The sequence below is a fragment of the Zeugodacus cucurbitae genome, chromosome Y (assembly GCF_028554725.1).
Source record: "Zeugodacus cucurbitae isolate PBARC_wt_2022May chromosome Y, idZeuCucr1.2, whole genome shotgun sequence".
Taxonomy (NCBI): domain Eukaryota; kingdom Metazoa; phylum Arthropoda; class Insecta; order Diptera; family Tephritidae; genus Zeugodacus; species Zeugodacus cucurbitae.
In genome coordinates this window covers 8,563,319-8,635,407 of record NC_071673.1, presented here as the reverse complement: position 1 = coordinate 8,635,407, position 72,089 = coordinate 8,563,319, and the positions used below count along the sequence as shown (strand labels likewise).

Sequence of the window (72,089 nt, the reverse complement as noted above, 5' to 3'; positions counted from 1 at the left end):
GATAATTTGAATTGAAATCTAGATATCTTAATAAAACTTCATACACGTTACAATTAGCAATATGAGATTGACAGCACGGAAGGACGTTAGGATTTAAGTTAACGACAGCCTCCACACAGCCACTTGAACATAACTGTAAACAATATTGAATCTTTACACTTTGTACTTGTGCGGGATCGTAAATTAAAATCTTTGCTTATTTAAGAATTCGATATACTTTTTCCGTTCGCATTAGAATAATCCATTCTTATACAAACAATATTTGTAGACCTCACAAGAAGGCATAATAAAATTAAAACAGAACACTTAACGTTCTGCCTAAAAATGCTGAATATGATATTAATGTAAATTGACACTTTCTTTGTTTCCAACTCAGCTTCAATATGTAATAACCCTAAGTAAATAATAAGAAAATGTATAAATATTAGTAACTTGAAAATAAAGGATAGATTTTGTCTCCGGCAATCGTACCGATATGACGTATTTTATTTCTCTGCGCGTTTGCAGATAGAAAATTATATTTTTTTATAAATTCCCGCGATACGGGAATTAATTGGCGCCCAACGTGGGGCCACGAAAAACAAAATATCCTTAGGAAAGGATACGTGATCGTGGTCATTAAATTGAACTCACACATAAAAGATCCTTATAAAGGACAAATAACGAAAAAATAAAATCCTTGTGAGAAAAGTAATAAATATGCAAAAAAAAGCATAACAATAAAAGTGAGAAAAATTAAAAATTAAAAAGTTAAAACCAAAACGTGCTATATCACGTAAACTAACTAAATCTTTAATATAACACGGGTCGTGCCGCGTAAACAAAAAATAATAATTAATGTTAAAATAAAATATATTTTAAATAAAAAGTACCGAAAAAAAAAAAAACACTAAAAACAACGTGAGAAGTGCAGGACAACATTGGAGAAAACAATTATACTCAGAAGACAACATTGAAGAAAACAATTATACTCAGAGGACAACATTGGAGAAAAGACAACGTGGGAAGTTCCGGAAAATTTATAGAAAACAGTAAGATTAATAACATTAAAATTATATATATATATATTTATGGGGAACACCCAAATTAAACCTAAGTATATTAGATTATACTACTGCAAAAATTGCGGTGGGGATCACAAAGAGAAAAAGTGCCCCAGAAAAAAATAAAACATAATTTATGGTTTGTACAACCAATAATAAAATAAAATAAAGCTGCGATTCACCACCTTCGGGGGGACCCTCCAGAGAATCATAAAAATGTTTAAAGTCTATACGACTAATTATATAAAATTTGTTTTAAAGAAATGACTGACTCGGACGCCCTACCCGATCATCTGAATTACGACTTAATAAACAAAATAGTAGACAATTTAAACGATTACGGAAATAAAGAGAATACAGAAGGTTTTGTTTTTAATTATTACTATCAACAAAAACAAAAGATAGATTGCATGAACAAAGTGTTCTCTTATATAGGGAAAAAGCCAAACGCCACATTAGAAGATTATTATAATAGGGATACGAGAGAAACTGAAACTATAGCTATGATACAGAGATCAAAAAGACCGCAATGATATAAAATTATATAAAAAATAAGTGAAAATATAAATTAAGGCTCGACCAGCCATATAACAAATTTAAAAGACCCTCATAACTTAGCTCAATTCTGCGAATCCTACAAAAAAGGACCCTCCAGAATAGAAGAGCATCTCTTCCTAGAAGAGATTATACAAATATAAAATAATAATAAAATTCTTTCTCTAAACTTTAGAAAAAATAATATTAATTAATCATGGCTAATGAGGCAGGATTAACGGTAGATCTAATTACGCGCCTGATTGCGGAAAGTAATATTACATTAAGGCAAGAAATAGACAGATTAAAAACTCAGGTTGAAATTGAATCACACAGAGTAACAGATTTTCAGACGGAAATAATAAATGACAATATTCAGTGTCATGAGTCACTGGATGTTATAAAATCCTTACCAGAATTTGCGGGAAGGATAAACGCTTATGTTAGCTGGCGAGAAGCAGCACATAACGCTATGAGCCTATACATAAGAGGTAGCCGAAAGTACTTCGCAGCCCTTACGATTATGCGTAACAAAATTACACTAGAAGCAAATGACACATTAACCAACCATGGTACTGTGTTAAATTTTGACGCAATAATCGCGCGTCTCGACTTTGCACATATGTTCCATATGATCATCAAGAGTGAGTGAGTTCAGTAAAAGTGATCGTGCAGTGAGTAAGTTCAACTGAATAGTGGCAGAATAATCAACGAGCCCCTAATCAACCCTACCCACTTTCTATTTTTTGGTGAAGCTAGGTTCGCCACAAAGTGCAAAGTCGGCAGCTTGTCGTAATCCAGCTGTTCCTCCCATCTGGATCGGGTGGCAGGATCGGCCTTTGTCATTATGTATGTATGTGATTGGCGTTGCAACCGTTTAGCCGGTTATAGCCGAATCGACGATAGTGCGCCACCTCTCTCTCTCCTTCGCAGTTCGGCGCAGTTGGAGATCCCAAGTATAACCAGGTCACTCTCCACCTGGTCCCTCCAACGGAGTGGAGGCCTTCCCCTTCCTCGGCTTCCTCCGGCGGGTACTGCATCGAACACTTTCAGGGCTGGAGTGTTTTCGTCCATTCGGACAACATGACCTAGCCAGCGTAGCCGTTGTCTTTTTATTCGCTGAACTATGTCAATGTCGACGTATAACTCGTACAGCTCATCGTTCCATCGTCTGCGGTATTCGCCGTTGCCAATGTTCTGAGGACCATAAATCTTACGCAAAATTTTCCTCTCGAAAACTCCTAGTGTCGTCTCATCTGAAGTTGACATCGTCCAAGCTTGTGCACCGTAAAGCAGGACGGGAATGATAAGCGACTTGTAGAGCTTGATTTTGGTTCGTCGAGAGAGGACTTTACTGTTCAATTGCCTACTCAGTCCAAAGTAGCGCCTGTTGGCAAGAGTTATTCTGCGCTGGATTTCGAGGCTTGTAATGAAAACAATGTATACAGTTTCTTACGGTTCTACTGCAAGCTTCTCGGGCATTAATTAGCCATATGCGTTCTCGAAGAAGCGCAACCAACGCTTTAGCTCCAGCGTGGTGATTTCGAATGTCCAGGTACCGTAAATATGTTATAACGAAGTGCGAATTTTTATTTAGTAATATCGGAAATTTGGCTTCGTATGGGAGAGGTGCATTTAATATGCGACCTCCTACTCGGATAAATTTAAACGAAAGCGATAAATCCGAGTATTCATGCAAAAATGGATTGAGTTTTTGCAAGTTTGCGGGTAGGGTGGTACCTTTATGCAATTTTTGAATAACATCCGAAAACTCTGAATGTTGGACCACCTGTGCAATTTAAAAAAAAAATCTGAAGTCAGATCCTTGACCATGGAGGATTTTGATGGTCGTCTGATCCATCGTAATATATATGCGACCACACGAAGCAATTTTTTATGAGAAGAGACTTTTTCAATAAGATCCAATATTGAATTTTTCTCAGTGGTCGAAATTAGTGTGCATGTATTTTTCTTCTTCTCTAAAGCTTCGTCTTCTGGTGAGAGCTGGAAGTGGGTATTGATTGGCCATAATGCAGGGTCTTCTAGGTGGAACTGTGGACCGCCAAACCATATCGAATTATTCAATTCGTCCACGTTACAACCCCGAGACACTTGATCCGCAGGATTTTGTTTTGTTGGTACATGCCGCCAATGTACTTTGTCAGTCAACTCTTGGATTTCGGACACTCTATTTGCGACGAAGGTTTGTAATGAAGATGGATGCGTTTTGATCCAATGTAAAACGATTTCAGAGTCTGTCCAAAATGTTATATTTTCGAAATGTCGACTCAACATAGGCGCTACTCTTGACCATAATTTCGAAAGAAGATGTGCTGCCGAGAGCTCAAGACGCGGAAGAGACTTGGTCTTCAGCGGAGCCACTCTAGACTTTGCAGTAAGCAGCATACACTTAATACCACTAGCAGATTGGTTTCGTATATATATGCAGCATCCATACGCCCTTATTGAGGCATCGGCGAAGCCATGTATTTGGCAGATGGCACTCGACTCTATGTTTACATAGCGAGGAATGCTGATTGATGAGAGCTGCAGTAGGTTGGCTTTGAAGTTCTGCCAGCTAGTGTCAATGCGCAATGGAATCGACTCATCCCAATCTAGTTTTTGGATCCAAAGCTCTTGCAATAAGATTTTTGCTTTGGTAACTAGAGGGGCTAGTAATCCAAGAGGATCAAAAAGGCGAGCAGAAACTGATAATATGTTTCGTTTAGCGGCTCGCAGATCATTAAAATTGTCATCTAAGACAAATCGAAACAAATCCTCTTTCGGCAACCAATGGATTCCTAACGTTTTAGTGGAATTGTTGTCATTGAAGCTTAATGACTTTTCAGTGTAATCACTGTCGAAAAATTTAGGGTGGTTCGAAAACCATTTCGTTAGGGTGAATCCAGCCGAGTCTAATATTTTAATTACCTCACTTCTTAAAAGATCTAGAGACTCAAAATTTTCGGATCCTGTTAATAAGTCATCAACATAAAAGTCTCTTTTAATGGCCAATGAACCGAGTGGATATTTAATTGTATTGGCATCACTGAGCATTTGCAAACACCGTGTTGCGAGAAATGGAGCAGGCGCAGTGCCGTAAGTGACAGTGTTTAGTCGAAAAATTTGTATTTGCTCTGAAGGATGCTCTCTCCACACTATGAGTTGACAATTCCTGTCATCTTCATGCATAATAATTTGTCGGTACATTTTAGTAATGTCCGCTGTTAGTGCATACTTATGTAAGCGAAAACGTAGAAGAGTTGAGTATAACTCTTCTTGGATGGTTGGACCTACCATCAAAAGTTCATTCAATGCTACTTGAGATGAAGATCGGCTCGAAGCGTCAAAGACAACACCTAATTTGGTTGTAGTGCTTTCGGGCCTTAAAACGCATTGATGCGGAATGAAGTAGTGTGGCTCACTCGCTAACTTATTGTTTGTTGGGCTCATGTGTCCCAGTGCTCTGTATTCATTCATAAAGTCCAGATACATTCTACGAAGTTCTGGATCTTTTAATGTCCTTCTCTCCAGGGCCGAAATGCTACGCATTATCCAGAATTCCGCCGAAAATTCGTAATTATTTACCCGCGACTAAACAAACGCGCTTAATTTAGCCCCCACTTTCGTGTTGGAATTGCCGATTGCAATCGCTTGAAATCGCTTAACGTTTTGTGTTGGCGTCGAATCCGCAACTTCTGCGCCAAGTCCTCCGTCATAAAGTTGACCTGGGATCCTGAGTCCAGCAACGCTCTCGCAGGCAGGTACTCTCCACAACTGGTCCTCACTTGGATTACTGCTGTTGCCAACATGACCCGATCCGGCATACTCGCTGTATGCATGGCATGTGTGGTTGATGGTTGGGGATGAGGTGCAGCGGGGAAGGAAATCGGATACTGATGCAACAAAGTGTGATGCGATCGATTGCACACGCGACATCGATCCGCTCTGCACTTGCATACAGTATGTCCCTTACGCAAGCAATTTATGCATAAGGGCACCGATTTGACGAACTCGAACCTCTGCTGCACCGGAAGCGCCTTGAAAGTGGGGCAGGCAGTCAAATAGTGGTCCTTAGATTTGCACTGCTGACAAAGGGGCTGCCTCGTGTTTGATGCAACTAGCGCCGATTTGGTCCTATCCATTTGTTGTTGCTTCCCATGACTGGCACTTCCTGTTGGTATGGGCTTCGTCCTTGAGTGAGAAGCTCCTTCCGCTGATATCTGCTGGTATCTTCTATTTAGGATGGCTTCGCAGTCCTGTATTCGCTTTTCTTTTTTATTCGTCTTTTTATTCGCTGAACTATGTCAATGTCGACGTATAACTCGTACAGCTCATCGTTTCATCGTCTGCGGTATTCGCCGTTGCCAATGTTCTGAGGACCATAAATCTTACGCAAAATTTTCCTCTCGAAAACTCCTAGTGTCGTCTCATCTGAAGTTGACATCGTCCAAGCTTGTGCACCGTAAAGCAGGACGGGAATGATAAGCGACTTGTAGAGCTTGATTTTGGTTCGTCGAGAGAGGACTTTACTGTTCAATTGCCTACTCAGTCCAAAGTAGCGCCTGTTGGCAAGAGTTATTCTGCGCTGGATTTCGAGGCTGACATTGTTCGTGTTGTTGATTCTGGTTCCCAGGTATATGAAATTATCTACGACCTCGAAGTTATGACTGTCAACAGTGACGTGGGAACCAAGACGCGAATGCGCCGACAGTTTGTTTGATGACAGGAGATATTTCGTCTTGTCCTCATTCACCTCCAGACCCATTCGCTTCGCCTCCTTATCCATGCGGGAAAAAGCAGAACAAACGGCGCGGTTGTTGCTTCCGATGATATCAATATCATCGGCGTACGCCAGGAGCTGTACACTCTTGTAGAAGATTGTACCTTCTCGGTTTAGCTCTGCAGGTCTTATAATTTTTTCCAGCATCAGGTTAAAGAAGTCGCACCTTTGTCATTACCAAATGAATAATTATCGCGTTTGTTATCTGCTTCTCATCACCCAGCGATAGCAATGAGTCGTATACCGCAGACACTTCGTCAATCATTGATCGCAATGACGGCGCGGATGGCTTTGGGATGGTTGGCAGCTCAAAAAGTTTAGATATTGTATTGAAAAATATCAAACATTTAATTTCGGCAATTTCATTTTTGGGAGCCGTGAGCTGTGAGAAGCTACGAAAGATGTTTCGGCTATTGATGTTCTATTTTTAGCTAAAATTGATTTTATTATGGACTTCGTTCCAACGATAATGTACTCTAACTCCCCTCGGGCCATGTCGTCTTCATCAATCTCTTCAATTTTGGATTGGCATGTCCTTAATTTGTTAATATGTGAATTTAAAATGTCGAGCCGACATTCTAATTCTATAGGATCTAGCGACATCGTTTTTTCAAGAAGGCCTGTTTTTATTCGCAAAATACTACTTTTCGCAACCGTTCTTTGACGTCTTAACGATTTTAAGTCCGTCAACTCCTTACTTGGAGACAGGCTTGCGATAGTTGGCTTTGGCTTGCTCATTGTGTTTGGTTTGAATTGAAAATTCACGAAAAATTATTTGGCTCAGAATAATTTAATATTGGGAATCAAATGACGAAAACGAAAAATATCGATTCCCAATGTACGAAAAAGCCAAATTGAAAATATACCAATGAGCAAATTGCAAAATAGCACAACCAGAGAAATTTGTTCGAAAATCGAAAAAAAATTGCGAAAAACCGACCAATCAGTTGCGAAAAAAGTACGAAAAACGAAAAAATATTGTGTAAATATATATATTTTTATTTAAAAAATTGAAGGGCTACCGCAAATCCCAAAATCCCTTGTTTCACTTGCGAACGCATATACATATATGTATGTACGTTATTGCAGTTATATATGTTTATTTATATGTATGTACTAGCTGACCCGGCGAACTTCGCCCCGCCCAATTTTTATTTGAAATAGTTAAAACGCTTTTTGAACTCTGTTCAAGGCCATTTATTTGTATGAAATGTTAATATATTCAGGGAATAACGTCTCTGATCAATATAAATATTTTTGGCGAAGTTCGTTCTTTGTTTTGTTGTGTAGCGTGTAAACAAATAAAGAAGATGGCTCTCCAACACGCTAACATGACACATACATACCTATGTATGTACATATGAAACTGTAAAATTTTGAACTTAAACGATAAATCGGTTTGAATCATTCGAATTCTCAGAATGAACATTTCCTCACTTTTAGATTTGCTGTGTTGTAGTAAACTATTCACTACAGTGAAATTATTATTTATGAATAAAGACGGAAACCTTAGTATATACATATCTGGTATAAAAATCCACGGGATTGAGATTTGAACTTGAGGTCAAAATTTTTAAAATTATTGATGAAAATTTTCGTAGAGTTGATAATAAGCACAAATTTTCATAAAATAGTTCATTTGTGATTTTATATTCAAGTTTTTAACAAATAAGTTAATTACAAAATTGTTAGTTGATAACATGTAACATTTAATTTTATAATTTTAGGATAAACAATTTAATTTAACTTAGCACTAATTGGTGCACAATATTTTTGGTTAACCTAACTCGAGCTAAAACAAATAGCAAGCTAATAATACTTACTTTTATTTAATTCGTTTAAAGAGTTTTAAATAATAAAAAGAAAGCAAAGTGTGGCCGAGTCTGATAAATTTTAAACACACGTTTTACGTTTAATAAATGGTAAATTTTAAACACACGTTTTACGTTTAATAAATTTTAGCTAAAATAAACGTTTGGACTTTTAATATAACAGCATCTGCTTCTATAGCGCCATCTAGTCTAATACAGCGCACTTACTTAAATAACCTTACAACGTCAGCCATTAGTATCACAAATAAGTGTCAACAAATGTATTCTCATATAGCGCCATCTACTGCAATAGCACATATAGCTCTAAATTTAACTCCAAATGAACTCCATACTTATGTTGTGCTTAAGATAAAACAGGAAAATAGTATTTTACACTTAATACTTAGGTTATGCTTAAATGAAAATGGGAGGCTTAAGCAATGCTTAAATAACAACTGATTTTTGTTTTGAATTTGCTTTGAATTTTCAGCGACATCTTTCGTAGCGTAGGGCAAGTGTCCGTTCGTTTGCACTCCATAACAGCTTATACTTTTCATTCAGTTCTCATAGGTGCTCCGACTCGCTAGTGATGAAATTTGGGGTTCTTTTGTTGTTTTCATCAATTTTTGATATACTTTTCCTCGCAAATTTATGTATTGTCTGTTATAATTTAAATATTTCAAACATATTTTTATGAATGACATTTGTAAAACATATGTTGCCCATAACGTTGCCATATATCATAATAAAATTTTATAGAAATTAAGCATTGACTGTGAAACGCAAACGACTACTCAGTTTGCAACAATACTTAGCTAAGATTTTATTTAGGCACAACTTAAGTATGGACTGTGAAACCGGGCATTAGCCATACAAAATTCTATACCAAAATGCAAATAAATGAAATTTTTTTTTGCATTTAGGAAATACATGCAGAAATCAACTCTGCGATTTCCTAAATTCCTCTGAAATCTCCCAAATTCGAGGAAGATTTACTGGAAAAGAGTGACAGCATTGCTTATTTGTCTGACCATATATATGTACATAACTTTATTTATTTCACGGATTGTATGTGATTTTTTCTTAAATTTAGAATATTGGAAGTCATAGATTCGTATAACTTTACCACAAATAATATAAACTTCAAACAACGCATTTTCATTTAATGTTTTTAGCAAGTGGCAGCTTTTGTTATGACAGCCTAAATCCATGAAAATTTAGAAAGAAATTTAGCGCCATCTACTGTAACATAGCGCACTTAGCGCCACCAACTGGTGGATAGCTCTTTGCTAATAATAAACAAATAATTTGCAATAAATAAATAATGCGACTATAAGGAGAGTTATAAACTATCCTATCTTTCAAGTTGGACCAATCTGCACACAGTGTTAAAAATTTCATTAAAATCGGTTCAGTAGTTTAAGAGTCCATCGAAAACAAACAACGTAACATGTGATTTTTATATATTAAGATATATGTATTTTTTTTAATGTATATATATATAATACTAGCTGACCCGGCGAACTTCGCCCGCCCAATTTTTATTTGAAATAGTTAAACCGCTTTTTGAACTCTGTTCAAGGCCATTTATTTGTATGGAATGTTAATATATTCAGGGAATAACTTCTCTGATCAATTTAAGTATTTTTGGCGAAGTTCGTTCTTTGTTTTGTTGTGTAGCGTGTAAACAAATAAAGACGATGGCTCTCCAACACGCTAACATGACACATACATACCTATGTATGTACATATGAAACTGTAAAATTTTGAACTTAAATGATAAATCGGTTTGAATCATTCGAATTCTCAGAATGAACATTTCCTCACTTTTAGATTTGCTGTGTTGTAGTAAACTATTCACTACAGTGAAATTATTATTTATGAATAAAGACGGAAACCTTAGTATATACATATCTGGTATAAAAATCCACCCGATTGAGATTTGAACTTGAGGTCAAAATTTTTAAAATTATTGATGAAAATTTTCGTAGAGTTGATAATAAGCACAAATTTTCATAATATAGTTCATTTTTGATTTTATATTCAAGTTTTTAACAAATAAGTTAATTACAAAATTGTTAGTTAATAACATGTAACATTTAATTTTATAATTTTAGGATAAACAATTTAATTTAACTTAGCACTAATTGGTGCACAATATTTTTGGTTAACCTAACTCGAGCTAAAACAAATAGATAGCAAGCTAATAATACTTACTTTTATTTAATTCGTTTAAAGAGTTTTAAATAATAAAAAGAAAGCAAAGTGTGGCCGAGTCTGATAAATTTTAAACACACGTTTTACGTTTAATAAATGGTAAATTTTAAACACACGTTTTACGTTTAATAAATTTTAGCTAAAATAAACGTTTGGACTTTTAATATAACAGCATCTGCTTCTATAGCGCCATCTAGTCTAATACAGCGCACTTACTTAAATAACCTTACAACGTCAGCCATTAGTATCACAAATAAGTGTCAACAAATGTATTCTCATATAGCGCCATCTACTGCAATAGCACATATAGCTCTAAATTTAACTCCAAATGAACTCCATACTTATGTTGTGCTTAAGATAAAACAGGAAAATAGTATTTTACACTTAATACTTAGGTTATGCTTAAATGAAAATGGGAGGCTTAAGCAATGCTTAAATAACAGCTGATTTTTGTTTTGAATTTGCTTTGAATTTTCAGCGACATCTTTCGTAGCGTAGGGCAAGTGTCCGTTCGTTTGCACTCCATAACAGCTTATACTTTTCATTCAGTTCTCATAGGTGCTCCGACTCGCTAGTGATGAAATTTGGGGTTCTTTTGTTGTTTTCATCAATTTTTGATATAATTTTCCTCGCAAATTTATGTATTGTCGGTTATAATTTAAATATTTCAAACATATTTTTATGAATGACATTTGTAAAACATATGTTGCCCATAACGTTGCCATATATCATAATAAAATTTTATAGAAATTAAGCATTGACTGTGAAACGCAAACGACTACTCAGTTTGCAACAATACTTAGCTAAGATTTTATTTAGGCACAACTTAAGTATGGACTGTGAAACCGGGCATTAGCCATACAAAATTCTATACCTAAATGCAAATAAATGAAATTTTTTTTGCATTTAGGAAATACTTGCAGAAATGAACTCTGCGATTTCCTAAATTCCTCTGAAATCTCCCAAATTCGAGGAAGATTTACTGGAAAAGAGTGGCAGCATTGCTTATTTGTCTGACCATACATATGTACATAACTTTATTTATTTCACGGATTGTATGTGATTTTTTCTTAAATTTAGAATATTGGAAGTCATAGATTCGTATAACTTTACCACAAATAATATCAACTTCAAACAACGCATTTTCATTTAATGTTTTTAGCAAGTGGCAGCTTTTGTTATGACAGCCTAAATCCATGAAAATTTAGAAAGGAATTTAGCGCCATCTACTGTAACATAGCGCACTTAGCGCCACCAACTGGTGGATAGCTCTTTGCTAATAATAAACAAATAATTTGCAATAAATAAATAATGCGACTATAAGGAGAGTTATAAACTATCCTATCTTTCAAGTTGGACCAAACTGCACACAGTGTTAAAAATTTCATTAAAATCGGTTCAGTAGTTTAGGAGTCCATCGAAAACAAACAACGTGACACGTGATTTTTATATATTAAGATATGTATTATTTTTAATGTATATATATATAATACTAGCTGACCCGGCGAACTTCGCCCCGCCCAATTTTTATTTGAAATAGTTAAAACGCTTTTTGAACTCTGTTAAAGGCCATTTATTTGTATGGAATGTTAATATATTCAGGGAATAACGTCTGTGATCAGTATAAATATTTTTGGCGAAGTTCGTTCTTTGTTTTGTTGTGTAGCGTGTAAACGAACAAAGAAGATGGCTCTCCAACACGCTAACATGACACATACATATGTACCTATGTATGTACATATGAAGCTGTAAAATTTTGAACTTAAACGATAAATCGGTTTGAATCATTCGAATTCTCAGAACGAACATTTTCTCACTTTTAGATTTGCTTTGTTGTAGTAAACTATTCACTACAGTGAAATTATTATCTTCAATAATATAAAAATGAATCGCAAAATGTGTTGCTAAGCGCATAACTCGAGAACCGCTGAACCGATTTCGCAAATTCTTTGTTTAGAATGTTTTTAGAGGTACCGGGATGGTTCTTATGAAGAGAAAAATTAGAAAAATTTACTGAAAAAGTCTTAAATCCACAAGTCTCGAAAAAAGTTGAGAAGGGCCAAACCGATCTGGCTAATTTTAGTTTTGAAATATTTATGGAAGGCCAGGGAAGGATTAGAAAGTAAGTATATATCGAAAAATTGTGAGGAAGATAACAAAAAGATAATTTTATTTGAATTGACAACAAAAATATAAAAAAAAAAACAAAACAAAAAATAATAATATTTTGAAAGTTGTCATTGCTGCTTTGTTAAAATATTTTTATCATTGTTCAATTGTATAAGGCTGTGTCTATAGCCCAAAACAATTTGTAACAAGTAGGGAAAGGCAACCGAACATTTTATACTCTCGCAATTTATTGATGTAATTTTATTATACACAATTTGAAATAAAGTCCAATAGAATAACGAAAATCAGCATATACATATGGTACATGAGGTTTGAGGTAATTCCTGAACCGATTTCACTCATTTTCAACGCCCAGTTATAATGGAAATATGGGCAACTTGGCACCTGTTAGTAGGCAGACGAACGGCAATTCGGCCTTGAAATTACTTCTAAATTTCAAATCAACGAAACACCAGTCTGCAAAATCGCCAAAAATAAAACTATAAAGAAGGTTTTTCAGATATTCAAGTCGCTGGAGGTACTGCACAGGACTTTAAAAGATTTACGCGACAATGAAAATATTTTTGGTTAAGCCATGATTCTGTTGGCAGGTGATTTTCGCCAGACTATTCCTGGATCAACTGTTGCTGACGAACTAATCACATTCCTAAAATCATCTAATTTGTGGCGACACATAAAGATTCGCCAATTAACAAAGCTTATTCGTCGTGCTTTTCCTAACATGAAACCATAATATAATAAACATAAATGGCTGATTGAATGACCTATCTTGGTGGTAAAAAAAAAAACAAGGATCTATTTGATCTTAATGCGACAATTTAGAATTTCTTTAAAGGAGAGTTGACACAGCTACAAACCAGAATGACGTATTCAATTATCCCACAGACTATTTTAAATTGCTGGACTATCCCCACTCACCTGCAATTAAAAGTAGTGTGAGTTGTCATCATGCTGCGTAACATAAATCAACATCAAACTTTGCAAAAGAACAAGACTGGCTGAGAAGAAGATAATCAATATCGTCACCAAAGCCAAGATAATGCCAACTATGAAATTTGGTCATTTGTTACTTTCTCCAATATACGTTTAAAAAAATCAAAGTTTTACAAATTATGATGATTTATACTTAACACATATCTACAATAATGTCTGTCAATCATTTTAATGTTTATCGGCTATAACGTTTTCGTCTTTATGCATAAGCAGTTTTTCTCTGCATTGAATGATTTACTAATTTAATGTATACCTTAGCCACAAAAACGTGTGGCCGAGTCTGCTAGTTTATGAATAAAGACGGAAACCTTAGTATATACATATCTGGTATAAAAATCCACGGGATTGAGATTTGAACTTGAGGTCAAAATTTTTAAAATTATTGATGAAAATTTTCGTAGAGTTGATAATAAGCACAAATTTTCATAAAATTTTTTTTTAACAAATAAGTTAATTACAAAATTGTTAGTTGATAACATGTAACATTTAATTTTATAATCTTAGGAAAGATAATTCTTAATTTTTAATAGTAGTATTTATTTTTTTGAATTATAAACATTTTAATTTAACTTAGCACTAATTGGTGCACAATATTTTTGGTTAACCTGTCTCGAGCTAACACAAATAGATTTGATGGTTTTCCCACACGTGAGCATGCAACATATAATTGCCCATGGGAAAAACATGGATTATCCAAATCTAACCCACAAATGGAAATTGTTTGGCCTTGAGACTTATTAATGGACATGGCAAAAGCTAAACGAATAGGAAACTGTAGTCTGTGCATTATTGAGGTTCGATTTTTTTTTTTCAAAATAAGATTTACTAAATAAAATGAAAAGCAAGCTAATAATACTTACTTTTATTTAATTCGTTTAAAGAGTTTTAAATAATAAAAAGAAAGCAAAGTGTGGCCGAGTCTGATAAATTTTAAACACACGTTTCACGTTAATATATATATATTTTTGGCGTAGGAACCGCTTTAAGCGATTATAGCCGAATCCACCAGAGCGCGGCACTCATTCCTCCTTTTTGCTTTTTGGCGCCAACTGGAAACACCAAGTGAAGCCAGGTCACTTTGCACTTGGTCTTTCCACCGGAGTGGAGGTCGTCCTCTTCCGCGGCTTCTTCCAGCGGGTACTGCATCGAATACTTTCAGAGCTGGAGTGTTTTCTTCCATCCGTACAACATGACCTAGCCAGCGTAGCCGCTGTCTTTTTATTCGCTGAACTATGTCAATGTCGTCGTATAAATCGTATAGCTCATCGTTCCATCGTCTGCGGTATTCGCCGTTGCCAATGTTTAGAGGACCATAAATCTTGCGCAAAACCTTTCTCTCGAAAACCCCAAGAGTCGTCTCATCGGATGTTGTCATCGTCCACGCTTCAGCGCCATACATCAGGACGGGGATAATGAGCGACTTATAGAAATTGATTTTGGTTCGTCGAGAGAGGACTTTACTTTTCAATTGCCTACTCAGTCCAAAGTAGCACCTGTTGGCAAGAGTGATTCTGCGTTGGATTTCAAGGCTGACATTGTTGGTGTTGTTAATGCTGGTTCCCAGATACACGAAATTATCTACAACTTCAAAGTTATGACTGTCAACAGTGACGTGGGAGCCATTGACGCGAGTGCGCTGACTGTTTGTTTGATGACAGGAGATATTTCGTCTTGTCCTCATTCACCACCAGACCTATTATTTTTTCCAGCAATAGATTGAAGAAGTCGCACGATAGTGAGTCACCCTGTCTGAAGCCTCGTTTGGTATCGAACGGCTCGGAGAGGTCCTTCCCGATCCTGACGGAGCTTTTGGTGTTGCTCAACGTCAGCTTACTTAGCCGTATTAGTTTTGCAGGGATACCAAATTCAGACATCGCGGGATAAAGGCAGCTCCTTTTCGTGCTATCGAAGGCAGCTTTAAAATCGATAAAAAGATGGGTCTCTCGGGTCTTTCCCAAGATTTGGTGCATGGTGAATATCTGGTCCATTGTGGATTTTCAAGGTCTAAAGCCACACTGATAAGGTCCAATCAGTTCGTTGACGGTGGGCTTTAGTCTTTCACACAATACGCTCGACAAAACCTTATATGCGATATTGAGGAGACTTATACCACGGTAGTTGGCGCAGATTGTGGGGTCTTCCTTCTTATGGATTGGGCAGAGCACACTAAGATTCCAATCGTCAGGCTTGCTTTCTTCCGACCATATTCTACAAAGAAGCTGATGCATGCACCTTATCAGTTCTTCGCCGCCGTATTTGAATAGCTCGGCCGGTAATCCATCGGCCCCCGCCGCTTTGTTGTTCTTCAAGCGGGTAATTGCTATTCGAATTGCTTCATGGTCGGATAATGGAACATCTATTCCATCGTCATCGATTGGGGAATCGGGTTCGCCATCTCCTGGTGTTGTACTTTCACTGCCATTGAGCAGGTCGGAGAAGTGTTCCCTCCATAATCCCAGTGTGCTCTGGACATCCGTTACCAGATTACCTTCTCGGTCCCTACATGATAATGCTCCGGTCTTGAAACCTTCTGTTAATCGCCTCATCTTTTCATAAAATTTTCTAGCATTACCCATGTCGGCCAGCTTTTCAAGCTTTTCATACTCACGCATTTCGGCCTCTTTCTTTTTACGTCTGCAAATGCGTCTCGCTTCCCTCTTCAGTTCTCGATATCTATCCCACCCCGAACGTGTTGTGGTCGATCGCAACGTTGCGAGGTAGGCAGTCTGTTTTCTCTCCACTGCGGAACGACAATTCTCATCGTACCAACTGGTTTTTTGGCGTTGCCGGAGACCAATTGTTTCGGCTGCAGCGGTATGCAATGAGTTTGAGATCTCGGTGTTTGTTTTCATTGGGGAGATTTTTTTTATGTGGTATGTCTCCAGCCCTACGCACAACCGCACAAGCGGGCTTCGCCTTCTCACTTTAGCTCGCCTCCAAACGCATGTCTGTTAGCTACCCAGGAGATACTTGGTCTAAAACCGGAAGTCGTGAGCTGCTTGAGTCATATGCAAAAGAATCGTTCCTGGCCACTCCCAAGTGAATGGCAATCAGAAACTTTCATCACTTGCGTGAACTTCTACATATGACCCCATTGCCCATGGGAAAAACATGGATTATCCAAATCTAACCCACAAATGGAAATTGTTTGGCCTTGAGACTTATTAATGGACATGGCAAAAGCTAAACGAATAGGAAACTGTAGTCTGTGCATTATTGAGGTTCGATTTTTTTTTTTTCAAAATAAGATTTACTAAATAAAATGAAAAGCAAGCTAATAATACTTACTTTTATTTAATTCGTTTAAAGAGTTTTAAATAATAAAAAGAAAGCAAAGTGTGGCCGAGTCTGATAAATTTTAAACACACGTTTTACGTTTAATAAATGGTAAATTTTAAACACACGTTTTACGTTTAATAAATTTTAGCTAAAATAAACGTTTGGACTTTTAATATAACAGCATCTGCTTCTATAGCGCCATCTAGTCTAATACAGCGCACTTATTCAATTACCTTACAACGTCAGCCGTTAGTATCACAAATAAGTGTCAACAAATGTATTCTCATATAGCGCCAACTACTGCAATAGCACATATAGCTCTAAATTTAACTCCAAATGAACTCCATACTTATGTTGTGCTTAAGATAAAACAGGAAAATAGTATTTTACACTTAATACTTAGGTTATGCTTAAATGAAAATGGGAGGCTTAAGCAATGCTTAAATAACAGCCGATTTTTGTTTTGAATTTGCTTTGAATTTTCAGCGACATCTTTCGTAGCGTAGGGCAAGTGTCCGTTCGTTTGCACTCAATAACAGCTTATACTTTTCATTCAGTTCTCATAGGTGCTCCGACTCGCTAGTGATGAAATTTGGGGTTCTTTTGTTGTTTTCATCAATTTTTGATGTAATTTTCCTCGCAAATTTATGTATTGTCGGTTATAATTCAAATATTTCAAACATATTTTTATGAATGACATTTGTCAAACATATGTTGCCCATAACGTTGCCATATATCATAATAAAATTTTATAGAAATTAAGCATTGACTGTGAAACGCAAACGACTACTCAGTTTGCAACAATACTTAGCTAAGATTTTATTTAGGCACAACTTAAGTATGGACTGTGAAACCGGGCATTAGCCATACAAAATTCTATACCTAAATGCAAATAAATGAAATTTTTTTTTTGCATTTAGGAAATACATGCAGAAATCAACTCTGCGATTTCCTAAATTCCTCTGAAATCTCCCAAATTCGAGGAAGATTTACTGGAAAAGAGTGACAGCATTGCTTATTTGTCTGACCATATATATGTACATAACTTTATTTATTTCACGGATTGTATGTGATTTTTTCTTAAATTTAGAATATTGGAAGTCATAGATTCGTATAACTTTACCACAAATAATATAAGCTTCAAACAACGTATTTTCATTTAATGTTTTAGCAAGTGGCAGCTTTTGTTATGACAGCCTAAATCCATGAAAATTTAGAAAGAAATATAGCGCCATCTACTGTACCATAGCGCACTTAGCGCCACCAACTGGTGGATAGCTCTTTGCTAATAATAAAGAAATAATTTGCAATAAATAAATAATGCGACTATAAGGAGAGTTATAAACTATCCTATCTTTCAAGTTGGACCAAACTGCACACGGTGTTAAAAATTTCATTAAAATCGGTTCAGTAGTTTAGGAGTCCATTGAAAACAAACAACGTGACACGTGATTTTTATATATTAAGATATATGTATTTTTTTTTTAATGTATATATATATAATACTAGCTGACCCGGCGAACTTCGCCCCGCTCAATTTTTATTTGAAATAGTTAAGCCGCTTTTTGAACTCTGTTCAAGGCCATTTATTTGTATGGAACGTTAATATATTCAGGAATAACGTCTCTGATCAATTTAAATATTTTTGGCGAAGTTCGTTCTTTGTTTTGTTGTGTAGCGTGTAAACAAATAAAGAAGATGGCTCTCCAACACGCTAACATGACACATACATACCTATGTATGTACATATGAAACTGTAAAATTTTGAACTTAAATGATAAATTGGTTTGAATCATTCGAATTCTCAGAATGAACATTTCCTCACTTTTAGATTTGCTGTGTTGAATTAAACTATTCACTACAGTGAAATTATTATTTATGAATAAAGACGGAAACCTTAGTATATATCTGGTATAAAAATCCACGGGATTGAGATATGAACTTGAGGTCAAAATTTTTAAAATTATTGATGAAAATTTTCGTAGAGTTGATAATAAGCACAAATTTTCATAATATAGTTCATTTTTGATTTTATATTCAAGTTTTTAACAAATAAGTTAATTACAAAATTGTTAGTTGATAACATGTAACATTTAATTTTATAATCTTAGGATAGATAATTCTTAATTTTTAATAGTAGTATTTATTTTTTTGAATTATAAACATTTTAATTTAACTTAGCACTAATTGGTGCACAATATTTTTGGTTAACCTGTCTCGAGCTAACACAAATAGATTTGATGGTTTTCCCACACGTGAGCATGCAACATATAATTGCCCATGGGAAAAACATGGATTATCCAAATCTAACCCACAAATGGAAATTGTTTGGCCTTGAGACTTATTAATGGACATGGCAAAAGCTAAACGAATAGGAAACTGTAGTCTGTGCATTATTGAGGTTCGATTTTTTTTTTCAAAATAAGATTTACTAAATAAAATGAAAAGCAAGCTAATAATACTTACTTTTATTTAATTCGTTTAAAGAGTTTTAAATAATAAAAAGAAAGCAAAGTGTGGCCGAGTCTGATAAATTTTAAACACACGTTTTACGTTTAATAAATGGTAAATTTTAAACACACGTTTTACGTTTAATAAATTTTAGCTAAAATAAACGTTTGGACTTTTAATATAACAGCATCTGCTTCTATAGCGCCATCTAGTCTAATACAGCGCACTTATTCAATTACCTTACAACGTCAGCCGATAGTATCACAAATAAGTGTCAATAAATGTATTCTCATGTAGCGCCATCTACTGCAATAGCGCATATAGCTCTAAATTTAACTCCAAATGAACTCCATACTTATGTTGTGCTTAAGATAAAACAGGAAAATAGTGTTTTACAGTTCATACTTAGGTTATGCTTAAGCACTGAAAATGGGAGGCTTAAGCAATGCTTAAATAACAGCTGATTTTTGTTTTGAATTTGCTTTGAATTTTCAGCGAAATCTTTCGTAGAGTAGGGCAAGTGTCCGTTCATTTGCACTCAATAACAGCTTATACTTTTCCTTCAGTTCCCATAGGTGCTCCGACTCGCTAGTGTTGAAATTTGGGGTTCTTTTGTTGTTTTCATCAATTTTTGAAATAATTTTCCTCGCAAATTTATGTATTGTCTGTTATCTATATATATAAAAGAAAGTCGTGTTAGTTACACCACTTATAACTCAAGAACGGCAGAACAGATTTAGCTGAAATTTGGTAGGGAGGTAGCTTAGAGCCAGGAGACGGACATAGGATACTTTTTATCCCGTTCGACAGCGTTCCTCTGTGACTTGACATGAAACGTCAGTCACTATAAAACGTGGTATAACAAAAAAGAATCAGACTTGGAATAACAAAACGCAAATGACAGCTATGTAATTGACGTAAAATGACAGCTATGTAATGACGTATGGATGACAATTTGATATTTGTAAGAAATCAATATTAAAACTATTTCTATTAAATAAATAATTAACAAGTGGATTGAAGTGAAGTGAAGTTTAATTAATAATGCCGCGACCAAGACGATCGAATCTTTCCCGACAAAGCCGTAATGCAAGAAGAATACAAAATACTGCAAATGAAAGGACTGAAGAAGAACAAGAAATTGCACGTGAACAGCGCCGCAATAGTATGGCTCGACTTCGTGCTTCTCAATCACGAGAGCAAAGTGAAGCAGCCCGTGAAACAGCTCGGTTGGCAATGCAGAATCGTCGAGCGAACAACAGAAGTCAACAAATAGATAATTTGCGACGCAGAACAAGATATTTAGCTGATTTGAATCGAGCTGCGTTTCGATACGATTGCAACAATGATTACAGCTTGCATCCTAGCGTTTGCATTGGGCAAATGGACGTTGTTTGCGAGTATTGTGGTGCATTAAAGTTTTCCGGAGAAACGCCTGGATTATGCTGCGTTAATGGTAAAGTGAAATTGCCAGTGTTGACTCCGCCACATGAGCCATTGTATTCATTGCTTTGCGGCGAAACACAAGAATCACGCCACTTTCTTGCAAATACTCGAAAATACAATAGTTGTTTCCAAATGACGTCATTTGGGGCAGACATTATCGAAGAAGGAGGTTTTAATCCGACATTTAAGGTATTTATTTTTGTACTTACATAGAATGTAGTTAAAGAATAACTTAGTTTATCTATTGGTATGTATTATACTACTCTCCTACAGAAAAAGTGTTTATAACCCAGTTAATACTGTCTGGTTTTTATTTTGTAGATACAAGGACAGGACGAAGATACACAGAATAAATTTTTACAAATATATTTCATGGGCAACATGGAAGAACAACTTGATCGACGCCTAGGGATCAATGCAGGAATGAAGCGAGCAATTCTTCAAGACTTGCAGTGTCTGCTTCATGAACATCATGCGTTGGTCAGGTTGTTTAAGAGTGCTTTAGAGCGCATGCCAAATTATGACTATAAAGTTGTCATCAAAGCAGATAAACGACCATCTGGAACACACCAACGCACATTTAATGCTCCAACAGTAGACGAAGTTGCCATCCTGATTGTTGGTGAACAATTGGAAAAACGCGATATTGTGCTTACACGTCGCGATACTGGGCAACTGCAACAAATATCGGAAACTCATCGATCATATGACGCATTGCAATACCCACTGATGTTTTGGCAAGGAGAAGATGGATATTATTTTAATTTAAAAATGATAAATCCATTGAATGGTAAAGTATCAGTATCTTAATAATGGTTAATGTCTGTATTATTTGCCTTTGAAATGGTTAATTATCAAATTTTTAATTTCAGGTGAAGAAACTACAAAGAAAGTTAGCTCAATGAATTATTATGCATATCGTTTGATGATTCGTCAAAATGCTGACAACTATTTGCTGCGGTTTCGTCGATTGTTTCAGCAGTATTGCGTTGACATGTATGTAAAAATAGAAACGGAACGTTTAACATTTATTAGGTTGAACCAAGCCAAACTGCGTTCTGAGGAGTACATCCATTTACGTGATGCAGTTAGTACTGAAGGAAATGCAGCTAATATTGGTCGATTAACTATTCTGCCGGCGACGTACATTGGTAGCCCACGTCATATGCATGAATATGCACAAGATGCAATGACATATGTTCGTCATTACGGCCGGCCAGATCTCTTTATTACTTTTACCTGTAATCCAAAATTGATAGAAATTACTCAATTGCTGCTTCCCGGACAAACATCAAATGATAGACACGGCATCACAGCACGTATATTCAGGCAAAAAATTCGGTCCCTGATGATCTTTATTGTTAAACAACGCGTCTTTGGAGATACTCGATGCTGGATGTATTCAATCGAATGGCAAAAGCGAGGCCGCCGCACGCACACATTCTTATTTGGTTAGTGGAAAGAATTCAGCCTGACCAAATAGATGATATCATATGTGCCGAGATTCCTGTTCATGAAGTCGATCCAGACCTACATGATGTTGTTACTACTAATATGATTCATGGACCGTGTGGTGCCATCAACCCCCAATCACCTTGCATGGTCGATGGAAAGTGCTCTAAACGATATCCACGGAAATTAACGGCGGAGACTGTCACTGGCAACGATGGGTATCCGCTGTATCGGCGTCGATCACCAGATGACAACGGTCGAACTGTCACAACGAAAGTGAAAAGAATGGATTTCGTTGTCGACAACAGTTGGATTGTTCCATATTCGCCACTTATTTCTAAAACGTTCAAGACACATTGCAACGTTGAATACTGCAATTCAGTTAAGTCCATAAAATATATTTGCAAATATGTTACGAAAGGCAGTGATATGGCGGTTTTTGGATTGCAATCCTCGAATACCAACGATGAAATTTCACGCTATCAAGTTGGTCGTTATGTGAACTGTAATGAAGCGATTTGGCGTATGTTCGCATTTCCCATTCACGAACGTCATTCTACTGTTATAAATTTGCCGGTGCATCTAGAGAATGGTCAACGAGTATATTTCACGGCTTCGAATGCTACGCAACGTGCTGAAACACCTCCAGCAACTACATTGACCAGTTTTTTTGCAATCTGCCAAAGCAATCAGTTTGCACGAACTTTGCTTTACTCGGAGATGAAACGTTATTATACTTGGAATGCTTCATCCAAGAATTTTCAAAGACGGAAGCAAGGTGATGCGGTTTCTGGGTATCCAGATGTGCGTTCTACTGATGCTCTTGGTCGTATGTATACAGTTCATCCAAAGAATGATGAATGTTTCTATTTGCGGTTGTTGCTGGTAAATGTGCGTGGGCCAACTTCATTTGAGACACTACGAACTGTTAATGGTGTAATATTCCCAACATATCGTGCTGCATGTGAAGAATTGAACTTATTAGAAAACGATACCCATTGGGATACGACAATCGCTGAAGCCATTATCTCTGCATCTCCAAGTCAGATACGCACATTATTCGCTATCATAATTTCGACATGTTTTCCATCAAACCCATGTAACCTGTGGCACAAATACAAGGATAGTATGTCAGAAGATATTTTACATCAAAGTCGTGTCAGTTCCAGAAATCACGATATTGAGATGAATGAGGAGATACATAATCGTGCTTTACTCTTGATCGAAGATATGTGCTACCTCATGTGCGGTAATTTATTAATCAGGTTAGGAATGCCAGCGCCAAATCGTGAAATGAATGACGCATTTAATCGAGAATTGGAACGGGAACGTGAATATGATCACCAGGAATTAGATTTAGTAGTTCAAAGGAATGTACCCCTGTTGAATTACCAACAAAAGGAAGTTTATGATACTTTAATGAAGGTAATCGCTGATGAAAATGGTGGTTTATATTTCCTAGATGCCCCTGGTGGAACTGGCAAGACATTCCTTAAGTCATTAGTTTTAGCAACTGTTCGGGCGAGATCCAACATAGCGGTTGCAGTTGCTTCTTCTGGAATAGCAGCCACATTGTTAGAAGGATGCCGTACGGCTCATTCAGCATTCAAATTACCGTTAAATCTTCAAACTATTGAAGAACCAATGTGTAATATTGCAAAACACTCAGCAATGGCCAAATTTTTAGCGACATCGAAAATCATCATCTGGGACGAATGCACAATGGCGCATAAACGTGCATTAGAAGCACTTAACCGAACATTAAAAGATTTACGCAATGACTCGAGATGTTTTGGAGGAGCAATGATTTTACTGTCTGGCATTTTCCGCCAAATACTGCCAGTAATTCCAAGATCTACGGCTGCCGACGAAATAAACGCTTGCCTCAAATCGTCAAATCTATGGCGCTATGTGAAGAAACTGCAGCTGACAACAAACATGAGAGTTACATTGCTTAATGATACATCTGCTGAAGATTTCTCGGAGCAATTGCTGACTATCGGTAATGGTCAAGTACCTGTCGATGAATCGAGCGGATTAATATCATTTCCAAATAATTTCTGTAATTTTGTCTCATCAAAAGACGAACTTATCAACAATGTATTTCCAAATATTATTTCTAACTACAAAAATAATGAATGGTTGAGTGAGCGAGCAATTTTAGCGGCTAAGAATAAAGATGTAGATGACCTGAACTACATAATTCAAAATAAGATCATTGGAACAATGCATTCATTCAAATCTATTGACTGCGTCACAAATGAAGATGAAGCCACCAACTATCCAATTGAATTTTTAAACTCTTTGGACGTACCTGGCTTACCACCGCACAATTTACGCCTAAAGGTTGGCTCCGTAGTAATCATGCTTCGAAACATAAACCAACCAAAACTGTGCAACGGTACGCGTTTGGTGGTTAGTAAATTGATGAACAATGTAATTTACGCTACGATAATGATAGGAAAATTCAAAGGTGAGGAAGTTCTCATTCCGAGGATCCCGATGATCCCAACCGATATGCCGTTTGAATTTAAAAGACTTCAATTTCCGATACGTCTTGCATTTGCCGTGACAATCAACAAATCACAAGGCCAATCCTTAAAAGTTTGTGGTTTAAATCTAGAACATTCATGTTTTTCCCATGGTCAATTATACGTGGCATGTTCACGGGTCGGAAGACCATCTGCGTTGTTTGTTTTTGCGCCTGATAATAAAACAAAAAATGTCGTGTATCACAAGGTGCTTAAGTGAAGAGCAACCTATGTACTAAAATACAGAAATAATAATGAATGATTAATGTAGTTATTTAATTTTATTTTGTATTTTTTCGAATAAAATAAAAAAAAAAAACTGCTTATTTATTGCCATTAAGGCGGAACAAAGTTCGCCGGGTCAGCTAGTAATTTAAATATTTCAAACATATTTTTATGAATGACATTTGTAAAACATATGTTGCCCATAACGTTGCCATATATCATAATAAAATTTTATAGAAATTAAGCATTGACTGTGAAACGCAAACGACTACTCAGTTTGCAACAATACTTAGCTAAGATTTTATTTAGACACAACTTAAGTATGGACTGTGAAACCGGGCATTAGCCATACAAAATTCTATACCTAAATGCCCATAACGTTGCCATATATCATAATAAAATTTTATAGAAATTAAGCATTGACTGTGAAACGCAAACGACTACTCAGTTTGCAACAATACTTAGCTAAGATTTTATTTAGGCACAACTTAAGTATGGACTGTGAAACCGGGCATTAGCCATACAAAATTCTATATCTAAATGCAAATAAATGAAATTTTTTTTTTTGCATTTAGGAAATACTTGCAGAAATCAACTCTGCGATTTCCTAAATTCCTCTGAAATCTCCCAAATTCGAGGAAGATTTACTGGAAAAGAGTGGCAGCATTGCTTATTTGTCTGACCATACATATGTACATAACTTTATTTATTTCACGGATTGTATGTGATTTTTTCTTAAATTTAGAATATTGGAAGTCATAGATTCGTATAATATAAACTTCAAACAACGCATTTTCATTTAATGTTTTTAGCAAGTGGCAGCTTTTGTTATGACAGCCTAAATCCATGAAAATTTAGAAAGAAATATAGCGCCATCTACTGTAACATAGCGCACTTAGCGCCACCAACTGGTGGATAGCTCTTTGCTAATAATAAAGAAATAATTTGCAATAAATAAATAATGCGACTATAAGGAGAGTTATAAACTATCCTACCTTTCAAGTTGGACCAACCTGCACACAGTGTTAAAAATTTCATTAAAATCGGTTCAGTAGTTTAGGAGTCCATCGAAAACAAACAACGTGACACGTGATTTTTATATATTCAGACTAGCTGACCCGGCGAACTTCGCCCCGCCCAATTTTTATTTGAAATAGTTAAAACGCTTTTTGAACTCTGTTTAAGGCCATTTATTTGTATGGAATGTTAATATATTCAGGGAATAACGTCTCTGATCAATATAAATATTTTTGGCGAAGTTCGTTCTTTGTTTTGTTGCGTAGCGTGTAAACAAATAAAGAAGATGGCTCTTCAACACGCTAACATGACACATACATACCTATGTATGTACATATGAAACTGTAAAATTTTGAACTTAAATGATAAATCGATTTGAATCATTCGAATTCTCAGAATGAACATTTCCTCACTTTTAGATTTCTATTCACTACAGTGAAATTATTATTTATGAATAAAGACGGAAACCTTAGTATATACATATGTGGTATAAAAATCCACGGGATTGAGATTTGAACTTGAGGTCAAAATTTTTAAAATTATTGATGAAAATTTTCGTAGAGTTGATAATAAGCACAAATTTTCATAAAATTTTTTTTTTAACAAATAAGTTAATTACAAAATTGTTAGTTGATAACATGTAACATTTAATTTTATAATCTTAGGAAAGATAATTCTTAATTTTTAATAGTAGTATTTATTTTTTTGAATTATAAACATTTTAATTTAACTTAGCACTAATTGGTGCACAATATTTTTGGTTAACCTGTCTCGAGCTAACACAAATAGATTTGATGGTTTTCCCACACGTGAGCATGCAACATATAATTGCCCATTGGAAAAACATGGATTATCCAAATCTAACCCACAAATGGAAATTGTTTGGCCTTGAGACTTATTAATGGACATGGCAAAAGCTAAACGAATAGGAAACTGTAGTCTGTGCATTATTGAGGTTCGATTTTTTTTTCAAAATAAGATTTACTAAATAAAATGAAAAGCAAGCTAATAATACTTACTTTTATTTAATTCGTTTAAAGAGTTTTAAATAATAAAAAGAAAGCAAAGTGTGGCCGAGTCTGATAAATTTTAAACACACGTTTCACGTTAATATATATATATTTTTGGCGTAGGAACCGCTTTAAGCGATTATAGCCGAATCCACCAGAGCGCGCCACTCATTCCTCCTTTTTGCTTTTTGGCGCCAACTGGAAACACCAAGTGAAGCCAGGTCACTTTGCACTTGGTCTTTCCACCGGAGTGGAGGTCGTCCTCTTCCGCGGCTTCTTCCAGCGGGTACTGCATCGAATACTTTCAGAGCTGGAGTGTTTTCTTCCATCCGTACAACATGACCTAGCCAGCGTAGCCGCTGTCTTTTTATTCGCTGAACTATGTCAATGTCGTCGTATAAATCGTACAGCTCATCGTTCCATCGTCTGCGGTATTCGCCGTTGCCAATGTTTAGAGGACCATAAATCTTGCGCAAAACCTTTCTCTCGAAAACCCCAAGAGTCGTCTCATCGGATGTTGTCATCGTCCACGCTTCAGCGCCATACATCAGGACGGGGATAATGAGCGACTTATAGAGTTTGATTTTGGTTCGTCGAGAGAGGACTTTACTTTTCAATTGCCTACTCAGTCCAAAGTAGCACCTGTTGGCAAGAGTGATTCTGCGTTGGATTTCAAGGCTGACATTGTTGGTGTTGTTAATGCTGGTTCCCAGATAAACGAAATTATCTACAACTTCAAAGTTATGACTGTCAACAGTGACGTGGGAGCCATTGACGCGAGTGCGCTGACTGTTTGTTTGATGACAGGAGATATTTCGTCTTGTCCTCATTCACCACCAGACCTATTATTTTTTCCAGCAATAGATTGAAGAAGTCGCACGATAGTGAGTCACCCTGTCTGAAGCCTCGTTTGGTATCGAACGGCTCGGAGAGGTCCTTCCCGATCCTGACGGAGCTTTTGGTGTTGCTCAACATCAGCTTACTTAGCCGTATTAGTTTTGCAGGGATACCAAATTCAGACATCGCGGGATAAAGGCAGCTCCTTTTCGTGCTATCGAAGGCAGCTTTAAAATCGATAAAAAGATGGTGAGTATCGATTCTTCTCTCTCGGGTCTTTTCCAAGATTTGGTGAAAGGTGAATATCTGGTCCATTGTGGATTTTCAAGGTCTAAAGCCACACTGATAAGGTCCAATCAGTTCGTTGACGGTGGGCTTTAGTCTTTCACACAATACGCTCGACAAAACCTTATATGCGATATTGAGGAGACTTATACCACGGTAGTTGGCGCAGATTGTGGGGTCTTCCTTCTTATGGATTGGGCAGAGCACACTAAGATTCCAATCGTCAGGCATGCTTTCTTCCGACCATATTCTACAAAGAAGCTGATGCATGCACCTTATCAGTTCTTCGCCGCCGTATTTGAATAGCTCGGCCGGTAATCCATCGGCCCCCGCCGCTTTGTTGTTCTTCAAGCGGGTAATTGCTATTCGAATTGCTTCATGGTCGGGTAATGGAACATCTATTCCATCGTCATCGATTGGGGAATCGGGTTCGCCATCTCCTGGTGTTGTACTTTCACTGCCATTGAGCAGGTCGGAGAAGTGTTCCCTCCATAATCCCAGTGTGCTCTGGACATCCGTTACCAGATTACCTTCTCGGTCCCTACATGATAATGCTCCGGTCTTGAAACCTTCTGTTAATCGCCTCATCTTTTCATAAAATTTTCGAGCATTACCCATGTCGGCCAACTTTTCAAGCTTTTCATACTCACGCATTTCGGCCTCTTTCTTTTTACGTCTGCAAATGCGTCTCGCTTCCCTCTTCAGTTCTCGATATCTATCCCACCCCGAACGTGTTGTGGTCGATCGCAACGTTGCGAGGTAGGCAGTCTGTTTTCTCTCCACTGCGGAACGACAATTCTCATCGTACCAACTGGTTTTTTGGCGTTGCCGGAGACCAATTGTTTCGGCTGCAGCGGTATGCAATGAGTTTGAGATCTCGGTGTTTGTTTTCATTGGGGAGATTTTTTTTATGTGGTATGTCTCCAGCCCTACGCACAACCGCACAAGCGGGCTTCGCCTTCTCACTTTAGCTCGCCTCCAAACGCATGTCTGTTAGCTACCCAGGGGATACTTGGTCTAAAACCGGAAGTCGTGAGCTGCTTGAGTCATATGCAAAAGAATCGTTCCTGGCCACTCCCAAGTGAATGGCAATCAGAAACTTTCATCACTTGCGTGAACTTCTACATATGACCCCATTGTCCATGGGAAAAACATGGATTATCCAAATCTAACCCACAAATGGAAATTGTTTGGCCTTGAGACTTATTAATGGACATGGCAAAAGCTAAACGAATAGGAAACTGTAGTCTGTGCATTATTGAGGTTCGATTTTTTTTTTTCAAAATAAGATTTACTAAATAAAATGAAAAGCAAGCTAATAATACTTACTTTTATTTAATTCGTTTAAAGAGTTTTAAATAATAAAAAGAAAGCAAAGTGTGGCCGAGTCTGATAAATTTTAAACACACGTTTTACGTTTAATAAATGGTAAATTTTAAACACACGTTTTACGTTTAATAAATTTTAGCTAAAATAAACGTTTGGACTTTTAATATAACAGCATTTGCTTCTATAGCGCCATCTAGTCTAATACAGCGCACTTATTCAATTACCTTACAACGTCAGCCGTTAGTATCACAAATAAGTGTCAACAAATGTATTCTCATATAGCGCCATCTACTGCAATAGCACATATAGCTCTAAATTTAACTCCAAATGAACTCCATACTTATGTTGTGCTTAAGATAAAACAGGAAAATAGTATTTTACACTTAATACTTAGGTTATGCTTAAATGAAAATGGGAGGCTTAAGCAATGCTTAAATAACAGCTGATTTTTGTTTTGAATTTGCTTTGAATTTTCAGCGACATCTTTCGTAGCGTAGGGCAAGTGTCCGTTCGTTTGCACTCAATAACAGCTTATACTTTTCATTCAGTTCTCATAGGTGCTCCGACTCGCTAGTGATGAAATTTGGGGTTCTTTTGTTGTTTTCATCAATTTTTGATATAATTTTCCTCGCAAATTTATGTATTGTCGGTTATAATTCAAATATTTCAAACATATTTTAATGAATGACATTTGTAAAACATATGTTGCCCATAACGTTGCCATATATCATAATAAAATTTTATAGAAATTAAGAATTGACTGTGAAACGCAAACGACTACTCAGTTTGCAACAATACTTAGCTAAGATTTTATTTAGGCACAACTTAAGTATGGACTGTGAAACCGGGCATTAGCCATACAAAATTCTATACCTAAATGCAAATAAATGAAATTTTTTTTTTGCATTTAGGAAATACATGCAGAAATCAACTCTGCGATTTCCTAAATTCCTCTGAAATCTCCCAAATTCGAGGAAGATTTACTGGAAAAGAGTGGCAGCATTGCTTATTTGTCTGACCATATATATGTACATAACTTTATTTATTTCACGGATTGTATGTGATTTTTTCTTAAATTTAGAATATTGGAAGTCATAGATTCGTATAACTTTACCACAAATAATATAAGCTTCAAACAACGTATTTTCATTTAATGTTTTAGCAAGTGGCAGCTTTTGTTATGACAGCCTAAATCCATGAAAATTTAGAAAGAAATATAGCGCCATCTACTGTACCATAGCGCACTTAGCGCCACCAACTGGTGGATAGCTCGTTGCTAATAATAAAGAAATAATTTGCAATAAATAAATAATGCGACTATAAGGAGAGTTATAAACTATCCTATCTTTCAAGTTGGACCAAACTGCACACGGTGTTAAAAATTTCATTAAAATCGGTTCAGTAGTTTAGGAGTCCATTGAAAACAAACAACGTGACACGTGATTTTTATATATTAAGATATATGTATTTTTTTTTTAATGTATATATATATAATACTAGCTGACCCGGCGAACTTCGCCCCGCTCAATTTTTATTTGAAATAGTTAAGCCGCTTTTTGAACTCTGTTCAAGGCCATTTATTTGTATGGAACGTTAATATATTCAGGAATAACGTCTCTGATCAATTTAAATATTTTTGGCGAAGTTCGTTCTTTGTTTTGTTGTGTAGCGTGTAAACAAATAAAGAAGATGGCTCTCCAACACGCTAACATGACACATACATACCTATGTATGTACATATGAAACTGTAAAATTTTGAACTTAAATGATAAATTGGTTTGAATCATTCGAATTCTCAGAATGAACATTTCCTCACTTTTAGATTTGCTGTGTTGAATTAAACTATTCACTACAGTGAAATTATTATTTATGAATAAAGACGGAAACCTTAGTATATACATATGTGGTATAAAAATCCACGAGATTGAGGTATGAACTTGAGGTCAAAATTTTTAAAATTATTGATGAAAATTTTCGTAGAGTTGATAATAAGCACAAATTTTCATAATATAGTTCATTTTTGATTTTATATTCAAGTTTTTAACAAATAAGTTAATTACAAAATTGTTAGTTGATAACATGTAACATTTAATTTTATAATCTTAGGATAGATAATTCTTAATTTTTAATAGTAGTATTTATTTTTTTGAATTATAAACATTTTAATTTAACTTAGCACTAATTGGTGCACAATATTTTTGGTTAACCTGTCTCGAGCTAACACAAATAGATTTGATGGTTTTCCCACACGTGAGCATGCAACATATAATTGCCCATGGGAAAAACATGGATTATCCAAATCTAACCCACAAATGGAAATTGTTTGGCCTTGAGACTTATTAATGGACATGGCAAAAGCTAAACGAATAGGAAACTGTAGTCTGTGCATTATTGAGGTTCGATTTTTTTTTTTTCAAAATAAGATTTACTAAATAAAATGAAAAGCAAGCTAATAATACTTACTTTTATTTAATTCGTTTAAAGAGTTTTAAATAATAAAAAGAAAGCAAAGTGTGGCCGAGTCTGATAAATTTTAAACACACGTTTCACGTTAATATATATATATTTTTGGCGTAGGAACCGCTTTAAGCGATTATAGCCGAATCCACCAGAGCGCGCCACTCATTCCTCCTTTTTGCTTTTTGGCGCCAACTGGAAACACCAAGTGAAGCCAGGTCACTTTGCACTTGGTCTTTCCACCGGAGTGGAGGTCGTCCTCTTCCGCGGCTTCTTCCAGCGGGTACTGCATCGAATACTTTCAGAGCTGGAGTGTTTTCTTCCATCCGTACAACATGACCTAGCCAGCGTAGCCGCTGTCTTTTTATTCGCTGAACTATGTCAATGTCGTCGTATAAATCGTACAGCTCATCGTTCCATCGTCTGCGGTATTCGCCGTTGCCAATGTTTAGAGGACCATAAATCTTGCGCAAAACCTTTCTCTCGAAAACCCCAAGAGTCGTCTCATCGGATGTTGTCATCGTCCACGCTTCAGCGCCATACATCAGGACGGGGATAATGAGCGACTTATAGAGTTTGATTTTGGTTCGTCGAGAGAGGACTTTACTTTTCAATTGCCTACTCAGTCCAAAGTAGCACCTGTTGGCAAGAGTGATTCTGCGTTGGATTTCAAGGCTGACATTGTTGGTGTTGTTAATGCTGGTTCCCAGATAAACGAAATTATCTACAACTTCAAAGTTATGACTGTCAACAGTGACGTGGGAGCCATTGACGCGAGTGCGCTGACTGTTTGTTTGATGACAGGAGATATTTCGTCTTGTCCTCATTCACCACCAGACCTATTATTTTTTCCAGCAATAGATTGAAGAAGTCGCACGATAGTGAGTCACCCTGTCTGAAGCCTCGTTTGGTATCGAACGGCTCGGAGAGGTCCTTCCCGATCCTGACGGAGCTTTTGGTGTTGCTCAACATCAGCTTACTTAGCCGTATTAGTTTTGCAGGGATACCAAATTCAGACATCGCGGGATAAAGGCAGCTCCTTTTCGTGCTATCGAAGGCAGCTTTAAAATCGATAAAAAGATGGTGAGTATCGATTCTTCTCTCTCGGGTCTTTTCCAAGATTTGGTGAAAGGTGAATATCTGGTCCATTGTGGATTTTCAAGGTCTAAAGCCACACTGATAAGGTCCAATCAGTTCGTTGACGGTGGGCTTTAGTCTTTCACACAATACGCTCGACAAAACCTTATATGCGATATTGAGGAGACTTATACCACGGTAGTTGGCGCAGATTGTGGGGTCTTCCTTCTTATGGATTGGGCAGAGCACACTAAGATTCCAATCGTCAGGCATGCTTTCTTCCGACCATATTCTACAAAGAAGCTGATGCATGCACCTTATCAGTTCTTCGCCGCCGTATTTGAATAGCTCGGCCGGTAATCCATCGGCCCCCGCCGCTTTGTTGTTCTTCAAGCGGGTAATTGCTATTCGAATTGCTTCATGGTCGGGTAATGGAACATCTATTCCATCGTCATCGATTGGGGAATCGGGTTCGCCATCTCCTGGTGTTGTACTTTCACTGCCATTGAGCAGGTCGGAGAAGTGTTCCCTCCATAATCCCAGTGTGCTCTGGACATCCGTTACCAGATTACCTTCTCGGTCCCTACATGATAATGCTCCGGTCTTGAAACCTTCTGTTAATCGCCTCATCTTTTCATAAAATTTTCGAGCATTACCCATGTCGGCCAACTTTTCAAGCTTTTCATACTCACGCATTTCGGCCTCTTTCTTTTTACGTCTGCAAATGCGTCTCGCTTCCCTCTTCAGTTCTCGATATCTATCCCACCCCGAACGTGTTGTGGTCGATCGCAACGTTGCGAGGTAGGCAGTCTGTTTTCTCTCCACTGCGGAACGACAATTCTCATCGTACCAACTGGTTTTTTGGCGTTGCCGGAGACCAATTGTTTCGGCTGCAGCGGTATGCAATGAGTTTGAGATCTCGGTGTTTGTTTTCATTGGGGAGATTTTTTTTATGTGGTATGTCTCCAGCCCTACGCACAACCGCACAAGCGGGCTTCGCCTTCTCACTTTAGCTCGCCTCCAAACGCATGTCTGTTAGCTACCCAGGGGATACTTGGTATAAAACCGGAAGTCGTGAGCTGCTTGAGTCATATGCAAAAGAATCGTTCCTGGCCACTCCCAAGTGAATGGCAATCAGAAACTTTCATCACTTGCGTGAACTTCTACATATGACCCCATTGCCCATGGGAAAAACATGGATTATCCAAATCTAACCCACAAATGGAAATTGTTTGGCCTTGAGACTTATTAATGGACATGGCAAAAGCTAAACGAATAGGAAACTGTAGTCTGTGCATTATTGAGGTTCGATTTTTTTTTTTCAAAATAAGATTTACTAAATAAAATGAAAAGCAAGCTAATAATACTTACTTTTATTTAATTCGTTTAAAGAGTTTTAAATAATAAAAAGAAAGCAAAGTGTGGCCGAGTCTGATAAATTTTAAACACACGTTTTACGTTTAATAAATGGTAAATTTTAAACACACGTTTTACGTTTAATAAATTTTAGCTAAAATAAACGTTTGGACTTTTAATATAACAGCATCTGCTTCTATAGCGCCATCTAGTCTAATACAGCGCACTTATTCAATTACCTTACAACGTCAGCCGTTAGTATCACAAATAAGTGTCAACAAATGTATTCTCATATAGCGCCATCTACTGCAATAGCACATATAGCTCTAAATTTAACTCCAAATGAACTCCATACTTATGTTGTGCTTAAGATAAAACAGGAAAATAGTATTTTACACTTAATACTTAGGTTATGCTTAAATGAAAATGGGAGGCTTAAGCAATGCTTAAATAACAGCTGATTTTTGTTTTGAATTTGCTTTGAATTTTCAGCGACATCTTTCGTAGCGTAGGGCAAGTGTCCGTTCGTTTGCACTCAATAACAGCTTATACTTTTCATTCAGTTCTCATAGGTGCTCCGACTCGCTAGTGATGAAATTTGGGGTTCTTTTGTTGTTTTCATCAATTTTTGATATAATTTTCCTCGCAAATTTATGTATTGTCGGTTATAATTCAAATATTTCAAACATATTTTAATGAATGACATTTGTAAAACATATGTTGCCCATAACGTTGCCATATATCATAATAAAATTTTATAGAAATTAAGAATTGACTGTGAAACGCAAACGACTACTCAGTTTGCAACAATACTTAGCTAAGATTTTATTTAGGCACAACTTAAGTATGGACTGTGAAACCGGGCATTAGCCATACAAAATTCTATACCTAAATGCAAATAAATGAAATTTTTTTTTTTTGCATTTAGGAAATACATGCAGAAATCAACTCTGCGATTTCCTAAATTCCTCTGAAATCTCCCAAATTCGAGGAAGATTTACTGGAAAAGAGTGGCAGCATTGCTTATTTGTCTGACCATATATATGTACATAACTTTATTTATTTCACGGATTGTATGTGATTTTTTCTTAAATTTAGAATATTGGAAGTCATAGATTCGTATAACTTTACCACAAATAATATAAGCTTCAAACAACGTATTTTCATTTAATGTTTTAGCAAGTGGCAGCTTTTGTTATGACAGCCTAAATCCATGAAAATTTAGAAAGAAATATAGCGCCATCTTCTGTACCATAGCGCACTTAGCGCCACCAACTGGTGGATAGCTCGTTGCTAATAATAAAGAAATAATTTGCAATAAATAAATAATGCGACTATAAGGAGAGTTATAAACTATCCTATCTTTCAAGTTGGACCAAACTGCACACGGTGTTAAAAATTTCATTAAAATCGGTTCAGTAGTTTAGGAGTCCATTGAAAACAAACAACGTGACACGTGATTTTTATATATTAAGATATATGTATTTTTTTTTTAATGTATATATATATAATACTAGCTGACCCGGCGAACTTCGCCCCGCTCAATTTTTATTTGAAATAGTTAAGCCGCTTTTTGAACTCTGTTCAAGGCCATTTATTTGTATGGAACGTTAATATATTCAGGAATAACGTCTCTGATCAATTTAAATATTTTTGGCGAAGTTCGTTCTTTGTTTTGTTGTGTAGCGTGTAAACAAATAAAGAAGATGGCTCTCCAACACGCTAACATGACACATACATACCTATGTATGTACATATGAAACTGTAAAATTTTGAACTTAAATGATAAATTGGTTTGAATCATTCGAATTCTCAGAATGAACATTTCCTCACTTTTAGATTTGCTGTGTTGAATTAAACTATTCACTACAGTGAAATTATTATTTATGAATAAAGACGGAAACCTTAGTATATACATATGTGGTATAAAAATCCACGGGATTGAGGTATGAACTTGAGGCCAAAATTTTTAAAATTATTGATGAAAATTTTCGTAGAGTTGATAATAAGCACAAATTTTCATAATATAGTTCATTTTTGATTTTATATTCAAGTTTTTAACAAATAAGTTAATTACAAAATTGTTAGTTGATAACATGTAACATTTAATTTTATAATCTTAGGATAGATAATTCTTAATTTTTAATAGTAGTATTTATTTTTTTGAATTATAAACATTTTAATTTAACTTAGCACTAATTGGTGCACAATATTTTTGGTTAACCTGTCTCGAGCTAACACAAATAGATTTGATGGTTTTCCCACACGTGAGCATGCAACATATAATTGCCCATGGGAAAAACATGGATTATCCAAATCTAACCCACAAATGGAAATTGTTTGGCCTTGAGACTTATTAATGGACATGGCAAAAGCTAAACGAATAGGAAACTGTAGTCTGTGCATTATTGAGGTTCGATTTTTTTTTTTCAAAATAAGATTTACTAAATAAAATGAAAAGCAAGCTAATAATACTTACTTTTATTTAATTCGTTTAAAGAGTTTTAAATAATAAAAAGAAAGCAAAGTGTGGCCGAGTCTGATAAATTTTAAACACACGTTTTACGTTTAATAAATGGTAAATTTTAAACACACGTTTTACGTTTAATAAATTTTAGCTAAAATAAACGTTTGGACTTTTAATATAACAGCATCTGCTTCTATAGCGCCATCTAGTCTAATACAGCGCACTTATTCAATTACCTTACAACGTCAGCCGTTAGTATCACAAATAAGTGTCAACAAATGTATTCTCATATAGCGCCATCTACTGCAATAGCACATATAGCTCTAAATTTAACTCCAAATGAACTCCATACTTATGTTGTGCTTAAGATAAAACAGGAAAATAGTATTTTACACTTAATACTTAGGTTATGCTTAAATGAAAATGGGAGGCTTAAGCAATGCTTAAATAACAGCTGATTTTTGTTTTGAATTTGCTTTGAATTTTCAGCGACATCTTTCGTAGCGTAGGGCAAGTGTCCGTTCGTTTGCACTCAATAACAGCTTATACTTTTCATTCAGTTCTCATAGGTGCTCCGACTCGCTAGTGATGAAATTTGGGGTTCTTTTGTTGTTTTCATCAATTTTTGATATAATTTTCCTCGCAAATTTATGTATTGTCGGTTATAATTCAAATATTTCAAACATATTTTAATGAATGACATTTGTAAAACATATGTTGCCCATAACGTTGCCATATATCATAATAAAATTTTATAGAAATTAAGAATTGACTGTGAAACGCAAACGACTACTCAGTTTGCAACAATACTTAGCTAAGATTTTATTTAGGCACAACTTAAGTATGGACTGTGAAACCGGGCATTAGCCATACAAAATTCTATACCTAAATGCAAATAAATGAAATTTTTTTTTTTTGCATTTAGGAAATACATGCAGAAATCAACTCTGCGATTTCCTAAATTCCTCTGAAATCTCCCAAATTCGAGGAAGATTTACTGGAAAAGAGTGGCAGCATTGCTTATTTGTCTGACCATATATATGTACATAACTTTATTTATTTCACGGATTGTATGTGATTTTTTCTTAAATTTAGAATATTGGAAGTCATAGATTCGTATAACTTTACCACAAATAATATAAGCTTCAAACAACGTATTTTCATTTAATGTTTTAGCAAGTGGCAGCTTTTGTTATGACAGCCTAAATCCATGAAAATTTAGAAAGAAATATAGCGCCATCTACTGTACCATAGCGCACTTAGCGCCACCAACTGGTGGATAGCTCGTTGCTAATAATAAAGAAATAATTTGCAATAAATAAATAATGCGACTATAAGGAGAGTTATAAACTATCCTATCTTTCAAGTTGGACCAAACTGCACACGGTGTTAAAAATTTCATTAAAATCGGTTCAGTAGTTTAGGAGTCCATTGAAAACAAACAACGTGACACGTGATTTTTATATATTAAGATATATGTATTTTTTTTTTAATGTATATATATATAATACTAGCTGACCCGGCGAACTTCGCCCCGCTCAATTTTTATTTGAAATAGTTAAGCCGCTTTTTGAACTCTGTTCAAGGCCATTTATTTGTATGGAACGTTAATATATTCAGGAATAACGTCTCTGATCAATTTAAATATTTTTGGCGAAGTTCGTTCTTTGTTTTGTTGTGTAGCGTGTAAACAAATAAAGAAGATGGCTCTCCAACACGCTAACATGACACATACATACCTATGTATGTACATATGAAACTGTAAAATTTTGAACTTAAATGATAAATTGGTTTGAATCATTCGAATTCTCAGAATGAACATTTCCTCACTTTTAGATTTGCTGTGTTGAATTAAACTATTCACTACAGTGAAATTATTATTTATGAATAAAGACGGAAACCTTAGTATATACATATGTGGTATAAAAATCCACGGGATTGAGGTATGAACTTGAGGCCAAAATTTTTAAAATTATTGATGAAAATTTTCGTAGAGTTGATAATAAGCACAAATTTTCATAATATAGTTCATTTTTGATTTTATATTCAAGTTTTTAACAAATAAGTTAATTACAAAATTGTTAGTTGATAACATGTAACATTTAATTTTATAATCTTAGGATAGATAATTCTTAATTTTTAATAGTAGTATTTATTTTTTTGAATTATAAACATTTTAATTTAACTTAGCACTAATTGGTGCACAATATTTTTGGTTAACCTGTCTCGAGCTAACACAAATAGATTTGATGGTTTTCCCACACGTGAGCATGCAACATATAATTGCCCATGGGAAAAACATGGATTATCCAAATCTAACCCACAAATGGAAATTGTTTGGCCTTGAGACTTATTAATGGACATGGCAAAAGCTAAACGAATAGGAAACTGTAGTCTGTGCATTATTGAGGTTCGATTTTTTTTTTCAAAATAAGATTTACTAAATAAAATGAAAAGCAAGCTAATAATACTTACTTTTATTTAATTCGTTTAAAGAGTTTTAAATAATAAAAAGAAAGCAAAGTGTGGCCGAGTCTGATAAATTTTAAACACACGTTTTACGTTTAATAAATGGTAAATTTTAAACACACGTTTTACGTTTAATAAATTTTAGCTAAAATAAACGTTTGGACTTTTAATATAACAGCATCTGCTTCTATAGCGCCATCTAGTCTAATACAGCGCACTTATTCAATTACCTTACAACGTCAGCCGATAGTATCACAAATAAGTGTCAATAAATGTATTCTCATGTAGCGCCATCTACTGCAATAGCGCATATAGCTCTAAATTTAACTCCAAATGAACTCCATACTTATGTTGTGCTTAAGATAAAACAGGAAAATAGTGTTTTACAGTTCATACTTAGGTTATGCTTAAGCACTGAAAATGGGAGGCTTAAGCAATGCTTAAATAACAGCTGATTTTTGTTTTGAATTTGCTTCGAATTTTCAGCGAAATCTTTCGTAGAGTAGGGCAAGTGTCCGTTCGTTTGCACTCAATAACAGCTTATACTTTTCCTTCAGTTCCCATAGGTGCTCCGACTCGCTAGTGTTGAAATTTGGGGTTCTTTTGTTGTTTTCATCAATTTTTGAAATAATTTTCCTCGCAAATTTATGTATTGTCTGTTATCTATATATATAAAAGAAAGTCGTGTTAGTTACACCACTTATAACTCAAGAACGGCAGAACAGATTTGGCTGAAATTTGGTAGGGAGGTAGCTTAGAGCCAGGAGACGGACATAGGATACTTTTTATCCCGTTCGACAGCGTTCCTCTGTGACTTGACATGAACCTCAGTCACTATAAAACGTGGTATAACAAAAAAGAATCAGACTTGGAATAACAAAACGCAAATGACAGCTATGTAATTGACGTAAAATGACAGCTATGTAATGACGTATGGATGACAATTTGATATTTGTAAGAAATCAATATTAAAACTATTTCTATTAAATAAATAATTAACAAGTGGATTGAAGTGAAGTGAAGTTTAATTAATAATGCCGCGACCAAGACGATCGAATCTTTCCCGACAAAGCCGTAATGCAAGAAGAATACAAAATACTGCAAATGAAAGGACTGAAGAAGAACAAGAAATTGCACGTGAACAGCGCCGCAATAGTATGGCTAGACTTCGTGCTTCTCAATCACGAGAGCAAAGTGAAGCAGCCCGTGAAACAGCTCGGTTGGCAATGCAGAATCGTCGAGCGAACAACAGAAGTCAACAAATAGATAATTTGCGACGCAGAACAAGATATTTAGCTGATTTGAATCGAGCTGCGTTTCGATACGATTGCAGCAATGATTACAGATTGCATCCTAGCGTTTGCATTGGGCAAATGGACGTTGTTTGCGAGTATTGTGGTGCATTAAAGTTTTCCGGAGAAACGCCTGGATTATGCTGCGTTAATGGTAAAGTGAAATTGCCAGTGTTGGCTCCGCCACATGAGCCATTGTATTCATTGCTTTGCGGTGAAACACAAGAATCACGCCACTTTCTTGCAAATACTCGAAAATACAATAGTTGTTTCCAAATGACGTCATTTGGGGCAGACATTATGGAAGAAGGAGGTTTTAATCCGACATTTAAGGTATTTATTTTTGTAAAGGGTGATTTTTTAAGAGCTTGATAACTTTTTTAAAAAAAAAAACGCATAAAATTTGCAAAATCTCATCGGTTCTTTATTTGAAACGTTAGATTGGTTCATGACATTTACTTTTTGAAGATAATTTCATTTAAATGTTGACCGCGGCTGCGTCTTAGGTGGTCCATTCGGAAAGTCCAATTTTGGGCAACTTTTTCGAGCATTTCGGCCGGAATAGCCCGAATTTCTTCGGAAATGTTGTCTTCCAAAGCTGGAATAGTTGCTGGCTTATTTCTGTAGACTTTAGACTTGACGTAGCCCCACAAAAAATAGTCTAAAGGCGTTAAATCGCATGATCTTGGTGGCCAACTTACGGGTCCATTTCTTGAGATGAATTGTTCTCCGAAGTTTTCCCTCAAAATGGCCATAGAATCGCGAGCTGTGTGGCATGTAGCGCCATCTTGTTGAAACCACATGTCAACCAAGTTCAGTTCTTCCATTTTTGGCAACAAAAAGTTTGTTAGCATCGAACGATAGCGATCGCCATTCACCGTAACGTTGCGTCCAACAGCATCTTTGAAAAAATACGGTCCAATGATTCCACCAGCGTACAAACCACACCAAACAGTGCATTTTTCGGGATGCATGGGCAGTTCTTGAACGGCTTCTGGTTGCTCTTCACCCCAAATGCGGCAATTTTGCTTATTTACGTAGCCATTCAACCAGAAATGAGCCTCATCGCTGAACAAAATTTGTCGATAAAAAAGCGGATTTTCTGCCAACTTTTCTAGGGCCCATTCACTGAAAATTCGACGTTGTGGCAGATCGTTCGGCTTCAGTTCTTGCACGAGCTGTATTTTATACGGTTTTACACCAAGATCTTTGCGTAAAATCTTCCATGTGGTCGAATAACACAAACCCAATTGCTGCGAACGGCGACGAATCGACATTTCACGGTCTTCAGCCACACTCTCAGAAACAGACGCAATATTCTCTTCTGTACGCACTGTACGCATTCGTGTGGTTGGTTTAATGTCCAATAAAGTAAACTGAGTGCGAAACTTGGTCACAATCGCATTAATTGTTTGCTCACTTGGTCGATTATGTAGACCATAAATCGGACGTAAAGCGCGAAACACATTTCGAACCGAACACTGATTTTGGTAATAAAATTCAATGATTTGCAAGCGTTGCTCGTTAGTAAGTCTATTCATGATGAAATGTCAAAGCATACTGAGCATCTTTCTCTTTGACACCATGTCTGAAATCCCACGTGATCTGTCAAATACTAATGCATGAAAATCCTAACCTCAAAAAAATCACCCGTTACTTACATAGAATGTAGTTAAAGAATAACTTAGTTTATCTATTGGTATGTATTATACTACTCTCCTACAGAAAAAGTGTTTATAACCCAGTTAATACTGTCTGGTTTTTATTTTGTAGATACAAGGACAGGACGAAGATACACAGAATAAATTTTTACAAATATATTTCATGGGCAACATGGAAGAACAACTTGATCGACGCCTAGGGATCAATGCAGGAATGAAGCGAGCAATTCTTCAAGACTTGCAGTGTCTGCTTCATGAACATCATGCGTTGGTCAGGTTGTTTAAGAGTGCTTTAGAGCGCATGCCAAATTATGACTATAAAGTTGTCATCAAAGCAGATAAACGATCATCTGGAACACACGAACGCACATTTAATGCTCCAACAGTAGACGAAGTTGCCATCTTGATTGTTGGTGAACAATTGGAAAAACGCGATATTGTGCTTACACGTCGCGATACTGGGCAACTGCAACAAATATCGGAAACTCATCGATCATATGACGCATTGCAATACCCACTGATGTTTTGGCAAGGAGAAGATGGATATTATTTTAATATTAAAATGATAAATCCATTGAATGGTAAAGTATCAGTATCTTAATAATGGTTAATGTCTGTATTATTTGCCTTTGAAATGGTTAATTATCAAATTTTTAATTTCAGGTGAAGAAACTACAAAGAAAGTTAGCTCAATGAATTATTATGCATATCGTTTGATGATTCGTCAAAATGCTGACAACTATTTGCTGCGGTTTCGTCGATTGTTTCAGCAGTATTGCGTTGACATGTATGTAAAAATAGAAACGGAACGTTTAACATTTATTAGGTTGAACCAAGCCAAACTGCGTTCTGAGGAGTACATCCATTTACGTGATGCAGTTAGTACTGAAGGAAATGCAGCTAATATTGGTCGATTAACTATTCTGCCGGCGACGTACATTGGTAGCCCACGTCAAATGCATGAATATGCACAAGATGCAATGACATATGTTCGTCATTACGGCCGGCCAGATATCTTTATTACTTTTACCTGTAATCCAAAATTGATAGAAATTACTCAATTGCTGCTTCCCGGACAAACATCAAATGATAGACACGGCATCACAGCACGTATATTCAGGCAAAAAATTCGGTCCCTGATGAACTTTATTGTTAAACAACGCGTCTTTGGAGATACTCGATGCTGGATGTATTCAATCGAATGGCAAAAGCGAGGCCGCCGCACGCACACATTCTTATTTGGTTAGTGGAAAGAATTCAGCCTGACCAAATAGATGATATCATATGTGCCGAGATTCCTGTTCATGAAGTCGATCCAGACCTACATGATGTTGTTACTACTAATATGATTCATGGACCGTGTGGTGCCATCAACCCCCAATCACCTTGCATGGTCGATGGAAAGTGCTCTAAACGATATCCACGGAAATTAACGGCGGAGACTGTCACTGGCAACGATGGGTATCCGCTGTATCGGCGTCGATCACCAGATGACAACGGTCGAACTGTCACAACGAAAGTGAAAAGAATGGATTTCGTTGTCGACAACAGTTGGATTGTTCCATATTCGCCACTTATTTCTAAAACGTTCAAGACACATTGCAACGTTGAATACTGCAATTCAGTTAAGTCCATAAAATATATTTGCAAATATGTTACGAAAGGCAGTGATATGGCGGTTTTTGGATTGCAATCCTCGAATACCAACGATGAAATTTCACGCTATCAAGTTGGTCGTTATGTGAACTGTAATGAAGCGATTTGGCGTATGTTCGCATTTCCCATTCACGAACGTCATTCTACTGTTATAAATTTGCCGGTGCATCTAGAGAATGGTCAACGAGTATATTTCACGGCTTCGAATGCTACGCAACGTGCTGAAACACCTCCAGCAACTACATTGACCAGTTTTTTTGCAATCTGCCAAAGCGATCAGTTTGCACGAACTTTGCTTTACTCGGAGATGAAACGTTATTATACTTGGAATGCTTCATCCAAGAATTTTCAAAGACGGAAGCAAGGTGATGCGGTTTCTGGGTATCCAGATGTGCGTTCTACTGATGCTCTTGGTCGTATGTATACAGTTCATCCAAAGAATGATGAATGTTTCTATTTGCGGTTGTTGCTGGTAAATGTGCGTGGGCCAACTTCATTTGAGACACTACGAACTGTTAATGGTGTAATATTCCCAACATATCGTGCTGCATGTGAAGAATTGAACTTATTAGAAAACGATACCCATTGGGATACGACAATCGCTGAAGCCATTATCTCTGCATCTCCAAGTCAGATACGCACATTATTCGCTATCATAATTTCGACATGTTTTCCATCAAACCCATGTAATCTGTGGCACAAATACAAGGATAGTATGTCAGAAGATATTTTACATCAAAGTCGTGTCAGTTCCAGAAATCACGATATTGAGATGAATGAGGAGATACATAATCGTGCTTTACTCTTGATCGAAGATATGTGCTACCTCATGTGCGGTAATTTATTAATCAGGTTAGGAATGCCAGCGCCAAATCGTGAAATGAATGACGCATTTAATCGAGAATTGGAACGGGAACGTGAATATGATCACCAGGAATTAGATTTAGTAGTTCAAAGGAATGTACCCCTGTTGAATTACCAACAAAAGGAAGTTTATGATACTTTAATGAAGGTAATCGCTGATGAAAATGGTGGTTTATATTTCCTAGATGCCCCTGGTGGAACTGGCAAGACATTCCTTATGTCATTAGTTTTAGCAACTGTTCGGGCGAGATCCAACATAGCGGTTGCAGTTGCTTCTTCTGGAATAGCAGCCACATTGTTAGAAGGATGCCGTACGGCTCATTCAGCATTCAAATTACCGTTAAATCTTCAAATTATTGAAGAACCAATGTGTAATATTGCAAAACACTCAGCAATGGCCAAAGTTTTAGCGACATCGAAAATCATCATCTGGGACGAATGCACAATGGCGCATAAACGTGCATTAGAAGCAATTAACCGAACATTAAAAGATTTACGCAATGACTCGAGATGTTTTGGAGGAGCAATGATTTTACTGTCTGGCGATTTCCGCCAAATACTGCCAGTAATTCCAAGATCTACGGCTGCCGACGAAATAAACGCTTGCCTCAAATCGTCAAATCTATGGCGCTATGTGAAGAAACTGCAGCTGACAACAAATATGAGAGTTACATTGCTTAATGATACATCTGCTGAAGATTTCTCGGAGCAATTGCTGACTATCGGTAATGGTCAAGTACCTGTCGATGAATCGAGCGGATTAATATCATTTCCAAATAATTTCTGTAATTTTGTCTCATCAAAAGACGAACTTATCAACAATGTATTTCCAAATATTATTTCTAACTACAAAAATAATGAATGGTTGAGTGAGCGAGCAATTTTAGCGGCTAAGAATAAAGATGTAGATGACCTGAACTACATAATTCAAAATAAGATCATTGGAACAATGCATTCATTCAAATCTATTGACTGCGTCACAAATGAAGATGAAGCCACCAACTATCCAATTGAATTTTTAAACTCTTTGGACGTACCTGGCTTACCACCGCACAATTTACGCCTAAAGGTTGGCTCCGTAGTAATCATGCTTCGAAACATAAACCAACCAAAACTGTGCAACGGTACGCGTTTGGTGGTTAGTAAATTGATGAACAATGTAATTTACGCTACGATAATGATAGGAAAATTCAAAGGTGAGGAAGTTCTCATTCCGAGGATCCCGATGATCCCAACCGATATGCCGTTTGAATTTAAAAGACTTCAATTTCCGATACGTCTTGCATTTGCCGTGACAATCAACAAATCACAAGGCCAATCCTTAAAAGTTTGTGGTTTAAATCTAGAACATTCATGTTTTTCCCATGGTCAATTATACGTGGCATGTTCACGGGTCGGAAGACCATCTGCGTTGTTTGTTTTTGCGCCTGATAATAAAACAAAACATGTCGTGTATCACAAGGTGCTTAAGTGAAGAGCAACCTATGTACTAAAATACAGAAATAATAATGAATGATTAATGTAGTTATTTAATTTTATTTTGTGTTTTTTCGAATAAAATAAAAAAAAACTGCTTATTTATTGCCATTAAGGCGGAACAAAGTTCGCCGGGTCAGCTAGTAATTTAAATATTTCAAACATATTTTTATGAATGACATTTGTAAAACATATGTTGCCCATAACGTTGCCATATATCATAATAAAATTTTATAGAAATTAAGCATTGACTGTGAAACGCAAACGACTACTCAGTTTGCAACAATACTTAGCTAAGATTTTATTTAGACACAACTTAAGTATGGACTGTGAAACCGGGCATTAGCCATACAAAATTCTATACCTAAATGCCCATAACGTTGCCATATATCATAATAAAATTTTATAGAAATTAAGCATTGACTGTGAAACGCAAACGACTACTCAGTTTGCAACAATACTTAGCTAAGATTTTATTTAGGCACAACTTAAGTATGGACTGTGAAACCGGGCATTAGCCATACAAAATTCTATACCTAAATGCAAATAAATGAAATTTTTTTTTTTTGCATTTAGGAAATACTTGCAGAAATCAACTCTGCGATTTCCTAAATTCCTCTGAAATCTCCCAAATTCGAGGAAGATTTACTGGAAAAGAGTGGCAGCATTGCTTATTTGTCTGACCATACATATGTACATAACTTTATTTATTTCACGGATTGTATGTGATTTTTTCTTAAATTTAGAATATTGGAAGTCATAGATTCGTATAATATAAACTTCAAACAACGCATTTTCATTTAATGTTTTTAGCAAGTGGCAGCTTTTGTTATGACAGCCTAAATCCATGAAAGAAATATAGCGCCATCTACTGTAACATAGCGCACTTAGCGCCACCAACTGGTGGATAGCTCTTTGCTAATAATAAAGAAATAATTTGCAATAAATAAATAATGCGACTATAAGGAGAGTTATAAACTATCCTATCTTTCAAGTTGGACCAACCTGCACACAGTGTTAAAAATTTCATTAAAATCGGTTCAGTAGTTTAGGAGTCCATCGAAAACAAACAACGTGACACGTGATTTTTATATATTCAGACTAGCTGACCCGGCGAACTTCGCCCCGCCCAATTTTTATTTGAAATAGTTAAAACGCTTTTTGAACTCTGTTTAAGGCCATTTATTTGTATGGAATGTTAATATATTCAGGGAATAACGTCTCTGATCAATATAAATATTTTTGGCGAAGTTCGTTCTTTGTTTTGTTGCGTAGCGTGTAAACAAATAAAGAAGATGGCTCTCCAACACGCTAACATGACACATACATACCTATGTATGTACATATGAAACTGTAAAATTTTGAACTTAAATGATAAATCGGTTTGAATCATTCGAATTCTCAGAATGAACATTTCCTCACTTTTAGATTTCTATTCACTACAGTGAAATTATTATTTATGAATAAAGACGGAAACCTTAGTATATACATATCTCGTATAAAAATCCACGGGATTGAGATTTGAACTTGAGGTCAAAATTTTTAAAATTATTGATGAAAATTTTCGTAGAGTTGATAATAAGCACAAATTTTCATAAAATTTGTTTTAATAAATAAGTTAATTACAAAATTATTAGTTGATAACATGTAACATTTAATTTTATAATCTTAGGATAGATAATTCTTAATTTTTAATAGTAGTATTTATTTTTTGAATTATAAACATTTTAATTTAACTTAGCGCTAATTGGTGCACAATATTTTTGGTTAACCTCTCTCGAGCTAACACAAATAGATTTGATGGTTTTCCCACACGTGAGCATGCAACATATAATTGCCCATGGGAAAAACATTATCCAAATCTAACCCACTGTCTAAATGAGTCTTAGCACCCTCAACCCAACACACCAATACACCATCACACCACATTTTCACTCAACCACACAACACTGACACGGCACATTCACCACACTCCCCACATCAGTATACCACGCCTACACCACACATAAGAACACCACCCCAAAAGGAACAAAAAGAAGGAGGAGCGATCGCGCCGATTGCCCTTTTTGCCTTACTAGGTCAAGGCCAGACCGCTCACACACCAGTCTGTCGCCGAGTTCAGTCGAAGACACACCGTGCCGTCCGTGGTCGCTGCATACGCTTTGATTCTTCATACGTACTCGTTTCCAATTTTATATACTTACCTAGTGTAAACCGAATTTATAAACTTAAAGATTACTATTTATATACTTACCTATTTTTATATATTTATCACCGTGAAATAAACCGAATTTGTAATCTTATAACTTATAATTCGTTATTAATCCTTTTTTGATATCATCAGCGATCATCAACACGCAAGTTTTTTTTCGTAATTTCCGATAAACGAGCATCTCGGCCAATCTTTTTTCTATTTTTTATACATAAATTTAATAAAATATAATTAAAAATAATTATCTATTCAAAACGTTATACCATTAAAGCCAAATATCCTTTGGTGAAACCCTTTCGAAGGGAATGCGTTAAAGTGTAAATTGAAATAAACGAAAAGCAAAGAAGCAAAAGACAACACCACTTATTTTATTTCTTCGGTATTTGTAAAAAGGTGAGTGTAAGATTTTAGACATGGTCCTTCGAGCCTAAAAGACAGGCACCAATGAAAATTAAAAATAAAACATTAACTCAGTGACCAATAAATAAAAACAACACATGAAGTGAAGTGCAATATAAAAAATACACAATACAAACCTAAAAGTTTAGTGAAGCTCCAGTGAAACAAATGTGCATATTCTGAGGAAACATAAAAAGAAGCCAAATACAAAATTTTTGTGCGTATATACACAGTGTGGTGAAATTACAAAATATACCTTGATAAGTACAGTGTTAAGTACAAGAAGAGAAGAATAAAGTGGAGTGCAAATTAATAGAGAAGGTCAGTGACCCATAAAATACATACATATGAAGAGAGTGTAAGGTGAAGTTCTGTGCGAAAAGGAAAAACTACAAAACATAATATAAATACATATACCCAAACAAAAAAAAAAAAAAAGAAAAAAAAACGGGCGCGAAATCTAATACAAACAGAATAATCACCACAAAAAACGCAAAATCAACTCAACTAATTGGAGCATCAGGAAAAGAGGAAATTAGGAACAACTTCGCCACATCCCAAATTAACACCCACACGGACTTACATATCTATCTAGCCAATACCCAATACCCCTGAGGAAATTCAAAGTGAGTGTATCCATTTCATTTTTGGACTTAAATTTTCATGTATATATGTATGCTTATACGGTTATATTACATAAAACCAGTAATTTTAATCCGTTTAAACAGTACCAAAACAAGGCTTAATATACGGTTAAATTCAAGTACCGATATTAAGCAAAATTAAACAGTTTTTTACACTCAATTTCTAAATATATAGATTTCCATATACATAAATTGACAAAGTATTAATAGCCTACAGATGCTCAACTTCGTGTAAAAACACTCACACTCACACAAAAAAAAAATTCAAGTATTTACTCGCAAATTTCTCACGCAATACCCCTTTTGTTTCTTAAAACACAAGCAGGATTGCACCAAAAGTGAGCAAAGGCAAATAATAAAATTCACACAAAAGGAAAATAAATCGAAGCATACAAGCGTAAAAACATACATATATACATACTCACTTCATTCCTACATACACATATATATGCATAAATATTTGATATAATATACAAGTCGATTAATATACCAACTTATTCGCGCATAACTGCAGACGAAATTTACCTTAATTTCTCTCTTACCAACCACTTATACATACATACATATTCGCACATAACTGCAAACGAAATTTACCTGCATATAACGAATTAGATTTTAACATATTTCATCATTTCTCTCTTACCAATCATTTATACATACATAAGGCGTAAAACCACCAGTGTTATTATACCCCACGTACACTGGGAAAAATTATTTATTAAAGAAAATATCAATTTGGAAAAATAATTTATTATTTCGAAATTATTACTAACAAATTATAAAATTCAATAAACAGCGAATATATCAAACATATAACAAACAAAGCTGTCGGTTAAATCAACAGAAAAACAATATATACACGTACTTCGAAAAAAATAAAAAAATAAAATAAAATAAATAAATAAATATATATATGCGCACTTGTACACATTTATATACATAAAAATTCAAAGTCCTTATTGCCGAATTTCACGTAGTTCCCCTTGTTCTTTGTCAAACAAAAACAAGCAGGACAACGAAGAACATATAAGAGCATTATTATATGCACATACATAAGCACATATCGTGCACACATATGTACAAATGGCATTGACCCTTATAATCACGAGCGCGCTCATATACAAGGGCATACGGATAATTCCGTAACAAAAAAAAATACGATAAACGCGGCATTTAATAACTTACGGAAAAATAACTCTTATTTATATTTAAAAGAGTTTTCGGTCACGACAAATCTCAGTTTACACTGAAAGAAAATATATATATTATTAAATAACATTTTCTAAATGAACATAGATTCAAAAGACTCTAAATCAACTCAGAGTTTAAAAATTCCTAAAATGATTACAGACGATAAGAGTCCATGTACACCGGCAGAAGCTACACGCTCAAAGCAAGGTGCTACAAATCCGAAAAGAGGGAAAGAGATGTTGTACTCTAAATTCATTTCTGAGAGTGACTGTCTAATAAGATACTGCACTCGATTTACATCTTCGCCGATGCAAAACAACTCTGAATCGGCACTTGAAATAAAAGGTCAAACAATTGAAAATTTTTGGACACGTCTCCAAGCGGTGTATGACTTAATAGTAGAAACTGATGATTCAGATCTACCAGAAAATTTTAAATCTTCGGCTTACGCCAAATATGAAAACTGTTTAGACCAGTATGTAGACACAAAAATTATGATCTCAGATCAATTAAAACTTTTGAAGTCAATCGCGCCTACTCCCCAATCGGGAGTAGAGCTGGCACAAATAAAACCCCAAGAAAATAATTCAGACATTTATCTCCAAGTGCCAGCATGCGATACGGAAATATTTCACGGATGTTATGATCAATGGCCGTCCTTCCGGGACATGTTCACAGCTCTTTTTATAAATCATCCTAAGCTCGCAGATGCACAAAAGCTATACCACCTAAGATATAAAACACAAGGGGAAGCAGGCATGATCGTCAAGCAATTCGGCTTAAATGGCGAAAGTTTTAAGCTGGCTTGGCAAGCACTAGTCCAAATATACGAAAATAAAAGAGTAATGATAGAAAATCCTATTAAAACTATACTACATTACCCTAAAATCAAACAAGAAACAAGCCATGAATTTCAAAAGTTTTACTCGACAGTGACAAATTGCCTATCAGTATTACAAACACAAAATGCTCCCGTAGAATATTGGGACCATATGATAGTAACTATTTGCGCAGAAAAACTCCCTGATGCTGCGTTACTACGATGGGAACAGTCACTAGACGATAGAAGAGTGATGCCCACATGGGAGCAAATGAAAAAATTCCTCGCTGCTCAGTACGAGATAGCTGAGCGAAAGGGCAGCCAAAATATGAATGTAACTAGTCTTCAAAATGAGTCGAGTAAAAACTTGCTTAAACCTCAAGCCAGCAAACATATCCAATACAATACACACGTGAATAAAAGTCACTCCTTTGTGCCAACAAATGGCAAACAGTGTGTGAAATGTGTAAGGGGGGTCATAAAATAAGATCTTGCGAGAGATTTAAAAAACTATCCGTCTCTGATAGGAACAATCTCGTCAGACAACATAAACTTTGTATTAACTGTCTGTCGAATGCTCATACGACTAAAGACTGTGAAAGCAAATTTAATTGTGTGTATTGTCAACGAAGACATCACTCATTGTTTCACATTACCAATTATCAAAATACGAAGCAAAATCAGTTTCATAAAACCACGGGGTTAGTTGCTACAACCACATCAGGTAATCCCGAAATAAGGGAGGAACAACCAAGTTGCTCTAAAGCAGCAAAAATTCAAGCGCTTTATTCGGAAAATGAAAGCAAAACTCTTTTACCCACTGCGGTCATCACCATTGAACATAAAGGTGATATATTCAAACTAAGAGCACTAATAGACCAAGGCTCTCAAAGATCCTTCATATCACCAATAGCTCAAAATCGGATAAAATTGCCAACCAAACATTCCAACTTCCAAATTTCAGGAATGGGCGGAAGAGTAGTCCAAAGCTCTAATAAAATCTGTCCCATTACCCTAATTTCACCCCTAGCGGATAAGCGCATTCAAGCAGAAGCTGTAATCTTACCGCAACTTACAAACATGCTTCCTAGATACAAAATACAGAGCAAGCATTGGGATAAAGTTTTACACCTAAAACTAGCAGATCCCAACTGCAATACTCCATCACAAATAGATATTCTATTAGGCAGCGACCTTATACCGCAAATCATACTAGAAGGTGTTGAAAAAATTTCAAACACCCTTCTAGCTCAAAACACAATATTCGGTTGGATACTGAGTTGGCTAATTACGGAAACAGTTTCCACCATGACAACTCAAGTTGAAGAAATTTCAAATGAATGCCTTAATTCACAATTAAGAAAATTTTGGGAGTTAGAAGAACTCCCCCCTATACCACTTAAAACCCCAGAAGATCAGTATTGTGAAGACTTTTACAAAGCCACAACTACTAGATCAAGAAATGGTCGGTACGTCGTACGACTACCATTCAAACAACAATTCCCCAACACACTCGCCTTAGGTCACTCTCGCACCTCTGCAATACAGCAGTTTCTAAGTATGGAAAAAAACCTACTTAAAAAGGGCGAAATCAAACCAGAATATGATGAGGTCTTAGAAGAATACCTTCATTTAGATCATATGGAGGAAGTAAGCCCATGTGAAAAAATAATTAACGGCAAATACTATTCATTTTACTTGCCACATCATGCGGTAGTAAAGCCGGACAAAAAAACAACAAAAGTAAGAGTTGTTTTCAATGCATCGAGATCCACTAGTTCGGGGAATTCCCTAAATGACATTTTATTTACGGGACCGACACTGCAGCCGGACCTAATGCACCTCGTTCTAAATTGGCGTTTATTCAGATACGTATTTAACGGGGACGTTGAAAAAATGTATCGACAAATAGTCGTACATGAAAAAGATCAAGATTTTCAACGAATTATTTTCCGAAAATCTCCCAATAGTCCACTACGCGACTTTAAACTAAAAACAGTTACCTTCGGCGTCAACTGTGCTCCATATCTGGCCATTCGTACCCTCCACGAATTGGCAGAAGACTCAAAGTCAGAATTTCCTCTGGCAACCGATGTATTAAAAAATCATATGTATGTTGACGATATTCTGTCTGGAAGCCACAGCCTTCCACAAGCATACGAATCACTATCACAGGTCATAAAAGCTCTCAAAACTGCAGGGTTCCCCTTAAGGAAAATCGCGGCAAATCACCCAAATATCATAAAAAATATACCAATAGATAATTTGTTGGATACTAATTTCTTTATATTCGAAAAGGAAAGTACAACAAAAACTCTAGGCATACAATGGAATGCGATATCTGATCAGTTTTCATACACTAGAGATTCAATATCTGCATTATCCGCCAAAACAAAGAGAAACATTTTATCCTCTGTGGCAAAACTGTTTGACCCCGCAGGATGGCTTTCGCCAATTATGATACAAGCTAAAATCCTGATACAAAAATTATGGCTAGACGGAACCGACTGGGACGAACAAGTGAAACCTATTCGCTTAGAAAAATGGTTCCAGTTCGCTAACAATCTCAATGACATCTCGCAAATACACATCTTCCACCTGAACGCTGCAATTTCGCTCTGCCTTTCACTACTACCGGTGTGGATTTTGCTGGGCCTTTTCAGATAAAGGCGTCCATGCTAAGATCACCCACGCTCATGAAAGGCTATGTGGCTGTCTGTGTGTTTCACGACAAAAGCAGTCCACCTTGAGCTATGTACTAATCTGACGACGGACGCCTTTCTCGCGGCATTTGCTCGCTTCGTCGGACGACGTGGCTTCCCTCAAAAATCATGAGCGATAATGGCAAAACTTTTATTGGAGCTCAAAGAGCGACAGAAAGACAATTTGTGGATTTCATGAAACAAGTATCACCCGATATTGTGCAAAAATACGCTCCACAAGGTATCAATTGGCAGTTTATTCCTCCAAGCGCTCCTCATATGGGTGGCCTATGGGAATCAGCTGTAAAAAGCTTCAAATCTCATTTTAAGAAGCTGGCTGGCAACTACAAATTTAATTATGAAGAATTCTCAACATTGTTAACCAGAATTGAAGCCGTTCTCAACTCACGGCCTCTCGCTATCCTCTCGCAAGATCCATCCGACTTCACAGCCTTAACCCCAGGACATTTTCTTAAAGGAGCGCCCATACTGGCCACACCTGAGGCAGACGTGGCGTCGCTTTCCTTATTAAACAGATGGTAAAGAATTAAAATTCTCCATCATGAATTCAGTCTACGATGGAAAGAAGATTACTTAAAGGACCTCCACAGGTGGAAAACCGGTGGAAAACACCAGAAAAGGCGCCTCAGCTTGGAGATTGCGTTTCAATCAATGATGATTGTCTCCCCCCAACCGAATGGCGGCTTGGCCGCATAGAAAAGCTTTACCACGGCTCCGACGGTCATATTCGCGTAGTCGATCTTCGTACGCAAAACGGAACACTAACTAGGCCGCTCGTTAAACTATGCTTTCTGCCGACAGCCGATAAAATAATAACCTAAAATGAAAACAATAAACCGATAAAACGATAATTAATGAAACTATGAAAACAAATTATAAATGGTCGATCCACATGACGACCAACGCATACTATATAACGTAGCAGCAACTAACATATCGATATCTACAACACGCATATAATATTAGTACTATTTTAACAGGTAAACATGGATAGCGATATGCCCACAGCACCAACGCCAGCCGTTCGGTCAACGATCCACGTGACACGCCCGGGGCCCGCTCCAGCTCCTCGAACCCCTGCGGCCATAGCGCCACCAACCGCTGCCCGTGCATCACGCGCGAACCCGACGCCGGTGCCAGCAGCTCCGCAGCGCACCCGATGCCCACTTTGTCGGCGCCCACACCGATTGCCACACTACAGCATCTTCAAGAAGATGCTACCACCGCTACGACAGCAGATCGCCCAGGCACATGGCCACTGCTTGAATTGCTTGGCGACTACCCACTCCACGCCGGAGTGTACTTCAAGCTATGGGTGCCAAATATGCATGCGGCCGCATCACACCCTCCTACATCGCGAGGGGCAACCTGCCCCCCGCAACCGTGGTACGAACCAACGCCCGCAGTCGAACCATGTTGCACGAAGGCAACCACGGCACTCAGATAATCGACGCTCACACTATGGCACATTCACACGCCGCCGTCCACACAGGTCGCCGTCCCGTCGGTCCACTGGGCTCAGCAATGTGGTGGCTACTTTACAACAACTGCAACGACTACTAGGCTAATTACTCGCCTAGGGGGGCCGGGATGTCTAAATGAGTCTTAGCACCCTCAACCCAACACACCAATACACCATTACACCACATTTTCACTCAACCACACAACACTGACACGGCACATTCACCACACTCCCCACATCATCACATCACCACTTAACTTCCAGATCAGTATACCACGCCTACATCACACATAAGAACACCACCCCAAAAGGAACAAAAAGAAGGAGGAGCGATCGCGCTGATTGCCCTTTTTGCCTTACTAGGTCAAGGCCAGACCGCTCACATACCAGTCTGTCGACGAGTTCAGTCGAAGACACACCGTGCCGTCCGTGGTCGCTGCATACGCTTTGATTTTTCATACGTACTCGTTTCCAATTTTATATACTTACCTAGTGTAAACCGAATTTGTAAACTTAAAAATTACTATTTATATACTTACCTATTTTTATATATTTATCACCGTGAAATAAACCGAATTTGTAATCTTATAACTTATAATTCGTTATTAATCCTTTTGTGGTATTTTCGGCTAGTAATCACAAGGTGAGTAGGGTGACAGTAAAAAAACCCACAAATGGACATTTATTTATAATTTTACTCCATACTTATGTTGTGCTTAAGATAAAACAGGAAAATAGTGTTTTACAGTTCATACTTAGGTTATGCTTAAGCACTGAAAATGGGAGGCTTAAGCAATGCTTAAATAACAGCTGATTTTTGTTTTGAATTTGCTTTGAATTTTCAGCGACATCTTTCGTAGCGTAGGACAAGTGTCCGTTCGTTTGCACTCAATAACAGCTTATACTTTTCCTTCAGTTCCCATAGGTGCTCCGACTCGCTAGTATCACGGATTGTATGTGATTTTTACGAATGTTTCAACGTGTTCGGCGGTTCAATTCTGATAGGCTGTCCCAGATTAGGTATGATTTTAGTTGTGCGACGAGTGAATATAAAGATATGATTGTGAAAATTAAAAAAGAAGAGTGGAGGAGTTTTGTGAATGATAATAGGGATGACCCCTGGGGTCAGGTCTATAAGATCTGCAGGGGTCGTAAGAGGGAGGATATCACCTCTCTTCGTGTTGGTGACACTGTGTTATCAACGTGAAGAGAGTGTGCGGGGGTTCTGTTAGGAGCGTTCTTTCCCAGGGCTGAGGTTCAGGCACCCCATGCACATGAGGTACCTGTTCCTCCATTAGATGATGGGGAGCTGTGATATGCCTTTGGCCTGGTTAGGCCTAAACGGTCTCCAGGTTTTGATGGTCGGAAAGGAGAGATGTGCAAATGCTTGTGGAAGTTCATTCCGGAATACTTGGAGGTCATTTATGATAAGTGCGTTTGAGAGGGATATTTTCCACGTGAGTGGAAAAGTGCCAGGGTTGTTCCTCTCCTGAAGTCTCCTGATAAGATCATGAGTGATCCTCGTTCTTATCTGGGCATCAGTCTCCTTCCAGTGCTTGGAAAAGTGCTGGAAAGAGTTATGGTGGAACGGCTTCAGGAGCTAACGCTGGATTTGAGATCGAATAGGCAGTATGGGTTCAGGAAAGGACGCAGTGTAGAAGATGGCTGGATGTATGTTCAGAATGCTGTGAGGGAGAATACCAACTAATATGTCTTTGGCATATTTGTTGACTTCAAGGGGGCGTTTGATTACCTAATCTTTGATCGAGTGATTCAACGGCTAGAGGAACTTAACTGTTCGGAAATTAGTCTCTGGCGGAGCTTCTTTCCGGACAGGAAAGCCGCTATCGTTGGTATGAATGGGAGTGTGGAGATTGGAGAGGTTCGTGGCTGCCCGCAGGGTCCATACATTTAGAATCTCATGATGGACTCATTGCTTGGGCAGCTCGAAACACTCTGTAGGTGTTGTGCGTATGCGGATGACCCACTTCTTTTGGTCAAAGGTCGTTCGAGGTCTGAGATTGAAAGGGTAGGAGGGCAATTATTGGAGATTGCTCATAATTGGGGTGTGGGTGTGGGGGTTGACATATCGATGGATAACACGGTGACAATGCTCTTAAAGGGTAGACTGTCACCGGGGCGTCCACCGGTTGTCCGTCAGCGTGATTGTTTTACAGCGTGCTGTTTCTTTCAGGTTGAGGAGGGGTTTGAGTGTGTTATTGCTGCGGAATGAATGGATTTCTGACGATGATGTGGAGAGGTTGGGATATCTAGGAAGCAAGAGGCTTCTAGATGACAGGGTTAGAAGTAGGTGGCAAGACCGTTGGGATAATAGTCCTAACGGTCGTGTGACTTATGAGTACATTCGGGATGATGGGTTTGTTGGGGAAAACCCAGATTTCAGATTCTGTCTGAGTCTGGGTTTCCTCTTTACGGGGCATGGGCCTTTGAATGCTTTTTTGCTTCAGAGGCACCTCTCTGATGGAATGGAATGTATGAGTGGGGCGCGTGTTTAGGATTGGGTGCATGTTATTGCTGAATGCCCGATGTACTCGGACATTAGGGACCTTGGGGGTATGGGGATTAGTTGGACTGATGGACGGTTAGATGTCAGTGGTGTGATCTCCACTAGTTGAGATGCCGAACGGTTAGAGTTATTTGATGTGTTTGCGCGTGAGGTGTTTAAGCGGCGAAGACAATTAGCTGGAAACCAAGAATAGTTTCTTTGTGTGAATGGTGTGTGTATTGGATGAGAGAATGGGGTCCAACCCCTGGTCATCAGTCCAGAGCAGTATGGAAGTTCAACTGGTAGTACTTTCTTGGCTACGAGGTCTGACCGGAGACTTAATTCTGGTACCACGGGGAGTAGGAGCCCTTGGAGTTCGCTCCAACCTATTCATGCGGACTGGCCCCTCGGGGAGTATCGTGGTGGTTGTGGTTTAATACCCGAATGCGGGGAGAGTGATCTTTGTCACTCAATGTGGAGTTGCATTGCAACCGGGTGCCGGACCCAAAGTACGGCAGAGGTTTTAGATAGGCCTCGAACCTCACCAAGGTCGGCAGGTACTCACGTAAATATTGGCTTTAGATGTCCCTATCTACTTTCCCTGGTTTGGGTAAAGAATATGTCCGAGGTAAGGTATGCCTGTCGTAAGAGGCGACTAAAATCCCATTAGGTCCTGCGGGTTTGGATCGAGAATATGCCCGAGGTAAGGTATGCCTGTCGTAAGAGGCGACTAAAATCCAAACATGCACAAATAGATAATCAGACTGATGCTAATGGCTGATACTCAGTCTGTTATCTATGCGTGCTAGATGATATATTTCATGGCTTGACCGGAATTATGTTATCTTTTTAATATGGCTTTTTCCAAAAAGGAACTCGTCACTCCTTTTATTAAGGACAATTGTGTTCAAGCCACAATTGTCTACCAGTGCAGAGCAGTATGGAAGGGCTCAACTGGAAGTAGCTTCGGCTACAAAGTCTTACCAGAGACTTAAACATGGTGCCACGGGGAGCAGGAGCCCAGGAGGCTTCGGTTTCCGACTGCTCGTTGGGTTACGGCCCTTCGGGGAGTTTCGTGGTGGCTGTGGTTTTAAAACCTAAGAGCAGTCAGAGGGCCTTTGGCTCCTCGGTGTGGAGTTGCAACCAACCGGGTGTCGGAACCAAAGCACGGCAGAGGTTTTAAATGGGCCTCGGCCCTACCAAGGTGGCATAAGTGTTTCCATACCACACGCCAATTGGTACTGGAAGGTGCCTAGCAAATACAGGGCGCTGATCAACGCATTGTATTGATCCGTTGTGTTTTTGAATACACGTATGGTAAGGCCTTCATAGACGGGTACATACGTTAAAACAAATCCACATCTGACCCTATCTACTATCTAGCGAAACCACAGCCAAAGAATAATTAGCGGGGAAAGAAGACCCTGTTGAGCTTGACTCTAGTCTGGCAGTGTAAGGAGATATACGAGGTGTAGCATAAGTGGGAGATATATAATTTCGGTTATGTATCAACAATGAAATACCACTACTCTTATTGTTTCCTTACTTACTTGATTAAGTGGAACGTGTATCATTGCTTAGCCATTATATGGATATATTTATGTATCTATTGTTATAATTAAAATTTGGTATAACTCCAACACTCAGGTATGATCCAATTCAAGAACATTGCCAGGTGGGGAGTTTGACTGGGGCGGTACATCTCTCAAATAATAACGGAGGTGTCCCAAGGCCAGCTCAGTGCGGACAGAAACCACACATAGAGCAAAAGGGCAAATGCTGACTTGATCTCGGTGTTCAGTACACACAGAGACAGCAAAAGCTCGGCCTATCGATCCTTTGGTTTAAAGAGTTTTTAACAAGAGGTGTCAGAAAAGTTACCACAGGGATAACTGGCTTGTGGCGGCCAAGCGTTCATAGCGACGTCGCTTTTTGATCCATCGATGTCGGCTCTTCCTATCATTGTGAAGCAAAATTCACCAAGCGTTGGATTGTTCACCCATTCAAGGGAACGTGAGCTGGGTTTAGACCGTCGTGAGACAGGTTAGTTTTACCCTACTAATGACAATTGTTATTGCGACAGCATTCCTGCGTAGTACGAGAGGAACCGCAGGTACGGACCAATGGTACAATACTTGTTCGAGAGAACATTGGTATGATGCTACGTCCGTTGGATTATGCCTGAACGCCTCTAAGGTCGTATCCGTGCTGGACTGCAACGATAAATATGGGGCAATTGCATTGTATGGCTTCTCTAAACCATTTAAAGTTTATAAATTTTATTTATAAACGACAATGGATATATGTGATGCCAATGTTCTTTGTAACATAGCAAATGCCGGAAATATCACCTGTATGACGCGCTAGTTACTTATGAAAACATTATTTAATACAATGTCAATGCCTAGAATCAATTGTAAACGACTTTGGTAACGGGCAAGATGTTGTAAGTGGTAGAGCAGCTGTCATACTGCGATCCCCTGAAGCTTATACTTTGCTTGATGATTCGATCAAACTGTTTATAAATTATTTATATGTATACTAGCTGACCCGGCGAACTTCGCCCCGCCCAATTTTTATTTGAAATAGTTAAAACGCTTTTTGAACTCTGTTCAAGGCCATTTATTTGTATGGAATGTTAATATATTCAGGGAATAACGTCTGTGATCAGTATAAATATTTTTGGCGAAGTTCGTTCTTTGTTTTGTTGTGTAGCGTGTAAACAAATAAAGAAGATGGCTCTCCAACACGCTAACATGACACATACATACCTATGTATGTACATATGAAACTGTAAAATTTTGAACTTAAACGATAAATCGGTTTGAATCATTCGAATTCCTCACTTTTAGATTTGCTGTGTTGTAGTAAACTATTCACTACAGTGAAATTATTATTTATGACTACGCCTGGGAGTTTTGCTTGAATTTGAAAATTTATGGCATTGATATGAATGTTCTTCGGTGCTAAAAGGGCGCGCTCTCTCAACCAATCATGGTTTCTGTAATTCTGAAGAATATTTGGAAAAACATATTCAATCAATTCATCTATCGATTTCGTAATTGTACAAAAATTGTTCGGTACAGTGATCAATCCGTTGCTTCTGTCGATTTGTATTTTGCCATCACCAATTTGTAACAATTGTTTTGAAAACTCATGGGCAGCTGGATCATTTTGTAGGTGAATACGCATATTAATGTTCAGTGTCAATTTTTGTACATATCTCCAAAGAACTGATGACTTCAAACAGGAATTAATTTCATCAGCAGGAGTTGACCGAGGAATGACAGGCAATGTTTGTCGAAAATCCCCTGATAGTAATATCAAAGCACCACCAAAAAGCTGTTGGTTACCACGTAAATCTTGCATTGTTCGATTAAATGCTTCTAGTAATTTTTTATTCGCCATTGTACACTCATCCCATAAAATAATTGACATTAATCGCAGAACTTTTGCCATAGCAGAATTTCTCGAAATATTGCAAGTTGGAGTTTCAATCACCTGTACATTCAATGGCAATTTTAATGCAGAGTGTGCTGTCCGACCACCTTCTAATAATGTAGCAGCAATTCCTGAAGATGCAAGTGCCAATGCAATTTTCTGTTCCGATCGAATAGTGGCTAAAATCAGTGATATAACGAACGTTTTACCTGTACCACCAGGTGCATCCAAGAAATATAACCAACCTGCATTATTGGAAATGGCTTGCATGATTTTGTCATAGACATGTTTTTGCTGAATATTAATTTTGGTTATATTCGATTGTACAAATAAACGCAAATCATTAGAATTGAATTCCTGCTCACGTTGCAATTCACGATCAAATAGATCATGCATGTCACGATTTGGTGCGGTCATACCCAATTGTACTAATGTTTTATTTGCAATCCGTAGACACATATCTTCAATTATTATCAAAGCTTCGTTGTACATTTCCAAAGTTATCAACAAATCAGGATTTCTTGCATGATGACGCATACGAATTAAAATATCTTCTGTAATATTATGTTTATATTTGTTCCATAATTCAAATGGATTTGATGGCATACATGTTGATAATATAACGGCAAACAGCATTCGTATTTGTTGAGGATGAGCCGAAATAGATGCATCATGAAGTGTTGAATCCCAATGAGCATAATCCTCCAACAAATGCAAAAGTTGGCATGCTTCACGGTATGTTTCACACAAATGTCCGTTGACTGTTCTCAATTCTTGAAATGATTTTGGGCCATTCACGTTAACTGATAACAATCTCAAATATTTGTATTTCTGTATATATTCTGCCAATTGCATCTGTTTGGAAAATGCCAGGATGCCCTTGTATAGCGACCCATTTGATACTGAGTAATTTCATCATTTCTATTCTCACCAGCAACACCGAAAATAGCCATATCGCTCCCTTTATTTACATACTTGCAAATATATTTAATGGATTTGACAGAATTACAATATTCCACATTGATATGAGCGTTGAATATTTTCGATAATAATGGACAAAACGGGACCACCCAACGATTATCAACTTCAACTTCCTGGTTATGCATTCTAATGGTTGCCGTTTTGCCATTATCATTAGGTGATCTACGTCGATACAACGGATATCCGTCATTGTCCGTTATTGTGTCTGAAGTAAATTGCCTTGGGTATCGTTTCGAACACTTTTCATCAATCATACATGGTGAATTCATATTTAGTTCACCGCACGGTCCATGTATCATGTTTTTAACGACAACTTGAAATAACTCAGGATCAGCAGTGTGATTAGGAATTTCAGCTGATATAAGGTTATCGATTTGATCCGGAGTTACTTTATGTACCAGCCAAATTAGTATATGTGCGTGCGGCAATCCCCTTTTCTGCCATTCAATGGAGTACATATGGCAACGTACCTCCCCAAATACATATAATTTCGCAATTAAATCCATAATTGCTTTACATTTTTGCCGAAAAACACGCGCAGTAATGTCATGACGATCGGTTGTCGACTGTCCTGCAAATAAATTGTTTTTGATGTCATCCCACTGCGGATTATATGTAAATGTAATAAACAGATCCGGTCGACCGTATTTTCTTACATAACACATTGCGTCTTGTGCATATTCGTTCATATTCCGTGGGCTACCAATATACGAAGATGGCAATATAGTTAAACGTCCAATGTCATTAATATTAGCATCATTCGCTATCGCATCTTGCAAATGAATATATTGTTCAGATCTTAATTTTGCTTTGTTGAAACGAATAAAATTAAGACGTTCTGTTTCTATTTTGACGTACATATCAACGATGTACTGATGATATAGTTTACGACATCTCAAGATATAATTTTGTTCTTGTGGACGAACCATCAATCGATAAGAATAATAATTCATGGCACTAACTTTTTTCTGTACGTGTAGGCCTAAAAATAAGTGGAAAATGTGACTTAAGAAATTTCTACAAATGATGAAATGTCAACACACTGAAAATATTATTTACCTGTTCGTGGATCAATCATTGGTGTATTTATATTATAGTCATCGTCACCTTTCCAATGCAATATTGGGTATTGTAATGTGTCGTAACTACGATGAAGTTCGGAAACACGTTGCAATTGGTCATTTCTACGATGAAGTATAATATCACGCGATTGAAACTTATCACCACGAATTACAATTGCAACCTCATCAATTGTCGGTGCATTGAATCGCCTTTCATGCTCTCCAAATGGTGTTCTATCAGCCCATATTACGATTTTGTGATAATCAGAGGGCATACGATCGAGAGCAATTTTGAACAATTGAACTAATGCGTTATGCTGATGGAAAAACCTTTGTAGCTCACAAATAATTTCTCGCCTTGTATTCAAAGCAATTGTACAACGTTGATTCAATTCACGATTTTCATCACCAATAAAATAAATTTGCAATGTTTTTAAAAATAATTCCACCATACATTGAGCGCTTTTCAGCTTTCCAAGTAGGTACGAGTTAAATAAAAAAAATGTAACATATGTGTGGTGAAATTTTTGAAACATTTTTGCCGATATCTCGAGACCCTAGTCACGAAGCGGCATCAAAAATACTCTATACTATAGAAATCATCAACAGCTTCCATTTGCTACCCATATTGTACTAACACATCTTAGGGTTACCCGGGTCCACGTTTTGGCCTATTTCTCGACACCCTGGTATCCGATTCTTAAAATTTCAAAACACAAACCATCTACTGAATAGTCCAAACAAAACCTAAAAATTTGGTTTGGATAGGTGAGCCCGTTCTTGAGTTATAAACTCACAACGAAAAATGGCATTCATTTTTATATATATAGATAGACTAGCTGACCCGGCGAACTTCGCCCCGCCCAATTTTTATTTGAAATAGTTAAAACGCTTTTTGAACTCTGTTCAAGGCCATTTATTTGTATGGAATGTTAATATATTCAGGGAATAACGTCTCTGATCAATTTAAATATTTTTGGCGAAGTTCGTTCTTTGTTTTGTTGTGTAGCGTGTAAACAAATAAAGAAGATGGCTCTCCAACACGCTAACATGACACATACATACCTATGTATGTACATATGAAACTGTAAAATTTTGAACTTAAATGATAAATCGGTTTGAATCATTCGAATTCTCAGAATGAACATTTCCTCACTTTTAGATTTGCTGTGTTGTAGTAAACTATTCACTACAGTGAAATTATTATTTATGAATAAAGACGGAAACCTTAGTATATATCTGGTATAAAAATCCACGGAATTGAGATTTGAACTTGAGGTCAAAATTTTTAAAATTATTGATGAAAATTTTCGTAGAGTTGATAATAAGCAAACATTTTCATAAAATAGTTCATTTTTGATTTTATATTCAAGTTTTTAACAAATAAGTTAATTACAAAATTGTTAGTTGATAACATGTAACATTTAATTTTATAATCTTAGGATAGATAATTCTTAATTTTTAATAGTAGTATTTATGTTTTTGAATTATAAACATTTTAATTTAACTTAGCGCTAATTGGTGCACAATATTTTTGGTATCCTGTCTCGAGCTAACACAAATAGATTTGATGGTTTTCCCACACGTGAGCATGCAACATATAATTGCCCATGGGAAAAACGTGGATTATCCAAATCTAACCCTCAAATGGACATTTATTTATAATTTTACTCCATACTTATGTTGTGCTTAAGATAAAACAGGAAAATAGTGTTTTACAGTTCATACTTAGGTTATGCTTAAGTACTGAAAATGGGAGGCTTAAGCAATGCTTAAATAACAGCTGATTTTTGTTTTGAATTTGCTTTGAATTTTCAACGACATCTTTCGTAGCGTAGGACAAGTGTCCGTTCGTTTGCACTCAATAACAGCTTATACTTTTCCTTCAGTTCCCATAGGTGCTCCGACTCGCTAGTATTTAAATTTGGGGTTCTTTTGTTGTTTTCATCAATTTTATATATATATAAACCCAAACGATTACCCACCTCCCGCCCAACCGACGCGTGGGGCGCAATCCGCAAACGAGCGGAATTTGCCGAGTCATGAAAGGCAAGAGTTTTTAAGCGTCGAGATCTCAAACTGCTCAGCTACAGAAAGAAAAATTTCAACAGCTAAGATTTAAATTTACAAAAACAAAAGGTTAAAAAATGTTTAATGTTACTTATTAAGCGAAGACAAAATAGTTTTTTTAATGCTAAAGATCGAATCAGACAGGTCAAATGTGCTGGAATGAGAATTAAAATCATAACATATTTGACGGAATGGTTCGTTTAACTCAAAATTTGTTCTCGAAGATTTTAAAAGTAATGGTCTAAACTGCCTAGATGAACGAAATGGGACATTGAACTTGATATCAGACAAAAGAAAAGAGCTACAAACGGAACCATTCAGAAGTTTTACTAGAAATATTATACCTAGCATTTCCCTACGACTAGTGAGTGTAGGTAGATTTATAAGTTTTAAGCGACTAGTGTACGGAGGAAGATTCAATCTTGAATCCCAGTGTAAGTGACCTAAAGCAAAAAGTAAAAACTGTTTTTGAACGGAGTCTAACTTATCAGAATGGGTATTGTAGCTAGGATTCTATACCACAGAACCATACTCCAATATAGGTCTTACCAATGTTGTAAAAAGAGTGTTAGTAATATACGGATCACTAAATTCTTTAGACCAACGTTTAACAAAGCTTAGAACACCTTTAGCTTTTAAAACAATTGAATTTACATGAGAATTAAAATTTAGTTTAGGGTCCATAGTAACTCCTAAATCAACAAAGCTAGATACTTGCTCTAAACTGAAGTTATTTATTACGTAGGGAGAAGGATCAACAGATCTACGGGAAAAGCACATCGTTTTACATTTTTTAAGATTCAGTGGCATATCATTTATGTGACACCAAGTAACTAAATTATTTAAGTCCGATTGTAACTCAGTTCTATCATTATAAGAAGTATATGATTTAAAAAGTTTTACATCATCCGCATATAATAAAATGTTTGAAAACTTAATTACGGAAGTTATATCATTAATAAACAATAAGAACAGAATCGGACCGTGATGACTACCTTGTGGAACGCCTGAAGGGACCATAATTGAATCGGATAAAGTGTTATTAAATATAACTTGTTGTTTTCTGTTAGTAAGATATGAGGATACCCAATTAAGAAGTCTTGGTTGAAAACCAAGATAATCCAATTTTTGCAATAGAATAGAGTGGTTTGCTCGAATGCTTTACTAAAGTCTGTATAAATAACATCGGTATTCTTATTGTCTCTAAAACCCATTGACACATGGCTTACGAATTCAAGCAAGTTTGTTGCTGTATATTTCCCTTTACAGAATCCATGCTGAGAAAATGAAATCAATGGAGAAATCGAGAATGTAATTTGGTCAGTGATAATAGCTTCAAAAAGTTTGGGTATAGCTGACATTTTTGCTATCCCCTATAGTTCTCAAAGGATGATCTAACACCGCTTTTATGCAATGGTATTATAAAAGAGTTTTTCCACAATGACGGAAAAATTCCCTGTTTAAAAGATGAGTTGAAAAGCTTGGTTAAAGGTAGATAAATATATTTTGCACAATTTTTAAGGAAGCATGAGGGAATCATATCGGGGCCATATTTAAACGAACTTTTTAAAGTATCTAGATGGTTTAAGACATCTAATTCAGAAATTATAGGTGCATTAATAACGGTACTCGGACAAGACACATGTTGATATGGCACATTCGTAGGGGAGTTAGAACAATAATTAGACTTAAAGAATTCAGCAAACATATTACAAATAGTATAATTGTCACATGACATGGTTGAATTATATTTCATCGCGGACGGAAAATTGGATATCCTGCGTTTGGAGTTAACGAAACCATAAAAAGATTTTGGATTGCGAATAATGTTATTTTTAACTTTATTTATGTAGTTTTTATAACATTTTTTGTTAACTACCGCAAACTCTCGTCGTAACTTAGAATATTTTAAATATTCACTAAGCATTCCAGTTTTTTATAAAGTTTAAAAGCACGAGCTTTTCTATTTTTTAGTTTACATAGCTCTTTCGAAAACCACAAATTTGAGTTTTTACTTTGGGTAACAAGACATTTCGGAACAAACCTTTCAAATAAATTAAAAAGAGTTTTATTAAAATGTGAAACATTAAATTCAATATTACCACTATAATCGGGCCAAGTCAATTTAGAGAGTTCCAGATTAATCTTTTTAAAGTTAGCTTTCGCAAAGTTGAAACTAAAACAATGGTCCTGTTTATTGAAAACAAGATCGGATTTGATTTCGATATTAATTTCCAAAGCAGGATGATAAAAGTCCTCAGGCAAAACTAAAGGATCAGATCGGACAACAGAAAATATTGAAGTATTATCAACATAGACCAAATCTAAGAATTTACCGAATTTGTTAGGAATCAAACTAATTTGGTTAAGACCCAACTCAGACATTTCTTCCAAAAACTTTTGATATAATTTTCCTCGCAAATTTATGTATTGTCTGTTATAATTTAAATATTTCAAACATATTTTTATGAATGACATTTGTAAAACATATGTTGCCCATAACGTAGCCATATATCATAATAAAATTTTATAGAAATTAAGCATTGACTGTGAAACGCAAACGGCTACTCAGTTTGCAACAATACTTAGCTAAGATTTTATTTAGGCACAACTTAAGTATGGACTGTGAAACCGGGCATTAGCCATACAAAATTCTATACCTAAATGCAACTAAATGAAATTTTTTTTTTTGCATTTAGGAAATACATGCAGAAATCAACTCTGCGATTTCCTAAATTCCTTTGAAATCTCCCAAATTCGAGGAAGATTTACTGGAAAAGAGTGGCAGCATTGCTTATTTGTCTGACCATACATATGTACATAACTTTATTTATTTCACGGATTGTATGTGATTTTTTCTTAAATTTAGAATATTTGAAGTCATAGATTCGTATAACTTTACCACAAATAATATAAACTTCAAACAACGCATTTTCATTTAATGTTTTTAGCAAGTGGCAGCTTTTGTTATGACAGCCTAAATCCATGAAAATTAGAAAGAAATGTAGCGCCATCTACTGTAACATAGCGCACTTAGCGCCACCAACTGGTGGATAGCTCTTTGCTAATAATAAACAAATAATTTGCAATAAATAAATAATGCGACTATAAGGAGAGTTATAAACTATCCTATCTTTCAAGTTGGACCAAACTGCACACAGTGTTAAAAATTTCATTAAAATCGGTTCAGTATATTAGGAGTCCATCGAAAACAAACAACGTGACACGTGATTTTTATATATTAAGATTTATATATATGTATACTAGCTGACCCGGCGAACTTCGCCCCGCCCAATTTTTATTTGATATAGTTAAAACGCTTTTTGAACTCTGTCCAAGGCCATTTATTTGTATGGAATGTTAATATATTCAGGGAATAACGTCTCTGATCAATTTAAATATTTTTGGCGAAGTTCGTTCTTTGTTTTGTTGTGTAGCGTGTAAACAAATAAGGAAGATGGCTTTCCAACACGCTAACATGACACATTCATACCTATGTATGTACATATGAAACTGTAAAATTTTTTAAATTTTTTTTTGTACTTAAACGATAAATCGGTTTGAATCATTCGAATTCTCAGAATGAACATTTCCTCACTTTTAGATTTGCTGTGTTGTAGTAAACTATTCACTACAGTGAAATTATTATTTATGAATAAAGACGGAAACCTTAGTATATACATATCTGGTATAAAAAACCACGGGATAGAGATTTGAACTTGAGGTCAAAATTTTTAAAATTATTGATGAAAATTTTCGTAGAGTTGATAATAAGCACAAATTTTCATAAAATTTGTTTTAACAAATAAGTTAATTACAAAATTGTTAGTTGATAACATGTAACATTTAATTTTATAATCTTAGGAAAGATAATTCTTAATTTTTAATAGTAGTATTTATTTTTTTGAATTATAAACATTTTAATTTAACTTAGCACTAATTGGTGCACAATATTTTTGGTTAACCTGTCTCGAGCTAACACAAATAGATTTGATGGTTTTTCCACACGTGAGCATGCAACATATAAATGCCCATGGGAAAAACATGGATTATCCAAATCTAACCCACAAATGGAAATTGTTTGGCCTTGAGACTTATTAATGGACATGGCAAAAGCTAAACGAATAGGAAACTGTAGTCTGTGCATTATTGAGGTTCGATTTTTTTTTCAAAATAAGATTTAATAAATAAAATGAAAAGCAAGCTAATAATACTTACTTTTATTTAATTCTGGGGTTGACCATGAGTGAAAGAATGTGTTTTACTCCACACTTAGTGAATGTGAAGCGGCGGCTGCAGGCGATTGTTGGTAGTGTCAGGCGCGTTTTACGGAGTGATTGGGGTCTCGGGCGTCGTGCTGTTCGCTCCATATATCGCGGTTTATTTGTGGCCTGTGCCACTTATGGATCTGCTATATGGTGGAAGTTGGCTACGATGGCTTCGGGTCGTCGAAAACTTCTTTCCATACAGTGTTGCATGATGCTTGCCTGTTTGCCTGTATGTCGCACTGTTTCTACGGATGTGTTGCAGGTTTTATTGGGTGTGCCCCCTCTTGACCTGATTGTTTTACAGCGTGCTGTTTCTTTCAGGTTGAGGAGGGGTTTGAGTGTGTTATTGCTGCGGAATGAATGGATTTCTGACGATGATGTGGAGAGGTTGGGATATCTAGGAAGCAAGAGGCTTCTAGATGACAGGGTTAGGAGGAGGTGGCAAGACCGTTGGGATAATAGTCCTAACGGTCGTGTGACTTATGAGTACATTCGGGATGTTGGGTTTGTTGGGGAAAACCCAGATTTCAGATTCTGTCTGAGTCTGGGTTTCCTACTTACGGGGCATGGGCCTTTGAATGCTTTTTTGCATCAGAGGCACCTCTCTGATGGAATGGAATGTATGTGTGGGGCGCGTGTTGAGGATTGGGTGCATGTTATTGCTGAATGCCCGATGTACTCGGACATTAGGGACCTTGGGGGTATGGGGATTAGTTGGACTGATGGACGGTTAGATTTTAGTGGTGTGATCTCCACTAGTTGGGATGCCGAACGATTAGAATTATTTGGTGTGTTTGCGCGTGAGGTGTTTAAGCGGCGAAGACAATTAGCTGGAAACTAAGTATAGTTTCTTTGTGTGAATGGTGTGTGTATTGTGTGTGTATTGGATGAGAGAATGGGGTCCAACCCCTGGTCACCAGTCCAGAGCAGTATGGAAGCTCAACTGGTAGTAGTTTCAACTACGAGGTCTGACCGGAGACTTAATTCTGGTACCACGGGGAGTAGGAGCCCTTGGAGTTCGCTCCAACCTACTCGTGCGGACTGGCCCCTCGGGGAGTATCGTGGTGGTTGTGGTTTAATACCCGAATGCGGGGAGAGTGATATTTGTCACTCAATGTGGAGTTGCATTGCAACCGGGTGCCGGACCCAAAGTACGGCAGATGTTTTAGATAGGCCTCGAACCTCACCAAGGTGGTTAGTGTGTCCATTCCACACGTCAATTGGTACTGAATAATGCATTGCATTTTTCGGGGCGCTGATCATCGCATTGATTTGATCCGCTGTGCTTTTGAGCACCGTGAGGTAAGGCCGTCGTCGGCAGGTACTCACGTTAATATTGGCTTTAGATGTCCCTATCTATTGATTCGATTGTAGAATTTCAGAGTGTTAAGACGTGTTTTCGTTTCTGTGCGTTTTCTGTGTCTTGAATTTTTTGTGAATTGGTTTTTTTTGTATGGGAGCCCTCAGCATTGGATGTAAGTACATTCATCAGAGTGTTTGTGTATTAGTTTGTGATTTGTGGTAGTTTTTTAGCGTTTTTACATACATATTTACGCATTTGCCCTGCCAGCCAGGCCTAACCACTTTCGCCTCATGTTTCTTTAATTACTAACACCAACGCACACGTTTGGGTTGTTTTGTTTTTTAACCCTAATTCGATGAAAAAATAATTCCTCTAAAATGCTTAGAAATATGTTTCTCAAAAGTCGAATTAATCATACTAGGGTTAATACATTTCGAATTTCCCAAACAGAACAAAACTAGTTATCTCATTTCTTGTTCTTATTAAATGAGTGTGAAAGAGAAAACGTAATTGTCATTGGCGCCAAAAAATATCCCATAAAGGGAAATAAAAAATTATTGAAAAACGCGCGTCATTTGCGTTCATAAAACATAAAGGTAAGTCTAATGATTTTATTGTTATTTTGATTTATATTTATTTAATTATTTTATTAACATTGTAGAGTACATTAGCATCCAGCAATAGTCAGCGGCAACATTTCAACAGCAACATATATTTCAAGAGCAACAAACCAAAAAATTGTAAGTTTTAGTATTTAATTTATTATGTGTATTGTATTAGTGCCCGTTTCGGTTTTGTGTGCCTGCGCAGTGCTAATATTGTATAAAAAGAAATGTCTTTCATGCGGCCTGCGCAGTGCA

At 36.7% G+C, this 72,089-nt stretch overlaps 2 protein-coding genes across 2 annotated transcripts; both read left to right on the top strand.

Annotated features, from left to right (window-relative positions):
• The first annotated feature begins 22,241 nt into the window (after positions 1–22,241).
• LOC128923496 (uncharacterized) lies at positions 22,242–42,753 on the top strand. The gene is made up of 2 exons (XM_054235754.1): positions 22,242–24,554; positions 42,265–42,753. The coding sequence occupies exons 1-2, from the start codon at positions 22,242–22,244 to the stop codon at positions 42,751–42,753; spliced, it is 2,802 nt and encodes a 933-aa protein (XP_054091729.1).
• A 744-nt stretch (positions 42,754–43,497) lies between these two features.
• On the top strand, positions 43,498–55,584 carry LOC128923495 (uncharacterized). Its single transcript, XM_054235753.1, has 2 exons — positions 43,498–45,810; positions 55,132–55,584. The coding sequence occupies exons 1-2, from the start codon at positions 43,498–43,500 to the stop codon at positions 55,582–55,584; spliced, it is 2,766 nt and encodes a 921-aa protein (XP_054091728.1).
• The last annotated feature ends 16,505 nt before the right edge of the window (positions 55,585–72,089 follow it).

Excerpts from the sequence above, each read along its gene's own strand:
- LOC128923496 (XM_054235754.1), top strand. The coding sequence starts at position 22,242 with ATGATTCATGGACCGTGTGGTGCCATCAACCCCCAATCACCTTGCATG. Across the intron at positions 24,555-42,264 it reads GCAACGGTACGCGTTTGGTG|ATACAAGGACAGGACGAAGA; the intron begins GTTAGTAAATTG and ends TTTATTTTGTAG.
- LOC128923495 (XM_054235753.1), top strand. The coding sequence starts at position 43,498 with ATGATTCATGGACCGTGTGGTGCCATCAACCCCCAATCACCTTGCATG. Across the intron at positions 45,811-55,131 it reads GCAACGGTACGCGTTTGGTG|CGATATGCCCACAGCACCAA; the intron begins GTTAGTAAATTG and ends AAACATGGATAG.